At 54.4% G+C, this 61440-nt stretch overlaps 2 protein-coding genes across 3 annotated transcripts in view; one reads left to right on the top strand and one right to left on the bottom strand.

Annotated features, from left to right (window-relative positions):
• Positions 1–1624: 1624 nt before the first annotated feature.
• Positions 1625–50331, bottom strand: IARS1 (isoleucyl-tRNA synthetase 1). 2 transcript variants are annotated; one of them, XM_078876524.1, is made up of 34 exons: positions 50196–50331; positions 47716–47834; positions 45562–45718; positions 45181–45300; positions 42739–42821; positions 41724–41841; positions 39011–39158; positions 38538–38625; positions 38119–38179; positions 37599–37694; positions 36990–37112; positions 36195–36286; positions 35205–35303; positions 34170–34296; positions 33675–33748; positions 32448–32642; positions 31994–32080; positions 29612–29695; positions 28653–28797; positions 27655–27775; positions 25793–25884; positions 24682–24759; positions 24343–24464; positions 23991–24093; positions 22163–22246; positions 21135–21309; positions 17821–17933; positions 11890–11985; positions 11309–11485; positions 8336–8459; positions 7029–7148; positions 6243–6398; positions 5570–5719; positions 1625–2475 (listed from the first exon to the last, which is right to left on the bottom strand). In XM_078876524.1, the coding sequence occupies exons 2-34, from the start codon at positions 47832–47834 to the stop codon at positions 2411–2413; spliced, it is 3792 nt and encodes a 1263-aa protein (XP_078732650.1). In that variant the 5' UTR covers positions 50196–50331; the 3' UTR covers positions 1625–2410. The 2 variants fall into 2 exon arrangements, with proteins under 2 accessions (XP_078732650.1, XP_078732649.1); XM_078876523.1 differs by lacking the exon at positions 50196–50331 and having other exon boundaries at positions 47716–47846.
• A 9881-nt stretch (positions 50332–60212) lies between these two features.
• LOC144947291 (inosine-5'-monophosphate dehydrogenase 1b) overlaps positions 60213–61440 on the top strand; it is a 20276-nt gene continuing 19048 nt past the window's right edge. Inside the window, exon 1 of the mRNA XM_078876522.1 lies at positions 60213–60624. Within this exon, the coding sequence (XP_078732648.1) occupies positions 60311–60624 (314 nt within the window). The 5' untranslated portion in view covers positions 60213–60310. The remainder of the gene's footprint in view (positions 60625–61440) is intronic.

The following is a 61440-nucleotide window of genomic DNA, read 5'->3' as shown; positions in this document are numbered from 1 at the left end:
GTGGAAATTCCACATTCCTGCTGCCGTGTTGTGGGGTTGGCAGTTATTTGCAGGGGGCAATAACAACCGATGGCTGCTGCCAAAAGTGCTGCTCATGGACACGACCTCGGAGAGATGGTGATTGATGGTGGTGATTGTGATTAATGGTGTCGATTGTAATTGATGGTGGTGATTGTCATTGATGGGGTCGATTATTATTAATGGTGTCGATTACGATTGGTGGTGATTATGATTAATGGTGTAAATTGACATTGATGGTGGTGATTGTCCTTGATGGGGTCGATTGTGATTGGTGTCGATTTTGATTGATGGTGTCGATTGTGATTGGTGTCGATTTTGATTGATGGTCTCAATTGACATTGATGGTGGTGATAGTATTGATGGTGTCAATTGTGATTGATGGTGGTATTGATGATAGCTATCGATCGTGTCACATCGTACAAATATTCGGACACGCACACGTGCACGCAAAGATCCCCCGTGTAGCCTTAACAGACTGTTGGGGCAAGTGCAGTTAGCGAGTAGCGCCTATGAAGGACACGGCACACGAGGGGATGCGTGGCCAGCACCACGCCCGGCCGCCTTTGTATCCTTAGTGACGACGTATATACACCACACCAGGTACTCATTTCAAGCCGAGTTGTCCTAGGGGAGGCTCAGGATCTGTTCAGATAATTCTCGTTACCGGTGTTGGCCGTGAGTGGGAAGAGAACTCGGGTCTCCACACACACACACGAGGCACTAGTTAAGAGGCCACGTGACCTACACCTTCCCTTTATTTAACCGTGCGGAGGTCCGCTGACATTCATGGTCTCGTGCAAGGCAGGCCAGGGTCACTCGTTAGTTCAGAGGGGGGGCGATCGTTATCATCGCCGCCATCACCGTCGTCGTATGTTTTTTTACAGCCGCAGGTCGTTAGTGGTTTTCTTTTCTTCCTATGGGCTGGAGCAGAGGTCGCAAACGGGTTTTGATTCCTTACCCGTACCCCGGCCGCACCAGGGTCTCAAATGGGTACCCGTAAGCGGCCGGGTACGGGTACCCGTTCCCTACCCGTACCCTACCCGAAATGAATGACAAACGGTTACTCACCAGTGACTCAGGGCCTACCCGTACCCGGCCGCACCAGGGTCGCAAACGGGTACGCGTACCCGGCCGGGTACGGGTAGCCGGGTATCGGGTAGGGTACGGGTTTCGGGTACCCGGTTGCGACCTCTGGGCTGGAGAGAGCATTACGAGGTAAAGGCGCGGCCCTGCAACTGCTCCCTGCTGGCGGAAGGAGACTCCACCGGAGGAAGCTCCAGAAGGTGGTGTTTTGGATCCATGTGCCACTGTGACAAGAGGTGGACACGTGCCCACACTTTACCCCACCGCACACGCCACCTGCCGATCGACTGCCCATGGCGAGAACAGTGCGCACCGCTGCGTGGACGGATTGCTAACACCGCCGATAAAAATCACCGCAGCCCAGATATGATCCCCCTGTGAAACTCAAATCGAGGTGTCTATTGTATCGATTCTGCTGTCCATCCAACAGCCATGTTAAGAGTATCGATTCATCGAGGTTTAATCGCTGCGTCTATACATTGGCAAGGGGGGGGGGGGGTCAATCTGTTGCCCTTGTTTCGGGGGGGGGGGGACGGTGGGGGGGGGGGGGAGGTGGGTGGGGGGGAAGAGAGGGGGCTGCTCGTGCATTACCCACAATCCCCTCCCCAGAGCCGGAGCGCGGTGCGTGCCGTGAACGCGATGCTCGCACTCCCTCGCGAGGTCTCCCACCCCCCGCCACCCCCCGGCCAACCACAAAGCAGTCGAGCAGCGGTTGAGATCGTGCTGGTGATGAGCAGGCGAGGGAGAGAGTGGGTGTTTATTATACCATTATTTGACACTCCCCCATTTTTTTCCCAAAGACCATTCGCTCGAAATCCGTTTTAAAATCGCATTACAGCGCCTGTTGGCACCAACCAACCACGCCGAGGTTCAACGCGGATCACAATGCTGGTGGACCGCTGCCCGCCGAACATCCGCGACAGAATTTCCCGAGCGACCAAAGTTGCGCGCGAGTGAATCTCCCGCAAGGCGGATGTCGCTGCAACCGGTTGCTGCTCGCAGGGGTCGATCCGTTCAGAGATTTTGTATTGCGAATCCTCGCGGGGGAGGAGCTGGCAAGAAAGGGGGCGCGTCTCTGGGGTTGTGGGGGCGTGGTCAGACACTGCAGCCACCCCCAGACACGCCCTTCGTCGCTTAACTACTCGCTCAGCCGCGGACAAAGCGGTCGCAGGAGATTTAAGTTGAGCATATTATACAGCGGATCTGGTTTGCGCAAACGATTGTTAAGGCGTGGAACCGACTGCACAGCACACGGAGATCAGGGGGGCGGGGGGGGGCAGGGAGGGTGGAATGTCGCTGCCTCCCATTACGAGGTCGCCAGGTACAGCGTCTTGCCACCGAGCGCCAGCAAATCAGCCGAGTCCTTGAGCTCTGCGAGAACACAGGCAGCACAGCAACAAGGTTAGGGGGAAACCGGTACGAGGCAAAGGCGCAGGCTTGCAATGGCTAGCTTAAGTCACTGCCGCGGAAAGGGGCCAGCAAACGAAGGGAGCTTTACAGCGCCCTGTCAGAGGGGGTACTTTAGCCTACTCTTCCATGCTAGCTAGACGTTTGGGACGAGCTGGGAGTACCCACACTTTACCCCACCACACACACGCCACCTGCCGATCGACCGACTGATGCAGCCTTTAATCTCCTGATGGGATAGAAGAACCTTGCACCATCTTTCCAAGGGCCGTGTCACACGGCCTTCAATCCAGCAGCGGATCGACAACACGCTGATGGTAATCACGCAATCATCATCATCATCGCCGTTATTATAACGACGATGACGATGATCACATGCTTCGCGAACGCTGCGTATCTCGGTTACTGGAGTTACCAAGCCTGAGCTAACAGCAACACAATAAACAAATAAATGATCTGCGATTGAATCGCGACCCCCATGGCAATTCAATCAATAACAGATACACGTTTGGGGGGGGGGGGTTAATCGATTGCCAAATCATCACGCGCCTTGCGAGCAGCGGCAAGTTTTGTTCGCTCATCAGTGGCGGTTACACGGACGCACTTGGCCCCCGCCATAGTAATGTGGAACACGAAACCTCCGTGCCCGTCACGTGCCAGTGCTTAAGAAGTGCGGCGGCGGCGGCAGCGCGCGGGGAAAACGCATCCACTCAGCGCTCCGGGACATCGATCAGAGCGGAGAACAGAGCACTCCGATGTGGGGGGAGGGAGGTGGGTGTGTGGGAGGGGAGAGAGAGCGCTGCTCGTGCATTGCCCACAATCCCCTCCCCAGAGCCGGAGCGCGGTGCGTGCCGTCAACGCGGTGCGTGCCGTCAACGCGGTGCGTGCCGTCAACGCGGTGCGTGCCGTCAACGCGGTGCGTGCCGTCAACGCGGTGCGTGCCGTCAACGCGGTGCGTGCCGTCAACGCGGTGCGTGCCGTCAACGCGGTGCGTGCCGTCAACGCGGTGCGTGCCGTCAACGCGGTGCGTGCCGTCAACGCGGTGCGTGCCGTCAACGCGGTGCGTGCCGTCAACGCGGTGCGTGCCGTCAACGCGGTGCGTGCCGTCAACGCGGTGCGTGCCGTCAACGCGGTGCGTGCCGTCAACGCGGTGCGTGCCGTCAACGCGGTGCGTGCCGTCAACGCGGTGCTCGCACTCCCTCTCTAGGTCTTCCCCCCCCCGCCCCCCGGCCAACCACAAAGCAGCAGCGGTTGATGATCGTGCTGATGATGCGCAGGCGAGGCAGAGAGTGGGTGGGCAGGTAAGTGGGTGGGTGAGCGAATGGGTGAGTGAATGAGTGAGTGGGTGCGTGGGTGAATTCATGGGCGAGAGGGTGGGTGAGCGAGTCTACAAGTGGGTAGGTGGGTGGGTAAGTAAGTGGTGGGTAAGCAAACGAGGCGAGTGTGTGGATGAGTCGGCAAGTTGATGAGTCGGCGAGTGAATGAGCGGACGGGTGAATGGGTAGGTGAGTGAGTAGGTGAGCGAGAGGGCAAGGGAATGGACGAGCACGTGAACGGGTGAGCGTGCGAGCGGACAGGCTTTCAGATGATTGGATGAGCCAGGTGAGAAGGCGAATTGGTGTGCGTGCTTGTGTGCGGACGGGCGGGCGAATAAGTGGGTGAGCACTCAGGTGAGCACTCGGGTGAGCACTCGGGTGAGCACTCGGGTGAGCGACGCTCGCTATGGCGGAGCGTGGCCTTGGCGCCGCACTTTCCCTGCCGCCACCGCTGCCGTAGTTGCGGCGAGCGGAGCCATTAGGATGCCCGGCGTGGTCAGGATTTGTGCCGAATCGACCGGCCGGCACTGGGAGTCCCCTCCTCCTCCTCTTTCCTCTTCCGCGGCGGTCGCGGCCGTAAATTGTCGCGCCGGACCGCATTTACAAGGGATTACCGCGCGTGGGAACTGAATTCAATTAGAACTCGCTGGGGCCGCATGCGTGGCACTAGGGCTGCGCTGTTGCCTGCTGCACTGCTGCCTGCTGCCTGCTGCATGTCTTCGATTCTTCTGTGCTCCCATACGACCCTGAATCACCTGGGAATTTCAACCTCTGTAGACCCCGTCTCCTTCATCTTTATGCTTTGCCCTCTTACTCCTTAGGCCCCATCTCATCTGGCGGTGGGGGTTGTGGTGGGTGGGGGCAGTGGTGGGTGAGGGCAGTGGGGGATAGTGATGGGTCGGGGCATTGGTGGGTGGGAGCAGTGGGGGTAGTGGTGGGTGGAGGTGGTGGAGGTAGTGGTGGGTGGGGGCAGTGGGAGGAGTGGTGGGTGGAGGTGGTGGGGGTAGTGGTGGGTGGGAGTAGTGGTGGGTGGGGGCGGTGGGAGGAGTGGTGGGTGGGGGTAGTGGTGGGTGGGGGCGGTGGGGGTAGTGGTGGGTGGGGGTGGTGGGAGGAGTGGTGGGTGGAGGTGGTGGGGGTAGTGGTGGGTGTGGGTGGTGGGGGTAGTGGTGGCTGGAGACGGTGGAGGTAGTGGTGGGTGGGGGCATTGGGGGGCAGTGGTGGGTGGGGGCAGTGGGGGTTGTGATGTGTGGGGGTAGTGGGGGGTAGTGGTGGGTGGGGGTGGTGGGAGGAGTGGTGGGTGGGGCTGGAGCGGCCTCGACATTACGAGCACCACCATGACCCCTGTGACGCCGGGACGGAGCGGACGCCGAAGCGCTCTCAGGCCTAGCGGTGCGACTAGCCGACGAACGCCTCGGGCCTCACCGTGCCCCGCTCGGCCCCGACGGCCAACGTTTCGCTCCCGGAGAAGCCCACGGCTCGTCGAGCCAAACTTCGGGCGTCGCACCTCACGACTAAGCGCAGCGATACAACCCGAAACCGCGGCCAAGGGCCACGTGCGGCTGCGGCACCACCGCGAGATGGATCCCCTGCGTGGGGATCGCGAGGGGTGGCGGCGGCGGCGGCTTTGAGAGGCATTCATCCAGCAGTGGACCGAGCACGGCCGACGATCGGCTCTACGGTTATCTTCATCGTCGTCGACATGCGAGCGCGTGACGACGACACCGCGCGACTGGGAGGCTGACCGCTGGTTCGCGCGGCGTCCACGTAGAGGCGGAGGGTGCGGCCGCGCAGGGAGAAGAGCACGGCCGCCTGGTGGACGAGCGCCGGCACGGCGAGCGCCGCGTCGGCGCCGAGAGGGTTCCTCAGCAGCAGCGTGGCCACGCGCGCACTCCCTTTAAAGCACACAAACAACACGTGGGTGTGTGTGAACGCACGCATGCGGGAACATAGACACATCAGCGGCATGCGTACTCATGCGCGCACTCCTTTTGAACAGACGCGCGCGTGTGTGCGTGTGCGTCAACCCACGCACGGATGCTGATGCATGTGTCGACAAGCTTCTGTTCGCGTGAACACGCATGGAGACACACAGAACCAGGAGGGTACACCGTTGGTGTGGGGAGTGCACCAACCACTGCAATACCGCTTCCGACACAGACCCCCCACACTGACACACATACACTTACAAAGATCCCCCCGTGTAGCCTTCATCGACTGTTGGGGCAAGTGCTGTTAGCGAGCACCTATGAAGGCCGGCACTGCACACGAGAGATTGAGTGGCCAACACCACACCCGGCCACCTTGATTTCACGACTGCTGTTATTGACGACACTACCGCTCCCTCGCCACATACACTCAGGTACGCGCGCACGCACGCCCGCCCGCTCGCACGAATGCCACCGCGCTACGTTGCACCTGCATTGTCGTTGCTCAGGAGCTGCACGTTGATGTAGGGACACGCGGGCTCGTTGGCGACCTGCGGTGACTCCTGCCCCGTCGGAGCCTGCCCCTCGGCCAGCACAAGCACAGTCCCACCACTCAGCTTGCGCAGGTCCGCCTCTGCTGACAGCTCTGCTCGGGGGGCGAGGAGGGGGAGGAGGTGGGGTGCAGCGTTATGTGTCCCCTGGCCGTCGGGAGCGCTTCCGCAAAACTGGGGCAACGTCGCGGTCGGAAATTCATCGGAATGCTCGCATCGCACGAGAATGTCTCCGGTAGCCGGGAATGGTGGACAGAGACGCGTCGCTGATCATCTCTCCTCCACACGAAAGCGGAATGAGGATAAGAACGATGAGGGCTGTGCACTGGGCGTGGAGATGAAGGCTCTTGACAAGAGTGGAGGAACGAGGAGCAGGGAGGCAGAGTGCTGTCACCCCCATTGGTCACGTAACCCATGGCTCTGTCGATCGTCGGTTCTGTCGCTCGGCCAATCGGACAGCACAAATGTCTCGCCTGTTTTCCTCCCGTATGCTGCCGGACGGGAGGTTGTGTGCGGTGCTCGGTGACATCACGGGCATCGGCATCAATCATCATCGGCCGCGTCACATCGGGCGTGGCTTGCAGGGGGTTTCCCACCTTCGCCTTTACAAGGGGCCTCCCCGAGTAATAAACCGCGAAACAAAGACGCCCGTTCCGATTGCGGATAAACAGGTGTGACCGTTGCCCCGGGGGGGTGGCCGGGGCGACCACCTCCGCGCCACTCACCGGCGCCCCCGCCAAACAGGCGACAGCCACCGACCCCGGTGAGGTGCTCGGCCAAGCGTCGCAGCCCCGCGTAGTCCAGGGGGTCGACTCCACGAGGGTTCTCCAGCAGCGCCACCCCCACTGTTGGCGCAGACACACGCGCAGACAAAGATTCCCCCCCATGTGGCATCGGACAGACGGACGGGGCAAGTGTAAAGATGACGAGAATTATTTGTTTTGATACGGCCGCCCCCCCCCTCCCCCCCTAGCAGCTGTCCCCGTGGGCACAAGGTGAATCAGCACATGGGCATTCATCTGCTAGTCGGGGGCGATGATTGCTGTGTGTAATTCCCATCGAGTGATTTTCAGTGGAGTTAAGGAGCACCTATTAAATCTGGTATGGCACACGAGGGGGTGGGTGTCCAACACCACGCCTGGACGCCTTTGTGTCTCTCACGCGGCGATGTTTACACACTGCACCAGGTGCCCATTTAAGGCTGAGTCGTCCCACTGACATTGGTCACGAGCGGGAACTGAACTCGGATCGCCGAGTTCGTAGCGAACGTGCACCAACCATTACACTACCGCTTCGCATTCCCCGAACACATACACGCACGCACCTCCAATTATCACGCTTGGCTACGTACCGTCCGATAGAAGTTCAACATACACACGTACATCCACACGCACGCACGTGGCCATGCACTCACAACAACCACGCGCACTCTCTCTCACTCATCCACCCACGCTGCGCTCGCACATGAAGATCCATCTTCCCGCCCTCCCCGAGCGACGGGGGGTGGCGAGCGGTGCTAAGGAGAGCGCGCGTGCGAGCGTGCGAGCGAGCAAGCGAGCGTGTGCGGGGACGTGAAATGTATTTACGCTCAATAGCGCCTGCGAGGGGCATACGTCTCTATTACTGCGACACGCGCCCGCGGGGGAAACCACCACCGCCGCACACATGCATGGGGGGGGAGGTGGTGGTAAGCGTTCTCCCCCTTCCACTATCGATCTCGCTGGCCGTGAGCCTTCAGCCCAGGGACGGTGGCTCGCAATACCGGGCCTTGTAGGTGTGAGGGGGGAGGGGGGATCGGTTGATGCTGTGACATCCGATCATCATAGCATCCGATTTACTTCTGTCTTCACGAGCGTCATTTCACCAACACCGCGACCGGTGCCGCAGCGCCGACGGGTGGAAGATCTGCAGGGCCCGTACAGGCTTCATCGTCCCATTCCCACGATCACCCCGTCCCGTTCCCTCGGTCCCTGTCCCGGTACACCAGCCCCCGTCCCGGCAGCCCTGATTCTCGCCGCGGAACGAAACTCACCGTCACGAGTGCCGCCCCGCACAAACTGCAGGTTGACGTACGCGCAGGCGGGGCCGATGCACGGAGCCGACAAGAGGCCCTCGCTCCCTCGCACCAGCACCAGCTGCAGGTCCGAGCCCTTGAGCTGCCGTCACCACCACCACCACCACCACGGCCGCCACCACCATCGTCGGAACAACCACAACGACAATGACAGTGATGAGCACACGAGAAGAGCGACCCATCTTTGGCGTTGTACAACCCCTAGTTTTGTTTTTTTATAATCCGGTTGCGCTGCTATCGTCGTCGCATCATCATCACGAGGCGAGAAAATCCGCGAGGAAAGCTCGCAGAGCAGCGCAGCCCTCCGTGCGTCAGAGGACGTCCCCGAGGAAGTGGCCATCACAGAGCTGCCTCCGAGGATCCTTTTTCCAGTGACTTATGGGCCACACGGTCGGGGAGAGAGGGAAGTTATTTCCCACCTGCTCCACCAAACGAAAGCAATGTTGATCCTAAGGCACGAACGTACGATTTAATTCTCACAGCTGGAACTCTTTTATCTAGCAGCTCCTCCTGCGAGAGTCCCACATCCATTCTGCATCCCGGCGCACGACCGCGACAGCACAATTGGTATGAGCGTTGAAAAAAAACAAACACAGTTTATAAACGTATAGATTTCCACGCTCGTGATGCACGGATCGAATCGTGCGTGCGAAAATCAATGACTTCCCGTTCGCGTACGATCCGTGTGATGATGATGATGATGACGACGACGGTCAGGAATCATAACGGAGCGGGCGCCCAAGCAACGGAACTTATCCGGGAGGACGTCCCCCGTGGAGATGGAGCGAGCAATGAGATCGGCTCTCGTGCAGGCAGTTGTATGGATCGTCTCATCGTAGGTCGTGAATGGTGGCAACTTGGGGTAGGAAGCCTTCATCCAGCAGTGGATTGTTCATGGCTGCTGATGACGACGCGTTATTGTGTAACGGACCCCTGCCTGCAATACCCCTGCAGCCACTAGACACGCTACATTATCCACAATGCACAGAGTTATCTCTATTTATATATTTTTTTTCGAATTCTCGTGCTGGATCGTGACCCTGAGACGTGACGGTGGAGGATGGCGAGCGAGGTGGAATCTTAAGCCCCCTTCTCATCACCGCCACCGCCACCGCCGCCGCCGCCATCTGGCCTAAGGGCTCCCCGGCCGCAAACTAAATTTAACGCGGTGTTTTGTTTGGTGCAGTCAATGGTGACCGCCCAGAGACCGTTAATTCGGGGCAGCACACAGACCCGCTCAGTCGCGGGCGGGTACAAGCCCCCATTCCATCACGCGTGTCTTATCGGTCATTGGTGAATCTCCGGAGACACCCTTCCGAGTAACGATGACGATGCACTTTATTAATCCAGGAAAGGCCGAGTGGCAAGACCGCTTTTTCAGGAGGGTTCTGCCACACGGGAACGTTTGGTCAATTCCGTCATTAAAGTGCAGTGGAGTCGGTGGTCTCAGCACGGCCACCAATGACTGCACAAAAAAACAACAACTGCTATCATGTTAAATGTGGTTTTGTGCTTAATATGGCAACATTCCAGCTAACCACCACAACCACCGCCACCAGCGCCTCCGGTCACAACCACCCCCACACCATCATCGCTGCCTTCAACACCACAACCACCGCCGCCGATCGCCGCGGCGCAGAGACGGCCGCCCCCGGTCGGCAGGCGGACGACAGCTGGCCTGCGGTTCCGCCGCTGCCGACAGTCTCGCTTGTCAGGAGCGCGGCACAGACGCCCCCCTCGGGTGCCGTTTGCGCCGCCAGGATAATTATTGCCGTTAAAATGCCGCGCGGAGCGCTGCTAAATATATATTTTTTTGCTCCACGTCGTTTCATCGTCGCATTGTTAAAACCGTTCCGTGGTAAAATCGTCGCGAGGGCGACAGCGAGCTGTGACCTAAACCAAATGAGCGTCTCTCTCGTCTAGCGGCTCCGGGAGTTGCGTTGTTCATTTTCGGATTAATCCAATTAACTCTGGAAACTGGGCCTTGACGTGCCATGCATGTGGATCTGTTTCGGATTCATCAGAAGGTGCGAGGTCACAGGATTCTGAACTTATGAAACACTAAGCTCACCCGATCGTGGCACTCAGCAGTAGGGCGAGTGGACCCACGATCGGAAGGTTGCAGGCTTCAAATCCCAGTTGCGGGTGGGCGGGGGCTTTAACTCGGCCAATCATCCCTCCCTCCAGAGTCGATAAAATTAGCACCACCGTAGGGGGAAGTCAACACTATGTGGATCCACCCCATTATGGGAATGTGGAAATTCCACCACCGGCTCTGCAGGGCTGTGCACAGCAGATTGAGCGACACGCTGTCTGTCCCAGCTGCTCACCCCGCCACCCTGCATCCCCCCCCCCCCCTTCGGCGAGCCTGGAGGTTGGTTTGTAACGAGAGAAGGGCAGTTCCACAAGTCAGGGGGGAGCATCGCGGCCAACTCCGCCGTCGACCCCAGCAGGGGCCCCTGGTTCGCGGAGTCTCCCCCGCCAGTGACGGTGGCCGAGCTGAAGAATTCTCCGTGTGACACTTTATTTAGTCTGCGCGTGCGTCAATGTGCACGCACGCACGTGGGGGGTGAGGGCGCAGTGGGGGAACACAGTGGGCAGCACAGTTGGCGGATCTGCCAGTCATCTCGGTCGGTTAACCCCCAAAGCCCGGATCTGTCCCGTGACCTCCTCCTGCCAGCAGCAGCGAGCCTTCCACACTCGACGGCCTCAACGTGCACCTAGCCTGCGTACGCGAGTCTCTATCTACAAAAGACAAAGATCCCCCCCGTATAGCCTTCACAGGCTTTTGGGGCAAGTTCTGTTAGCACGCACCCATGAAGGCCGGCACGGCACATGCGGGAGTAGGTGGCCAGCACTACACCTGGCCGCCTTGATCTCCGTAGTAGCAATGTTTGCACACTGCACCAGGTACTCATTTAAGTCGCTCACCTGCATGCTCTCCTCGATGATGCGCTCGGCACCGGCGCGCACAGGGAAGGGCAGCAGTGGAGCCTTGATGGTGGTGCACACAAACTCCCGGTGGCGCTCCACCACGCCCGCCAGGTAGTCCCCGCCCGGCCCAACCGCATAGTACACCGAGATCTCGTCCGACGGCACCAGGTGCGCCTGCGGTCACGTGGAGGTCACGCAGGGGTCATCCGGCAGTCCCCCGTGACTCACTCGTCGGTCACCCTGGGGTCACCCGAGGTTCAGTGGGCAGTCCCCCAGCGCTCACACGGTAGTCACCCGGCGGTCACGTGGGGGTCACAGAGGTCACCCTGAGGTCACGCAGGGGTCACTCTGGGGCTACCCGATGTACTATCCCTTCAGGTACACCTCCCCCACAGAGACAACACAACGCTGCTCTATTCCTACATCTGCAGTGACGTCTCAGCCCCCATCCACCTCCATCCCCCCACTTGCCTGACCCCCTCATGCCCCCCCACCCCCCACAACCTTCATAATGTAATTTCCCCCCCCGCCACCCGATTTGTGCACTGATCACTGCTCCTGCTGTGTGGGTCACTCGCCTTCTTGCGCAGCTTCTGGATGCGGTTGATGACCTCTCTGGCAACGCCCTCGTCCAACATGACCTGGTCAGGGGTCACGTCCAGCAGGATCAGCACCTGGATTCGGGGGGGGGGGTGCACACACGTCGCTCGTCAGCCACGCCGCATCTACACTTCTCCCCCTCCGCGCCCCCCACCCCCAAGTTCCAACACCGAGACCTCCGCGTATTGATATTCACGATGCCAACTTGGGACGCACACCGCCACCGCACGGGGTCTGCTCCTCGCTCTCGCACAGAGAGAGGGTGACTCAAGAGGTGCCAGGAGGAGGAACCACAAGGCAGCTGGCCACTCTCCCAAAGCTCTGAGGTCCTCTACGTATTAAGGTGTGATCGGCCAATTAATGAGTGTTCACGTGCAAAGGGAACCCGGAGCACATGGGTCTATATCCTCATTTCACCACACGCCTTGTAGGTTCTGAGTCTTTGAGCCACAGCGAACCAATGATGTGGCTGTTGCTCACAATTGCACGAAACAGAACCTGGAGAAACCCTCGCGCATGAGAGGGAAACGCTCCATCACGTACAGGAGGGACGTGTGGAGTTCACATTTATGCTGTGCTCCTCCTCGACGCCCACGGTGGAGGGAAGTTTCGCAACTTTAGTGCGGCGATCCACCGACCCTCGCTGCTGCCCCCCCACAGCGCTGCATATCCTCTAGTGGAGGGCTCTTCCGCTAGGCAGTGGTGTGAGTGAGCACTCGTAGGGCTGCACCTTGACCTTGCTCAGGTTATTTCAATCAGATTAATCAATCCCAACTCTTCTGTTTAATAAACTCTATTTTCATTGGCCAGTCCCAACTCTGCTCCCCCCCACCCCCCCATAAAACCACCACATCACGTTGGCACAGCCGCCCATGTAGCTGGTGACAAATTTCGATACCAGTCACGATTGCCGGTACCAGTCACCGGTGACAATTGCCTTGGCGCACCACGGCGTCCGATAATAACGATGCCTTCGACCTCGCCAAGCCCCCCCACCCCCCCCAACTCGTCACCTCCCATCCAGCGGCGCACGTGGGAAAAGAGAGGGGTGGTTTTTATATTTTATTTTATTTACTCGGCGACAACTGCCCCGGCGCATCGCGGCCTTAATTCCGAGCGACGGTCGTTCGGCGACTAAAGGGTCAAACACCGCCCCCAACCCCCGGCACCGGTGTACGCCGCCCCAGGGGAGCGTGACCTCCGCTAAGTATAGCCAGGGCGGGCGCAGGGAGGCACGAGGTGCAGCGAAGGAGGTAATGACATTGGGCGAGAGAATAATCACGAGCATTGACCTGTGTTCTCCCGCCGCCGCTTGCAGCCGCCGCCCGGCCGCGGCGCCCGCACCTCCGCGGCTCCGCGGGCCCAGAGGAGGAAAAAATCCATCACGCGAACATGCGCGCCACAACTCAATCGCGGACGGGCGGCGGAGTCGTTAACCCGTTCCTCGCCACCGCCGACGCCGACGCCCGCGGTTTTTTTTCACGCGCGCCGAGCGTCTACAAAATTGCTGAGCGAGGCAGCCGCACGGCCGCTCGGGAGGTCACGAGACCCGGAGCCGCCGCCGCCGCTTGAGAGCCTGGGTTCCAGTCTGGGTTGCAGCTGCTTGCCTGCGATTAAATCGGGCTCTCGTTGAATTTGAATTCTAACGCCGAAGAATAAAAAAACAAAATCTGGGTGGCCGTTACGCGACGGACCTCGCTCTCGTGTGCACGGCGGGTGGGGAAACGCTGCACTCTACGGCGTCACTTGAAGAAGAGACATCTCAGAGGTAGCTCTGCATTATCCGCTTCCACAAGCCGTTCTCGAAACCCGACCTTGATCTCCTCCGTCTCGTGACTCGACGCCGATGCCACCATCGGGATAACATTTGGCTTAATAAATACCAATATAGATATCGATTTGTTTATTGTAATAACTAACGAGCTGCTAGCTACGGATCACGTTGGAGAAGGAGGGGTGGTCACGAGGTCGCCTGGGTTCACGCGGCCGTCCGTACGGATGACACCACCACCACCACGACGACGAGATGGTGGTTTACAGCCACTCTGTCAACACGCTGACGGACGAGGGCCTCCCCACCCTGCGGACCGGTTCAGTTTCCCAGTTGAGATGTCAAAACGCAAATTTGAGCCCCTCCAAAACCCCGCCCCCCCCTCCCCAAAAATGGTGAAACATTGCCCACAGCACCCTCCTCAGTATCGGTCTTGAGATTCACCAGAACGCGTTGTGGGTTGACACGGGGGGGGGGGGGGGGAGACATTTCGCCCACAATCGATTTATAACAGGCGGCTCAATCGTGCGAGATTGGTTGCGCTCGTGTCAAAAACCCTGCCCCCCCCCCCCCCCACTCCGTGCACAAACAAAGACAAAGATCCCCCGTGCAGCCTTTACCAGAGCGCTGGGACAAGTACTGGTAGCGAGTTGCACCTACGAAGGCCGGCACGACACACGAGGGGGTTCGTGATCAGCGCCACTCCGCCTCGGTCTCCTCCCCAGTGGCAATGTTTACACATCGCACCAGGTACTCGTTTTTAAGGCTGAGTTGACCTAGGGGAGGCCGAGAACCGGTTCAGATGTTGACTGTGAGCGGCAATCGAACTCGTTTCGCTGGGTTCAAAGCGTAACGCGCTAACCACTACACCACTGCTCCCCCGCTGCCTGCACGCATACACACTAAAGCTATTGGTTCAATATTTTCTCTCGAGATGCTTTGCTTTGCTTGTCATTGTTCACATTCATTTCGGTTTACATTTTGTGTTTAAAAGGTTAAGGCGCAGCCCTGCAATAGCTCAATCACACGCCACTGCCGGCCCTTTGGGGCCTCCTCCACTGGCGCCAACTCTCCCGCGGTATTTGGCCGAGCTTTGCACGCTGGTCAGACGTGTTCCGAAGAGGTGTGGTCGTACCCACACTTTACCCCACCACCGTGAGCAGGTGTAGCCCCACCATAGACTAACTGTGGTTGTACCATTGGAACCTCATTTGCCAGTAAAAAATATGATAATTGTTTTTTTACCCTTTTATCTGGCAACAAAACTGACACCTTTTTTTTACAAGGAGTCATGTTTGCATAGACCACAATACCTGCAGTGCGCCTTTTGGCGTCATCTGGCCCAACATCATGTGAGACTAGGCTCTAAGGAAAGCTGTCTCGGGTGTGGACCAATCAACTTCAAGGACAGTGCATACATTATCAGAGTTATGTTTTTTGTTTGCATTATGACTGCAGGTATTGTGGTCTATGCAAACATGACTCCTTGTAAAAAAAGGTGTCAGTTTTGTTGCCAGATAAAAGGGTAAAAAAACAATTATCATAATTGTGGTTGTACCCCTTAACACTGCTGGGTGGACAGTCGGTGGTGGAGGGGAGGATTTAATCAACTTGCTCCCCCATATTTTCAATTGCCATGCCGGGAGGTGGAATCGAACCGGTGCTCCCTGGATCGCAAGTCCGGTTATCACTGCTGACCCGTTAAAGCGCCGTGGCAGCAGCCCATTATACGTTTCCCAGCTTGACTCCATTATAACGGAGCTTGCGTGTGACCCAGCAGTCAAGTGGAGGCCGTCATCCAGCAGTGGATTGAGAGAAGGGGCCGCACACACGCGGGCGTGTCCGTGTGGCCGTTAGACCGTGGGGGTCGCAGGGCTCGGGGGAGAGGGGGCCACTGTCCGATTCCTCGCTCCCATTTCGCCTGCAAATCCCGCGGAGCGGCGGGATTATTCTGCCGTTAGATTTCACTTTCTCACAATCGATCTCGCCTCCGCTGCGTTCTTAAATAAATAACCAGTGCACACCCGTACACATTTACCCGCAAATTCCTCGAATTGCTTGCCTCTATCCACTGCTGCATGAAGGCCTTCTCCCCAATCCGCCACGGCCCGGTGGCAGCGCGCTCGCCGCTCGCTGCGGAGATTCTCGGTTCCATTTCGGTGGCCGCGTGATGGTTTTAAACCATCACGCAAACTCCGGGTATCCTCGCAATCGCTTTTGGCTAACCATCGAACAAAGACGGTCACTAGATCTCGCGCTTTCAGATGCGTTTCCGCAGCCATTGGAGATATGCACTTTTAAATCATCTAGATTGAAAACTAATTTCTTTAGAACTGCTTTTTGTGCTTCCTTTGTTGTCCTTCCTCCGCACCTCCGATTAGCACGGTTGGCTACGTACGGTGTGAAAGAAGTCGAACGTTCACACATCGCTGCGGTGGCGCTCATCGTGCCAAGGCTACCGCGTGCCATCCGCTTCGCTCGCAGTGGCCGTTAAAGATGCCCGTGATGTCGTTCGCAAGAGTCTGGCCGTCACGTGCCAACGAGAGAACATGGCGCGAAGATGTCGAAGGGGACTTCGCTAGCGGATCGGCGAGCTCGCCGTGCGTGCGTGCGTCTCTCCGTCTCACCGTGGCCGGGACTCGGGTTGAGGCTCCGCCGGCACACGGGTTAAGCGCGGCAGATCGTTCGGAAATTAAGCGATCCTTGGACGAGCGTGCGCGCTGCTAATTGACTGCCTGGAAGTGGTGCTCGCCAGACGGTTAATGGGACAACGGACAATGACGGAGTGACGGGAAAAATAACACGCGCACGCGCAGAGGCTGGATGCCGCGGCAATCTGTGGCTCCGTGCTGCACGTGAGCCAGAGGGTTGAGGTTTTCCCGGCACCGGTTCGGGGCTGTAGAGGAATTTGCGCGTGAACTCCCGTGGGGGTCGGAGAGCGATGGGAAGGTGAGACGAGGTCACGACGCGGTCGGCGTGCGTGGGACAGCGCAGTTGAGAGGCGTGAGGATGGGGTGGATGGCTATATGGGTGGATGGGTGGGTGGACGAATTGGGTGGACAGAGATGCAGGCAGGTGGAGAGAGCGATTCGACTGGATATACAGACAAGTAGATGAACAGATACAGATTTGTACACAGACAGACACACAGGCAGAGAGACACGCATAGCGATGGACACCAAGACAGGCAGAAATGGACAGACAGAAAGACAAACACGCACATATACAAACATAGACTGACAAAAGACACACAGACAGACACACAAAGCCACAAATACAGAAACATATTGAACAGACACAGAGACAGACGCAGAGAGAATGAGGTGTACTGAAGGTAGATGAGGATAGAGGATAGAGGGGTAAGTAGAAGGTAAAAATAGGGTAGGTGAGGGTCGGGAAGTAGGAGAGGGGAGGGGTGAGCATTGTAAGTAGGGGTGAGTAGGGGCAGAGTTGTGGTAGGTGAGGGTAGGAGAGTAGGAGAGGGGTGAGTAGGGGTGAGTAGGGGTAGGTGATGGTAGGAGAGTAGGAGAGGGGTGATAAGGGGTGATAAGGGGTGAGTAGGGGTGAGTAGGGGTGAGTTGTGGTAGGTGATGGTAGGAGAGTAGGAGAGGGGTGAGTATGGGTGAGTTGTGGTAGGTGAGGGTAGGACAAGAGGGGGGTGAGCAGGGTGAGCAAGGGTAAGTAGGGGTGAGTAAGGGTGAGTAGGGGTAAGTGAGGGTAGGAAAGAAGGAGGGGGGTGAGTAGGGGTGAGTAGGAGAGGGTGAGTAGGAGAGGGGTGAGTAGGAGAGGGTGAGTATGGGTGAGAAAGGGTAAGGTCGGTCCCATGACGTCTCTCACTAGAGAAGTCAATGTGTGCCAGCGTCACCGTCAAACTTCACCAATTTTGAAGAATCATGACGCAAATCACATCAACCCAGCAACTCGTCGCGCCCTTCCCCCCCTCCTTCCAATGGCTAAAAAAACTCCGCAGGACCCTCCTGAAAATAAAGAGTCAAGAGACTCAGCGGGGCTTTCCCGGGTGAACACAAGCCCAATAATACTCACAATAGCAACAACAATGGGCGTTGTAGAGCTATGGTGTGGGGAGTGTTAGGGATGGGGGGGGGCTAGGGGGAGGGGCGGTGGTTCGACCTCTGACCTCTGAGTCCGAGTGGGTCTCGTACTGGGAGCTTGCCCCGGCCACCTGCTCGAACCTGTACATGAGCCGCAGGTCCTCTCCACGCAGCTCGTGCCCTTCCACCACGATGCTGCCTGCTCACGCTCACGCGCAAAGAAATAGTCCGCACAACTGGTGAGTTGTCGCATGCGCACGTCCGTGCCACCCTGTTTGTCACTGTACCACCCCATTCATCATCACCGTGCCACCGTGTTCATCACCGTGCCGCCCTGTTTGTCACTGTACCACCCCATTCATCATCACCGTGCCAACGTGTTCATCACCGTGCCACCCTGCTTGTCACCATTCTACCGTGTTCATCACCGTGCCGCCGTTTGTCACCATGCCACAGTGCTCATCACTGCGCAAGTCTGTTCATCGCCGCATTACCCTATTCGTCTCCGTGTCACCCTGTTAACCAGTTCCACCCTGTTCAGCACACCACCCTGTTCACTTTATACAACCCTGTTCACAACTGTGTCACCCTGTCAAAGGGTATTGCTCGTAGAGCCAGAGTGGTGAAGTATGGTCAAACAACTTCCTTGACCGAAGCAATGGGATGGCAAGGCCTTCACCCAGCAGTGGATTGACCATGGTCTATCCATTAACAAGATAAGCTCAAGCACCGTCCACAGCCCCCCACCGAGGGAGCAAATAAACAACACCTACACCCCCCATCTCCCCGTGCCCCCCCCTCCCACCACCCCACCCCCACGACGCTGAGTTTGAAGGGAGGCCCAAAGGTGGCACTGCCGGAGAAGGGAGGAGTGGCTGAGAGTTACCATTCAGCACGGCACCGCAGTGGGCACCGGAAACAGTGGGCAAGATTGTCTCTGTGCGAGCCTTCGGGTCTCTGTGCAAGTCTATGGGTCTCTTGTACGAGTCTACGAGTCTCCGTGCGACCTGCGAGTCTGAGTCTCTGTGCGAGTTTGTGGGCCTCCGTGTGAGCTGCGAGTCTCTAGATCTGTGTGCGAGCCTACACAGCACAACGTGGATATGCATCGCATCTTAATGCGACTGCATCTCAAGAGACCGTCGAGAAGCGGTGGGTGTGTTTTATTAATCGAGAGAGCGAGGCAGTCGGTCGTAAGAAAAGCCTAGAGCCCTGGGCTTGAACCGGGGCAGGGAGTCGACAGCAGGGGTGGCAGTGGGGGAGGGCGCTCCAGAGGTTAACGAGCAGAGCAACAAACGGGCCCGAAGGTGGAACAGATTCGCGGGCGGTGAGGCGTGCGCTCCGATCCACGCCGCTTCTCCTCTTCACACCCCCCACCTTCTCCCCTCTCTAAACTGCCCCCCTCCCACCTCTTCTCTTCTCTCCTCCAACCTTCTCATCCCCACCTCCTCACATCTTCTCCAATTGCTCCTCTTCTGTCCTCCTCTCCTTCTCCTTGCCCGCCCCCCCATCCTCAGCTTGCCCCCCCCCATCCTTTGGCCCTTCCTCCTCCGTCTGGCCAGCTCACAGTCACCCCCCTCCCTCCTGCCCCCCCTCTCCCCCCCATGCTTCGTTCCCCCTGTATGACCACTGCCCCCCCCTCTTCCTTCTTTCCCTCCTCTTGACAAGCCCCCTCTGCTCCCCCTCTCTTCCAATCGCCCCCCCCCCCCCGACTGCTTTCCTCTTCCCATCACTCCCCCTCTCTCCTTCGCTCCCCCCATGCCACTGCCAGCTCCTTCCCTCCTCTGCTCTCCATCCCCTCCCCCACCCTTGCCCTGACGTGGGTACGGCAGCCCCAGGTGCCGGTGTTTGCGTAACGCAGCAGCCCTTGGATAGAAAGAGCGGCGGTGGTAGTGGTGGCGGTTGCTAAAAATTATCTGCGTGAATAAATAAATAAATAAATATACACGAAGGCAACAATGACAGCAACACCGACCAACGGAGGCGATCGAGCTCAGAGAGAATCACACTCAAGGGAAATGGCAAACTGCCCTGGGACAGAGCACATCCGCAGAGCTGGTAGTGTGTGCATGCGTGGTGCGTGTGTGTGCATGCGCGGTGCGTGTGTGTGCATGTGTGCGTGTGCGCACGCATGCATCCCCTAGGTAGACTCTGAAATGAGTACCTGGTGCGATGTGTAAATATCGCCACTGGGGAGACAAAGGCGGCTGGGGGTGGTGATGGCCACCCACTCCCTTGTGTAACACTTGGCCCAAAAGGCTGTTAAGGCTATATGGGGGATCTTTGTCTTTGTATGTTGCTTGCTAAACAATTTGCCAAATTATATTATTACGTGCAAATTATTCAGTTGGGATCACACGTAACAATGTCATCGCCACTGCCATCATCATCACTACCATCATCATCACAGCCATCATCATCAATGCTGTCAACATCACTGCCACATCAGCACTGCAGGCATCATGACCGCCATCACCGCTGCCATCATCATCACAGCCATCATTATGATCATCATCGCCCACCCCCACTGCCTCTGCAAGCCGAGCAGCTGTGCTGAGCGATGCATGCAACCTCCGAGTGGGCCTAATTGAAATATAATGCGAGTGTCTCATTTGCATAAGTGACTTGATTGAGATGTAATGGGGGCCACTCCAGTCACGGGCGGAGTGACACGAGACGCCAGCGACATTGTCGCGAGCAACGTCATCGCGAGCAACCTCACCGTTAACAACTCCATCGCCATTAGGAACATTGTCACTCGCAACATCGGCAATCGCAACATCACCATTAGCGACTTTGTCACTAGCAACATCGGCAATCGCAACATCACCATTAGCAACTTCGTCACTAGCAACATCATCGGCAATCGCAACATCACCATTAGCAACTTTGTCACTAGCAACATCGGCAATCGCAACATCACCATTAGCAACTTTGTCACTCGCAACATCGGCAATCGCAACATCACCATTAGCAACTTTGTCACTAGCAACATCGGCAATCGCAACATCACCATTAGCAACTTTGTCACTCGCAACATCGGCAATCGCAACATCACCATTAGCAACTTCGTCACTAGCAACATCATCGGCAATCGCAACATCACCATTAGCAACTTTGTCACTAGCAACATCGGCAATCGCAACATCACCATTAGCAACTTTGTCACTCGCAACATCGGCAATCGCAACATCACAATTAGCAACTTTGTCACTAGCAACATCGGCAATCGCAACATCATCATTAGCAACTTCGTCACTCGCAACATCACCGCCACAAGCAACATCATTACCATCACTCACTGCGAGCAACAACGTCGCATCATCACTGCGATATCACAGAGCCCAGCCACCACCAACACTCTTGCCCCCCACCTCCCCCCGGCAGTGCCGCCCCACCTCACCCTTGCTCTGGAACTCCTGCAGCTGAGCGTCGTCCAGCTTCTGAATGGCCGTCATGACGGACCTGAAGGCGCCCTTGAGCCTCTGGCCCAGCACCATGTGGTCTGGCTCGGCGCGCAGAATCACGCCGTAGCGTTTCTTGTCGGTGGACGTTGTCAGAACCCGCACGTTCAGCTCCTGTTGGGGGGACACGGTGGGGAGGGGGGGGGGGTGCGGGAAAGACACACGCTTTAGGCATGCATCTCGGATTAAATCTGTTTTAGATTTTCGGATTCTTCTACCCTTCCACACGGTGACAGGAGCAATATAGTTCAGGAGCTCGTTGGCAATGTGGAGGTCTGCTGGCCATGACGAGAGGGCTTCAGGAAAGAGTTCCTGTAGTTTTGCCGTTGCTCCTCCTCCATTGAAGGTGTGCAGACTACAGTGGTTTCGTGTATGGTCTCGAGTTTGGTTGCATGGCTACAATCGCACTACTTTACTGTGGCTTGTGTCCTTCGTTTTCCACTTAAGAAGAAGATGTGCACAACGGCCTGCTGTTGATCGTCTTAGAGGAGTAGGAGGAGGAAAATCAAAACCAGGAGGAGGTGCGATAATGTTTGAATGAGGTGGTGCTCCACTCCGTCCTCCAGCAGCGTTCTTCCGGGTCTGGGTGGTGAGATTCTAGGACGGTGACGGCACGATGGTATCTTCGTGCGAACAGAAGCGGCATCGCCTTGTGCCGCACGACGCCACCGCGGAAGTGACGTCATAGCAGTGACGTCATATCCTGCGATTTCGCACTTTTGGATTAATCGTCAATGTTAAAAAAAAATTCACGAACACAGCAGACACGCACACGTGCAGAGTATATGCACAAAACACGCATAGCATAAGCGGCGCATACAAACAGCATACACACATACACAGCATACACACATACACAGTATACACACAGCATACACCCAGCACACACGCACGCACAGCGGACATACACGCAGTTCGTATGCAAAGCGCACTCGCTTGTGCAAACATTTGTCAATTTTTCCGTCACCTCCAAGATGTACTTCTGCAGCAACTGGATGTCCTCCAAGGCCTGCGGATCCTGATGGATGACCACCACCTCCCGCAGGGGATACTGGGCATGCACACACACACGCACACACACACACATGCACACAGAGGCATTAGCAAAAGTAGATGCACACAAACACTTGCATTTGCATACACAAAGACAAATACACCCCCCCCCCATAATCTTTTGCACACACGCACGCACAAACATACACACACACGGGCACACGGACACACGCACAGGGCCACACGCACATGGGCACACACACATGGGCACGCGCGCACATACGCGCACAGACACACATGACCACATTAGCGCACGCACACACAAGCAAGCAGATGCACACACGTATGCGCAGGCACGTACGCACAGGCAAGTATGCACAAGAACACGCAAACAAGGTCATACACAAAGGCACGCACTCAGACATGCGCAAACGTGCGCAGAGACAAAGATGTCAGCGAGCACCTATTAAAGTCGGCGTGCCATGGGATGGTGTGGCCAGAACCGCCACACACGGTCGCCTGACGTTTACACACCACCCCATTAACGGCCGAGTCGACCTAGGGGCCGCTGGCTTCATAATGCAAACACGCATCACCGCTACAAACAAACAAAACAAGCAAAGATCCCCCGTATAGCCTTGACAGACTGTTGGGGCAAGTGCTGTTAGCAAGCACCTATTAATGCCGGCGCAGAACACGAGGAGGGTGGAAGGCCAACGCCACGCCGCCTTTGTCTCCCCAGCGCAGACGCTTACACACTGCTCCAGGTGCTCATTTATGGCTGAGTGAATCTAGGGGAGGCTCAGATATTCGTCACCAATGTTGGCTATGACATTGCACACGCTCGCACACACGCGCGCTCACACACACCACCCTCACTGTGCCGCATGAGCGTCTCTACTGCCTGATGTAGACACATCCTCTCACACGCTACATGGGTCCACCTCTCTCTCTCCTTGATCCACCAAGCACACCTCACACACACACACAGTGTGGCCCCACTCATCTATCTGTGATTCACCAACCCCTGTATCTCAGAGTGTGGTCGTACGGGGAGGGTTCGGCTTGTGGTGCAACCTTGACGGGTTGGGGTTAGGGTTGGGTTTGGGGTTAGGGTTGGATTTGGGGTTAGGTTTGGGTTTGGGGTTAGGGTTGGGTTTGGGGTTAGGGTTGGGTTTGGGGTTAGGGTTGGGTTTGGGTTTGGGGTTAGGGTTGGGGTTAGGTATGGGGTTAGGGTTAGGTTTGGGGTTGGAGTTATGTTTTGGGTTATGGTTGATGTTAGTGTTGGGTTCGAGTTCAGGGTTATGGTCAGGGTCGGGGTTAGTGTTAGGGGTGGGGTTAATGTTGGTCTTAGTGTTAGTGTTGGTGTTCATGTTGGTGTTGGTCTTAGTGTTGGTGTTCATGTTAGTGTTGGTGTTGGTCTTAGTGTTGGTGTTCATGTTAGTGTTTGTGTTGGTCTTAGTGTTGGTGTTAGTGTTGGTGTTGGTGTTCATGTTGGTGTTGGTGTTAGTGTTGGTGTTAGTGTTGGTGTTCATGTTGGTGTTAGTGTTGGTGTTAGTGTTGGTGTTCATGTTAGTGTTGGTGTTGGTGTTCATGTTAGTGTTGGTGTTGGTGTTAGTGTTGGTGTTGGTCTTAGTGTTGGTGTTCATGTTGGTGTTGGTCTTAGTGTTGGTGTTGGTGTGTTAGTGTTGGTGTTGGTCTTAGTGTTGGTGTTGGTCTTAGTGTTGGTGTTGGTGTTGGTCTTGGTGTTGGTGTTCATGTTGGTGTTGGTGTTGGTCTTAGTGTTGGTGTCGGGGTCCCACCTTGACGGGGAGCGTTTTGCGGTCGCGCACCACCCTGCCCAGCTCCACCACCGACTGCATCCGCGCCACGGCCTTCTCAATGCGCTCATCGATCAGAGTCTCCCTGCACACACACAGACACACCCCCCCCCATACAGTTCAAACCTCCACCTCATCCACCACACTGTCCACCTGCCATCCCTCCTTCTCAAGTATGTATGATGGACTTCTTTTGCACCATATGTAGCCAACCGCGCTAATCGGAGGCCGGCTAGTGGGACCAGGGGTTGGACAGTGGGGCAAGAGATCCCTTGGCGGATTCAGCAACAAGTGAGGTCGGGGGTCGTGGTGGGGGGCGGTAAGGGGGCCGCACCTGGTGAGAGGCAGCATGAGGTAGTGGATGCTGCGTGTGTCCTTCTCGCAAGCGGAGGCCGGGTCCACCAGGTGCCGCAGGTTCTGGTACATTAACTCCGTGATGAACGGCGTAAACGGGGCCTGTGAACGAGACGCCACATGGTGCTCGCACGACGAGCGTTTTCCACTGCGCAACCGAGCCGTGCCGGAGCTGTGCCGAGCCAGCCCGGCGTGGCTCAGGAGGTGCCGGTGTTGTTTTTCTACCGCAGAAGCAGAGCCGTGCCATGCCGCCGCCGTCACACGCAACTGTGTGTGTGTGTATTATTGCGTGTGACGCGTGGTGCGGTGAGTGCAGTACCATGAGTCGGCACATGGAGAAGAGGACACTAAAGAGCGTCTCCAGGGCTCGCTGGCAATCGCGAGCGCCACCCTCACCCTGCACACAGCGGCACAGGGAGAAGCAGGGGGGGGGGCACGGTTGGGGGGAGGGGGCCACGGGGGGGGGAACACGGGGGGGGGGCACAGGGAGCACACAAGTGTCAAAAAGAGACAATAGAGGGGTCACAGGGGGGGCACAGGGGACACACACACACACATGCAGGGACGGGTTCAATGCAAAATCACCGGTCGGAGAGAACAAAGCACAGCAGCGGCGGCCCCCCATCTCCAAGAGGCCGCTCGGGGGGCAGGGTGAGTAGGCGGGGGGTGGTGGTGCAGGAGGCATTTGAAAGGCTCTTTCAGCCCCGCCGCACGCGGCCACCTTTACACCCAGCGGGGCCTTCGTGCGTGCTCCGCAAGCACGGTATTGTAAGTACAAAGACAAAGATGCCCATGTAGCCTGCACAGGCTGCTATGCGGGGTGGGGGCAAGTGCCGTGAGCAAACACCCGTGAAGGCCGGATTGGCGACACGGGGAGGTGGTGGCGCGATTTGCACCATGCCCGGCTACCTTTGTCTCCTACCAGTACTGATGTTTTTACACGCCGCAACAGGTACTAGTTTTTAAGGCTGGGTTGATCTATAGGAGGCCCAGGACTGTCACTTGCCACTGATGACAGCCGTGGCTAGGATTTTAATGTGGGCTTGCCGGGTTCGTAGACTAGTGGCGCTGACAACCGCGCCACCGTTCCGCGCGTTTGAGCAATGCTAGTCGCGTGGCAGTCAAATCGATGTTTTTAATTCTCATAAATGTAATTTATCCACGTAACATGCAGGTCACCGGTGATCGGGCTGAGCCCCTAAACTCACTGCACCTGTGAACCCGGCTTAATCACAGGCAGTGGCTGTAACCCGTATGTGAAAGCAGCATCTCAGCGAAGCTGGCTCAATGCTTTGACCCTCCTAGTCACCGGGCATTCTAGCTATCTCGACTCTACGAAATAATGCGTAGGACTGTCCTGGCTGAGGGTATCCGACACGGCCATAATGAACCTCTCCCCTACCCCGACCCCTGGAGGGTGCAAGACTGACCTTGAGGCGCCGGCGGTTGGTGCGGACGTACCAATTGGTCAGAGTGTCGACAAACTTCACCAGACGTGGCACCACGGTGTAGAGCCGGTACGCTGGCAGGTGAGGCACGCGCGGTACACACACCACGTACAGCACACATAGCACGCACACACACCGAAGGCGGCACATACACGCGGCACACACACGTGGGACATGCGCAGCACGTTAGCCTGGTAGTGGTGGTGCTTTGGAAGCGAGGGTTGGTGGATCACCACCAGAAAAGCATTTGAAGCTTCCAAACCCGCTGGCATAATGGCAGTACAGAAAGAAGGTTGAACCCACCTGTGCGGCGGAGCTTTGAGTGATATCTCCCCTGTACCTCTGCCGGGTTTTCTCCTGTTACTCCGGCTCCCTTCCACAAATCCAAATAAAACCCCAACGAGGCCCCAAACGAGTCGCCACTCCAGCCACTCATTCGACAAACGGGGATATGTTCTTCCCCGGGAAATATTTTAATTTCCAGAATAAATACATGTTCTCAATTGCTCAGATAACTGTGTCTGGTGGTGGAGGTTTCACGACATATATTTGGACAACAACACCGAGTGCTGCCTTCAACGGCCCTTGCTCGGAGCGCATCAATAGGGAGGCCAAAGAAGCAGAGTCACATTTGTCGAGACCATGACAGGGCCTGACCTGAAACTCAATTACGCATCGCCACGTTGGCTAGTCGGGGGCCCGCTCTGCCTTGCCTTGTATCGAGCACGCGCGACCTTTGCCCTGGCTCACACGAGGTCTTGAGCCCAACTGTGCAGCAGTGGCCTTCTTGACAGGACTGGCGGTGAATATGTTCATATAGACAATGCCGCCGCCGGCACCCACAGACAAATAATTAAACACACGGCATCACTGCTGCTGCTGTTCCTGCTCCCGTCGCTGTTGTCGAACAGCAACGCTGCATAAGATGAAAGCAGCGCACGGTATCGGCTGGGGAGAGCACGAGGAGCACAGAACCGTGGGAGGGCGGTGGGAGGGGGGCGGTTTAAATACCGCACTTCAAAACCGTGGAACAAAAAAAAATCCGTGGCACCATCCGTCAGGTTTCCCGCCATCGGGCCCACGCCTCCCCCGCCATTATTTATTTTGTGTAAATCTCTTCTCCGCTTTTACTTCGCCACGGCCATTCATAATTAAACACCTCCCCCGGCAGTGCCTCCGCCGAGTGGGAGCTAAGCCAGGGGCTTCTGTGGAGGAGGGCGAGGTGCGTAGGTGGCAGGTGTTGCCTCCGCCACTGCCAATACCCCCACCGCCACTGCCACCAGCCACTGGCACCGCTGCAACTTCCACTAGCACCACTGCTGCCCTCATTATCACCATCGCCACCACCGCCACTGCTGCTGCCTCCATCATCAGCATTATCCACTACCACGATCACTACCACCACCACTGCCACCACCACGACCATCATCATCACCGCCATCCACGACCACCGCCGGGAGTTCACATCCGGGTCGGTGGGGTAGACAAGGCCCATCAACCCTCAGTCCGCGGTCGCCAGAATGAATTCAACTTTGTGTGGGAAGTCAACAGTGACTGTCCTATGGGTAGACTCGCCCCTGCATTAAAGAATGGGGAATTTCCACCACCGATTTAGAGCTGTAAACAAAGTGAGCACCAATGCCTCAAAGCGCACACGAGCAGCAACACTGCTCTGACATTCAACAATAAACTAGCCGACGGACAATGTGATTTTGGGCAGTTTTAACCAACCAGGTGAGGGGGCATTTAGCAGTGTAGAGGCGAGGGGGCAGTTAGGAGGGCAGAGGCAAAGGGGCAGTCAGTAGAGGCGAGGCGAGGGGGCAGTTAGTAAAGGCGAGGCTTACCGGCCATCTCGGTCTTAAAGAAAGCGATGAGCGACTGGGCGAAGGATATGATCCACTTGTCCATGATGTTGTCGCTCGGCTCGGCCGTTTGCTCGTTGTAGAGGAACGCCAGACCCTCCTCCTGCCATGGCAACAACAACGACGATAGTTTCTACTTGTAACGCTGCGCTACAGCCGCCACCTCCGCACAGCATCCGCTCATCGCTATCGTAGAGAGAGGACGACTCGGAGGCGCCAGGAGCAGGGACTACAGACGAGCGGGGAGGCAGCAGCAGCAGCCACGCGGTGAGCCGGTGCCGTCAATTGCCCAAGATTTACGGTCCTCTAAATATGAAGGTGTAATTGGCCAATTTATGAGTGTTCATAACGCCAATGATATTCTTGGTTCGTTCGGTAAAATCACGTAGAAGGGAAATAATAAAATAATATTCATATAAAACAATTGTTTTATATCAAAATTATTTTTATTATTAATTGTTATATATTAATATTATTTCATTATTTCCCTTCTACGTGACTTTACCGAAAGAACCAAGAATATTAATCCCTGCAGTCACGAAAGCTTTAAATCAACGCCAATGATGTCAACATCAACACCACCACAACGGCAGAATGCCAACACCGGGAGACGTAGATATCCAACATCAACACGAACATCAACAGCAATACCATCAACAATTGACGACAACAGTGACCACAACAAGGGTCTCCGCACCGATATTAACACGTTACCACGCTGTCGTGTTGTGATGGTACATTTCCACGGTGTTGTGTTGCCACGGCAATGTATCATCATGGTGCCGTGATGCCGTGATTCTGCGTTGCCGTGACGCCATGACACCGCATCGCAACGTTGCCATGATGTTGCGTGACGCCGTGTCCCCGCGTTGCCACAACACCGTCATGATGCCGTGTCACCACAACACCACGACGCCCCATCGCAGGGTTGCCGTGACGTCGCCACGTTGCCGTGACGCTGTTGCTAAGGCGACCCGTACCCTGTGCAGGCGGTCCACGTTCTGCACCAGGAAGCGGTAGGCATTGTACCAGGGCAGGAAGACGTCCTTGAGGACATCCCGCACACCCTCCTCCTTGAAGCGCAGGTTCTCCGCCCTCACAACGGGAGAGTTGATCAGGTATAACCTGCACAAACAGACAAAGATCCCCCGTATAGCCTTAAAAAACTGTTGGTGCAAGTGCTGTTAGAGAGTACCTACCTATGAAGGCTGGCACGGCAGACGGCACACGAGGGGGTGGGTGGCCAGCACCACGCCCGGCCGCCTTTGTCTCCCCAGTGCCGATGTTTTCACACACTGCAGTGCTGATGTGGCAGTGATATTGGCAGAGATGATGACAGCAGTGATGATGATGGCTGTGATGATGATGATGGTAGTAATGATGATGGCAGTGGTGATGACATGGCTGTGTGTGATCCCAACTGAATAATTTGCAAGGCAATTTTAGAATTCGGCAAATTGTTTAGCAAGCAACATACAAAGATCCCCCGTATAGCCTTAACACACTTTAGTGTTACACGAGGGGGCGGGTGGCCATCACCACCTCCATGAGCCTTTGTCTCCCCAGTGGCGATGTTTACACATCGCACCAGGTACTCATTTCAGGGGGAGACCCAGGACTGGTTCAGATAATCGTCACCGGTGTTGGTCGTGAACGGGAATCGAACTCGCGTCGCCGGGTTCGTAGCGCTAACCGCTACACTACCGTTCACAACCCGCACACACGCACAAAGATCCCCCGTGTGTAGCCCACACAAGCTGTTGGGGCAAGTGCTGTTGGCTTGCACCGCAGGGAGAGCCTTAGCAGGACTCGGCGGCAACAAGGGATACTTCACATGGGTCAGGGTTAACCCCCTCAAAAAGAGGGAGGAGAGGGCAGGGGGGGTCAGCCAGACCCCAGTCGGGCAGGGTCAGAGGCTGCCCAGGGCAGTGGCTCGCACCTCAGGGCATCAGCGCCGTAGCGGTTCACCACCTCCACCGGATCCGGGTAATTCTTCTTCCTCTTGGACATCTTCTGCCCGTCACTACACGCAAAGACAAAGATTCCCCATGAAGCCTTTAGCAGACTCTTGTGGAAAGTGCCGTTCGCGCAGCAGCAGCACCTATGAAGGCCGGCACAGCACACGAGGGGGTAGGTGGCCAGCACGATGCCCAGCCGCCTTTGTCTCCCTAGCGGCGATATTTACACACCACACCAGGTATTTTATTGAGGCCTAGTCGACCTAGGGCGCCCAAGACCGGTTCACATATTCGTCACTGTTTTTGTCTGAAAGCAGGATTCGAACTCGAGTGGCCGGGTTCGTAGTGCAACGCGCTAACCACTACACTGCTGCTCCTCAAAGCTCCACAACACACACACACATGTACATACATACGTGCATGTGTATATGTTTGCATATGTGTGTATACATATATGTGCAATGCATGTCATTCATGCAGACTCTTATGGAATAGGAAAACTCATGCCGTCAGGAGCATCATCATCATGAGCAGCAGCAGTACGAGTAGCATCGTCATCAGAATAATCATCATGACCCCCAACAGCAGTTTCAACAGAAAGATGGTCATCATCAGCGGCAGCATCTGCACAACTATCATCTCTGTCGGCAGCTTCATCATCATCGGCATTAACATCAGCAGCCAAGTCACCATGATCATCATCGTTATCAGCATCGTCTGTATTATCATCAGCACCACCCAATCCTCCACACCCACGAGCACTTGCAGGCACCGCGGCTCCGAGCGAGCGGAGCGTGGACGCCGAATCTCGGTGCCGCGTGCCGTCCGCGTTCGTTTCGGCAATGGACTCTCGCGCGAACGCTTCGTTTTCCAGCGTTCGCGTCCTAATCTCTCGTCACCCCGCGTCTCCCGCACACGCAGCTACCTGGCGTCTCCAAGGCGCTCACCCAGTTACATACCAAGTTAACGTTCCCGCACACAAATTTCCACCACTACTGCTGCTGCTGCTGCCTCGGTTCCTGCCCCCGTGAAATTCACTCACTGAAACCTCCTCCCATATTGAGGACTCGGGCCTGCACCAGACACTGACTGTTGCGTCTCATCCATCGCCACACCGTGTTCAACCACCACGCTACAAGCCACAACAACTCACTCACTTGTTCACCTCGCCGACCCACTCATTCACCCACTCAACAACAATTGCCATTCGCTACTAAGAAGTGGTGACGTCACCACGGCGCTTGTTCCAGGCTATGTGCACTTCGAGGCCACGTGAAGTGTCGAAGGCTTGCTCCCCCCTCCTCTCCATCCCCGCCGTGTGTATATTTGTTCTGTGGCAGAGTTCGCAGTCACACTGGAGACCTGGCTTGAGACATCAACTCGCTACATTTCAGACCCCGGTGCGGTTCGCCGGCTGAACCTGGACTCAAATTCAGGATCTCAGTGGTACTGACCCCACGGCCTCCCTCTACCCCTCTCACCCCCACTCCGTGCCGCGTGTATTTTTTTCTGTGGCAGACTTTGCAGAGACGAGCGCCACTGATCGAGAGCGCCCATCCGGATTTCATCTGCCTCGTGGCGTTTGCTGTGGCACCTCCTCTCACCGGCCACGGCACAAGCGAGCCGAGCGCCGGATGGTGGAGCAGGTGCAGTTTCACCGACAACTCCAGCCCCAACCCCGACTTCAGTCCCAACCCCGACTCCAGGCCCGACTCTAGCCCTAACCCTGACTCCAAGCTCACATGCCATCAACAGGGCTGGTGGAATCACCACGGCAGCAGGACTACAAAACGCACCCCCAACTTGTGCTTCATAACACAATGGGTGAGGTGGGAGGGGTAGCATGGTGGAAGTGCGCCAAACAATCCGGAGACCGGGGCAGCACGTGGGCATTTTTCATTATCGCTCGCTCACACCTGACTGTTGACCCCATGCGCTAATGGGACCGCCGTGAGATCTCTCCGGCGCCGTGCGGCGTGCGCTGCCCCCCTCCCACGCTCGTGTCATCGCCGGCAGATTTAGCGCCCGATCGTTTCGCGCCCGGCTCGCGGGTGGGCGAGGTGGGTGTGTGTGTGCGCGCGTGCCAATTATTCCCCGTCGTCTGGTTCCAAAGCGGGGCCTGGGAGCTCGTCAGAAAGACCGGCATCGCTCCAATCATCGGGGCCGTCGTCACAACCAGCGTGGTGGTGGGGAACTCCATCATCATCACCACCACCAGCATCATCACCAATACTGGAGTTGTCATCATTGCATTCACTACTATCATTGTTGTTGTCAATACAGTCACCCCAATCACCACCATCACCACAACCACGAACAGCACCATCATCGCCACCGGGGCAGCAGCGGCGTGGGTCACGGACCTGGCGAGCACCAGACCATTGACGATGACGTTCCTGAAGGGTGGCTTCCCGAACAGCGCCGTGGAGAGCACGAGCAGCGTGTAAAACCTGACATGGGGGAGGGGGGTGGTGGTGGGCATATGGGAGGGGTGGGGGCATCGGGAACGAGTGTGGGAAAGATTTGTGTCAGACAAAGAATTCCGGCACATGTCAAATCTGCTGGATGTTGACAGCATGAGCACACAAGAGATAAGCACGTGGGTAGGTGGATTGATGAGTGGATAGGTGAATGGATGGGTCGGTGGGCAGATTGATGAGCGAGCAGGTGAGTGAACAGGCGAGTGAGAGAGCAGGTGCGTGAGCGGGAGCGTGAATGAGCGAGCGAGCGGGTTAAGCGAGTGAGCGGCGAGCAGGCGGGCGAGCTAGAAAGCGAGTGACTGGACGAGCGAGCGAGCGAGCGGGCGGGCGACCTCACCAGCCGCGTGTCTGGTCGATGCCCTCGGCGATGAAGTCGGCGGGGAACGAGTCCTCGAACTGCCGGCGGTTCTCAAAGGGGTAGTGCACCTGGGCGTAGGGCATGCTGCCGCTCTCAAACCAGCAGTCGAACACCTCGGACACGCGGCGCAGCACGCCCCTGCCCGTGCGCGACGGAATCGTCAGGTTGTCCACGCTGTGACGTGCAACACAAACACGCCTCTTTAGTCGCCCGGCGGTGGAGAAAAATAATAAAAATAATAACGTCAAACTGTCGCGCGCCGCTACGCATCGCTCTCGTACAGAGAGAGGGGGGAAAGCAGCAGCCAGGCGGTGAGGAGCCGGCGCTACTTGCAATTGACCAAGCTCTGCGGTCCTCAATATGTAAATGTGTCATCGGCCAATGAATGAGTGGAAGGAAATCAGAGCACGTGGCCCAGCGGTGCCGTGTTCGCCGCATGTTGCAAAAGGTTCGCGGCGGTTCCGCCGGCTGTCCTGGTTAATACTGCGGAGTGTGCTAACCGGGAAAAGATCTACGAGCTCTCTGCTTCACTCACGGTGGATGTTAAAGATGCCAGTGACCTCATTCGCAAGAGTAGGCCATTGTGTGTCGGCGTCATGGTTCACACTTTGCCAAATTTGTAAAATTCACACTGCAAGGTTACTCGAATGGAAATACTCAGAGGCTCTCCCGGGGAAACAAGCCAAAGACTAACAAGCAACTTTACCCACACGGCTGGCACGGCACACGAGGGGGTGGCGTGACCAGCACCACACCAGGCCGTCTTTGTCTCCCCATCGTACACTGCACCAGGGACCCGTTTAATGCTGAGTCGACCTGGGGGAGAACTAGGAGTGATTGGGTTGGTGGCGTGGTGTGCCAAATGCTGCACCATCACTCAATAACCCAACAACACCGATGATGGCTCTGTTGCCGACAATCATGATAACGATCATGATGCCGAGGTTAATGACAATTATGATACTGCCTATCATCGAAACATTTTAACGATGACGATAACGATGATGATAATCCTGCCACTGCCGATAACACCGGATAGTACTGCCGACGATGCTGATGACGACGACAATGACGAAAACTGCCCCCAACGTCGTCACCAGACGTCGACCCCCACCGCCGGCGCACGTGGGGACAACCTTGCACCTCCATTACTGGGGAGCGCCCTCGCCCTGCTCCAAATCAGACCGCAGCGCGGGCGCCGTTCACCTCTCACGGTGCAGATCGGTGACCTTGGTGCCCGTCAGCGCCTCCAGCTCCTCGATGGATCCCACGCACACGACCTGCCGGAGAAGGGGGTCACGGGGGTCACGAGAGGTGTCAGCATGAGCTGCTCGCGCAGAACGACACCGACGCGCCGCATGTTAGCGGCAGTGGCTACGCACGTGGCCTGTGATCCAGCACTGTGAAAGCAGCTAGGGTCGGTGGATCATTGCACAAATGGTGTGAAACTCTTGTCCCGTGGGTGTCGGACAACACGAGATCACCCCCCCCCCCCCAGCCCCCCAGCCCCCCATTACACAACTGCCCCCTAACACCGCAAGCCAACCCTATGCTACGGAGCCAGCCATTAGATTATCTTTCTCTCTCTCGGTCATCACCGACGGGGAACTGCAGTGTCACAATGCCTCGCTCAGTTTGGTTGACACATAAAAGGTAACGGTTGGGCTCGGGGGGGGGGGGGGGGCGATCGTGGGTCGGTACCTCCTTCATGTCGTCGCTGACCCACAGCGGGATGGGCGTGCCCCAGTAGCGGTTTCGGGAGATGGCCCAGTCGTGCGCGCCCTTGAGCCAGTTGGCAAATCGCTTGTCTCCCACAAACTCGGGCACCCTGCCGGCGCGGACAGGTCGGTGGCGAGCGCACCGGGACACACCACCGGGGCAAACAGGAACACACCGGAACACACCGCGGGACGGCGTCAGGGCAACCGTCGCCGGCAACGCGGCTGCGGCAACTCGGCACGGCGACGGCGCAGAACGACGGGGGTTCGCGTCTGGCCGATGGAAGCTGAGTGTCTTTTGAGAGGGAATGTTAAGGAACGACTCGGATGTTGCTGAGCGCACCACCTCGGGCGGTCATGTGCACCCCGCCAACAATGAGACCGAGCGGCGGGGCGTCAGCGTGTTACCACGAGAGGAGACTGCACAGCGACCATCGCCTGCGAGCAGCTGTGCCGACTCGGTACGTCGGTAGCAGGGATCACAGATTGGGAAAACGACTCGATTAGGATTACACATCAAAGCGGCAATCATCGTGCTCCCCGCTGGAAGAGTGATGCCCGTTTATAGGCCAGGTGCTGAATCACGTTGTGCCCACAGGGACAGCTGCCACTGAGGGTGCCCCTTTCAGATGTGTTGAGGTGAGATGTGAAGCGCCCTGCTGCGTATAGGGGGGCGGCTCTACCCAATCAGTATCCTTGTCAAGAGGGTCATAGGAACATCAGGGGGGTCGTAGGTGTGGGTCGTCAGAAAGGTCATAGGAGCAACACATGGATCGTAGAGGGGCGGGAGACGGTGTGTAGAAGGCCTGGGGTAGAGGGCGTGGTGCGGAGGGCGTGGTGCGGAGGGCGTGGTGCGGAGGGCGTGGTGCGGAGGGCGTGGTGCAGAGGGCGTGGTGTCGAGGGCGTGGGGTAGGGGGGCGTGGTGTAGGGGGGCGTGGTGTCGAGGGCGTGGTGTAGAGGGCGTGGTGTAGGGAGGCGTGGTGTCGAAAGTGTACGTGTGTGTGCCCGCGCACCGCACCACAGGCACTGGCTGTTGCACTCGACCAGCTTGTCCACCATGTGCTCCACGCGGACGAACCAGCTGGGCACCGCCTTGTAGATGAGCGGCGTGTCTGACCTGCGGGCACAGGGAAAAGGAGACGTTACCAATCGCGGTCGTTGGCACCCTCCGCTTCCAGCCACCCCCAGGGCAGCGCAACAGCCTTCGTGTTAGGAAAGGCCGTGGAAGCGGATATCATGGAGCTACCGCTGAGACCCCTTCACGGAAGATCTAAAGGCAGATGGTAGAGGGAGACTGTCAGGGCAGATCTTGGAGGTCGCCGCATGTGCCGAAGCTCTGGGATCTGGCGGAGGAGGGTAGGGAGCCTTCGTAGCGATGAGGTTACATCAACCTCTGAGATGTCTTCACGTAAGGGGACAGCACCCCCACACGCCCTGCTACAGGCAGTAAGGCTCGTCGCGTGACAGTCTTACCGGTACTTTGCAATGTCATAGATAGAATTTAGCCAAATTAAGGGCAGAAACAAATTTTACTTGACGGGTATTTTTTTTTTGCGCAGTCACACTGGAGACCTGGCTTGAGACATCAACTCGCTACATTTCAGATCCCGGTGCGGTTCGCCGGCTGAACCTGGATTCAAATTCAGGATCTCAGTGGTGCTGACCCCACGGCCTCCCTCTACCCCTCTCACCCCCCCTCCGTGCCGCGTGTATTTTTTCTGTGGCAGACTTTGCAGAGACGAGCGCTACTGATCGAGAGCGCCCATCCGGATTTCATCTGCCTCGTGGCGTTTGCTGTGGCACCTTCTTTCACCGGCCACGGCACAAGCGAGCCGTGCACCATATGGTGGAGCGGGTGCAGTTTCACCTACAACTCCGGATCCAACCACGACTACAGCCCCAACCATGTCGAATGGGCAATGACGATGCATGATGCCCTCTAGGGTTTCCCCAGCGATCGAGTGACAGGGCCGACACACACACGTCGCAGCGATGGCCCCGTCAGCACCTCCAGCAGAAGGGGTAGTTGTGCTTGAAGGAGCTGGTGTGCACCAGTCGCCCGCGTTCCTTCAGCATCTTCATGATGGCCTTGTCCGTATCCTGGACAGACAAACGCACGCGCGCATGCGGCAATGTGCACACACACACACACACGCAGGGGTGGGCGGGGGGGGGGCGGGAGCAACACGCACTCACGGAGCGTCGGGTTACCAAAGTTCGATACCGAACCACGGCTAACATCAGTGTTGAGTGCGCGGTTGTGCGTGTAGCTTTTGCGGTTGTATGCATGTGTGCTGGCCACACTGCTCCCTCGTGTTTCGACCTTCATAGGTGCTCGCAAACAGGACTTGCTCCAACATCTTACGTAGGCTACAAGGGCGATCTTTGTCTTTGTAAGTGCGAGTGTGGTCACATGTGTATATGCGGTTGTATGCGTGCTCACAACAATGAGCGGAGCACCGGGCGGCTAAAACGCATCAATTGGGCCTGTCCCGTGACCTCCTGACAGCGAGCTTTCAGCACTTTCGGCCCTTCACATGGCCTCAAAGTGCACCTAGTCCAGCACAAGCGCCGTGGTGACCTCACCGCAACTTCGTGGCCAATGGCGGCTGTAGTTGTTGTTGTGCGCATGCGTCTGTGTGTACATGTGTACGGTTGTTCGGAAATTTGTTTGAATGATCAGTCATGGATCTCCATTCAAACGAATATGATTCGACTAACGATCCTTAAGGCCCGGTGGGAGGGCTCAAAAAGTGGAGGGGGAGTGAGGTGGGGGGGATGGGGGGGGGGAGGGTTGTCGCACCTTGACGTACTGCCCGGCGAAGTCCGACACATCGGCGGTGAAGCAGCCGGTGGCGTCGACTGGGCAGATGGGCACCGCGTCGCTCAGCACCACTCGGTTATCCAGGCATACGCGGAAATCGTCCTGGGGGGGGTTGTGGCGTGGCGGGAGGGGAAGGAAGTGGGGGGTCAAACGCAGGATGTGGGACAGCGAAGGGATACAGAGAGGAGTTGATTTAATTTTAATTGTCTGGCTAGTGATGGAAAGGTGAGGGAGTGCGTGAGTGTGGGTTGGTGGGTGGCTGGGAGGGTGGGTTCGTGGGTGGCTCGGTAACTGGGTGGGTAGTTGAGAGGGTGGGCGGACAGGGCAGGTGGGCAGGCAGGTGAGTGGGCGAGTGGGTGGGTGGTTGGCGAGCGGGCGGGTGGGTGGGAAGGTGAATGAGTAGGTTGGTGGGTGAGTAGGTGGGCGAGGAGGTGGATAAGCTGGCGTGCACGGGGGATGTCAGCTGCATTAGGTGGGTGGGTGGGTCCATGAGTAGCGAGCCGAGTAAGCGTGTCAATGGCTGAAAGTGCGAGCGGCCGAGTAGGTGGGTGACCCTCCCGGGTGCTGGAGGGCCGGCGGGCGACTCACGACACCGAAGTAGGGAGCCTGGTGGACGACCCCCGTGCCGCTCTCGCTCGTCACGTAGCCGTCGCACAGCACGCGGAATGCGCCCGGCTCTGCACGCTGCACAAGAAAAAAAGACATAAGTGGACAACCATGAGGAAGGACCACGTACATGCACGTACCCCGTAACGCACCGCAGCATGCGCCCGTCCTGGTCAGCGTTCAGTCGGCGGCAACGACGCAACCTTCCGGCAACGGCGCCACGCACGACACCGCCGCCATGGCCGGCAAAAGCCCAACACTTTTAGCGCTGTTTTTTGAATCGCCGCGTTTTGGGCATGAACCCTTTTTCGCCAAATGTGGCCGGGTGTCCCCCAGGGTAAGGCCCGAAGAGCAACACAACCCCGCAGCGGAGTTCCGCTTCACATTGCATCGTCTTCAACGATGACGGTCGCAGGCAAATGATTGGCCAGCACCTGATCACGCGCCGAATGGGAGACGAACCCATGGGCTAACGAGCCGGAGTCGGCACGCCGACGCTCACCTTCACGAAGTAATCAAACAGGGGCCGGTACCGCTTGTCCTTGAGGGTAATACCCTTAAACCTGCGTACACACGCGCGCACGCACACACGCGCACAAACTTATCATCCCGACGGTGCCGAGGACATAACGAAGGTGAACACGCAATACCAACGGCCGTCAACTATGCACATGAACGCGCCGTAGCAGAGCACGGTGGATACCAAAGCGAATGCGGTGGTGCTTGTGTGATGGTGGTAGCGGTGGTTCCGTGGTGGTTGCGATATCATGGCAATACAGTGGTGGGTGGTAGCGATGTGGTGGTGGAGGTGACACTGTAACATTGGTGGCAATGTGGTGATGGTGGTGTGGTTGGTGGTGGTGATTGGCAGCATGGTGGTGGTGGTGACATGGTGGTGGCATGGCAGTGGGCACCACTCACTTGTCGATCACGATGTACTCGTCCTCCCGCTTGTACAGCGCCTGCAGCCGCACCTCCATCAGGATGTACAGGCTCCCCGTCGCGACATCTACAGGCCACCGGCGGCACCATCGTGAACTGCCGCTCACAACCGCCAACTCCCGTGAACGACCGCTCACAACCATGAACCACCCATGCCCATATGCCCACTAACACTTACAACTGTGAACTAACACTTACAACTGTGGACAACCGCTCACAGCCGTGAGTTTAACGTGCAAAACCGCGAACTACCGTGCACATGGCCCAGGAATGAGGAGCGCTCACAGGGTAGATTCTGTAAAACTGTCTTTGCTCCACGAGGCTGCTGGCCACAGAACCGGGGAGCGTAACGCGGGCTGCGCCACCGCCCGGCGCATTTCACCGTGAGCGCCAACCGACCGGGCATGACGCAACGGGGGCGGGGGGTGGGGAAGGGCAGGAGGGCCACTGACCTTTGACCCGGACGTAGATGAGTTCCGGGTTGACGCACACGGAGAGGTTGCTAGGCAAGGTCCACGGTGTGGTCGTCCACGCGATGAGTGACACCGACTCGTCCTCCAGCAGCGGGAAGCTCACAATAACCGCAGGGTCGGTCACGTCCTGTGGGCCCCACCACCACCGCCACAACCGTCAGGACCTCGTCACTACCACCACTACCACCACAACCACAACCGTCAGAACCTCACCACAAACCACAACCGTCAGGACCTCATCACTATTCCTAGACTCATCATAAATGCACTATCACCACACCCGTCAGAATCTCACCACAACCGCCACAACCACAACCGTCAGGACCTCATCACTACCACCAGTCTCCTCAGAAATGCACCACCACCACATCCGTTAGAAACTTGGCACAACCGCTACGCCAGTCACAACCACCCTGCCACCACCAAGCCCGAGATTCAGTGAAGCTAAGGAGTCAATTAACAACCATAATTCATAACCCCTCGTCGATGTACTGTTGGGTGCAGGCCTACCCACGCCGTGTGGATCATGGGGGTTATTTGACCGTACATCAACGGCCAGGGAAAGGAGGGAGCAGCCAGGAACCAGTTCAGCAGCCAGGAACCGGTTCAATCAGGTTAGCCGAGGCCAAGATTAGGACTCGCGCCTAACCACTGCGCCACCGCTTCACGCCGGCAAGGTGCAGCCTGCAATTGCTCGCCTCTTGCCACCGCTGGTGGAAGCGCCCCCACCAGAAGGAGCTCTCGAGAGCCCCTCGAGAGGGTGTTTGGCCTACTCTTCCACACATCTCGGAAGGGTTGCGAGTACCAACACTATATACCCCACCACACATGACCTGCCAATCAAAAACAAGTGTCCACTACTAATACCGACATTTCAATGGAAGGCAATGCCATTAATAGTAAAAATCAGCCATGGACAACAACGCAACTCGCCACAGGTTGCCCGTCCATGTGGTGGCCGGTGATGCCCTCTGGTGGAGACCCTCTGCTACTGCGTGCGGTGATTGAGAGCAGACCTGGTCGTCATCATACCCCTCCCGGCAACTCGCGATTTAGAGTCGCAATGGAGGATCGATCAATCACTGGTGACTGGTCTGAGACCCCCCCAACTCGCTACGCTTGAGAACCTGGTTTAATCACTGTGGTCACGTGACTGAAACCCAGATTCGAACCCAGGATCTCAGCGGTGCCGATTCAGGATCTCTGACCCCTGACCCCACGGGCTCCTCCCCCCCCCTCGCCGCGTGTATATTTATTCTGTAGCAGAGTTCGCAGAGACGAGCGCCACTGATCGAGAGCGCCCGTCCGGATTTCGTCTGCCACGTGGCGTTTGCTGTGGCACCTCCTCTCACCGGCCCACGGCACAAGCGAGCCAAGCGCCGGATGGTGGAGCTGGTGCAGTTTCACCGACAACTCCCGCCACCAACCCCGCCCCAGCCCCAACCCTGACTCCGGCCCCAACCCCAACTCCAACCTCAATTCTAGCCCCAGACAAAACCTTGACCGCCAAACCCGATTCTAACCCCAGCCACAACACTGACCCCAACCCTGATTCCAACCCCAGCCACTCGTGATGAGAGATGCCCATTGACTTGAGCGTGCTGAAATTATCAACGCAGTGTTGCTGTCTGGAAAGACAAAATACTCCTGCACCTCTTGTACCCGATAAGCGTGACCCGGACACTCGCAGTGACTAGGGTGGATATCGCAGCAGGTGTTGTAATGGTGGAAGTCATGCAGCAGGTGGATTTTGTAACCACCCGCCCATAAACCGCAGAAAGTCAACAATGGTAAAACCTACAAACTCTGTTTATACAACCTTACAGGCAGCTATTTTAATGTGTTTGTTTATTATACAGCTTGCTTGCCTTGGAAAGCCTCACTGAGTCTCAGGACTCTTTTTTAGGATGGTCCTGCCAAGTTATCGCAGGGGAGGGTGGCAATGATCGCTAGGTGTATTACAATTGAGTGATTTGCGCTGTAATTGTTTTTGGAACTCGCTAAACTTGAGCCGTGACGCCGGCACACAACGGCCAAACTCTTGTGAACGACGTCACGGGCATCTTTAAACGTCGACCGCGAGCAAAGCGGACGGCGCGCGGTAGTGTTGTCACGGCGTGCGCCACCGCGGCGATAACCAGGGCGGCCGCCGGATTCGAACCGCGGACCTCGACGCCGGGCGGCGTCACGGTCCCAGCCGATGTCGCCGCGTGGGGTCCCGCGACGGCGGCGCTGCCGCGTGCGGCTCTCGGCCACGGCTCTGGGTCGCACCGCTGCGCGTCGTCGGGTGCGACATCCGAAGTTTCGCTCGTCAACGATGACCCATTTAAGGCCGAGTCGACCGAGCAGAGCTCCAGGGCGGGGTTGGATATTCGCCACCGCACTTGGCCACGGGCAGGAATCGAGCTCGGGTCGCCGGGTTCGTAGCGCAGCGCTAACCGCTGCGCCACTGACACACACAACACCACCTGCAATGCGCCACTAAGTGGCGGTGATGACACCACGCCGCCTGTGCCAGGCCAGGTGCACTTTGAGGTCACGTGAGATATCGAAGGCTCGCAGACAGGAGGTCACGGGACAGACCCAGGTGCCAAGGGTTAACCGACTGAGATGACTGTCAGATGCACCAGCTGTGCCCCTGCCGTGCTAACCGACATACACACACTCACACACATGCTCACGCACGCTTCACCTTGTAGTTCTGGTTGGCCTCAAAGTTGGAGAGGGGAGTGGTGCAGGCCGTGGAGTAGGGCATCACCTTCACTCCGCTGTAGACGAACCCCTTGTCGAACAGCTGCCGGAACACCCACCTGGCCCCGGCACACACGTCCCCCCCTCCCGTTAACCATGTTACCCAGCGGCTGCGTTATCTGCCGCCACGTACACGCACGCCGCGTCACCCGCACGTGGGCACGCGGGGCGCTGGCCCAAACGCACGGTGCCAGCGCCTAGCCGGCTCGCTTCTCACCGGCCGTGAGCATACGGCATCGTTATGGTTGCCAAACGTCCCGGTGCGTTCATAATGGCCATGGCCCTAGTCTCCCCCCCCCCATCCCCTGAAGGTATGGTGAAGATCTATATTTTGTCCACGATTTAAAATGTTCAGTCGGTATTCGCCGCTGAGGATTTCTTTTTTCATTTCTGTTGCTCTATGCCCCCGTACCGTTCCCGTACTGCTGTAAGGTGCACCGATGCCTACTTTATTGAGGGCGATATTGGCACGTAAAACAATGATTTATTGCTTGATTGATGGCCTGGTGGTCAACTCCTTATACGGACAAAGGACAGGGCCACTCCAGTAGTGGTTGGGGCAGCCCGAGTAGTGGGTGGGTCTCACTGAGCAGTGGGCAGAGGTAAACGAGCAATGGGCATGGCTACCTGGACAATGGGTGGGGCTACCCGAGCAGTGGACGGAGCTACATGACGAACGGGCAGAGCTACCCAAGCAGCGCGTGGGGCTACCTGGGCAGTGAGCGGAGCTACCCTGATCAACCACTGGACATCAGGGAAAACAGCTTCATACCTCGTCGAATTTGTCCAGGCTAAATAATGATTCTGACACCCAAGTAGTGGGGGCGGCATTAGGTGCCGAGTGTGCGTGGCTGTGTGTAAGTAGGTGGGGCTGGCAGAGGGAGGAGCAGACAACTCGCCCATGCGTCCTGGTCAAGCCTTCCACAAATGTGGTAGCCACAGGCACCGCTACTCACCAGACGGTCTCCATGAAGGACGGATAAAGCGTCTTGTAGTCGTTCTTGAAGTCGATCCATCGGCCCAGGCGGACGACGGTCGTCTACCGGAAACAGATACGCAAGCGACAGTCCTCGCCTTCACCATGGTACAATTTGGTGAGCCAACAAGGTGATAACCCGCGATTGATTGAAAATGTTAATATTGCTCAAGTTCCCCAACATTGTATCCTGATTGTGCTGTCGACATCACGTCACGAGGCGAATAACCCACTCAGAGCTCTCGCACAGCAGTCCAAACCCCGCTGTGATAGAGGACGGCCCCCGCTGCAGCGGATATTACAGAGCTACCACTGAAATCCCTTCAAGTGATCTTTGGTCCACATGGTAGTAGGCACTTCTTTCTCACCCACCGATGTTATTTAGAGTACTGTTCATAGCATTGCAGTCAGAGATGGAATTTAGGCTAATTAAGTGCAGAACCAAATTTTAGGCATTTGGGTTTTTTGTGCAGTCATTGGTGACCAGGCCGAGACCATCAACTCCGGTGTGGTCGCTGTGGTCGCGTGGCTGAAACCTGGATTTAAACCCAGGATCTCAGCGGTGGCGACTCTACGTCTCAGACCCCTGACCCCACAGCCTCCTCCTCCCCCGCCTTGCCGCGTGTATTTCTGTTCTGTGGCAGAGTTTGCAGAGACGAGCGCCACTCATCGACGGGCGCCCGTCCGGATTTCGTCTGCCTCGTGGTATTTGCTGTGGCACCTCATCTCACCGGCGATGGCACAAGTAAGCCGAGCACCGAATAACGGAGCGTGTGCAGTTTTTCCAACAACGCCAGCCACAACTCTGACTCTGGCCCCAACTCTGACTTTGGGCCCCACCACCCTGACTGCAGCCCCAAGACGGACTCCGGCACAAACTCAAGCCCTAAACCTGCTATAAATTTCCATATAAAGCCACTTGGTTGAGCTATCATTTGTGGCCAGGTCGTTTCTGAAAAAATAACTAATATTATAATAAAAATAAAACATAATAAAATACAACGCAAGCAGCCGTCCTCAGGTGAAGAACAGGTCTGTCGGAAAGACAGCGTCTGATATTTTTATGATTTTATTATTTCCCTTCTACGTGACTTTACCGAAAGAACCAAGAAGATGAATCCCTGCAGTCACGAAAGCTTTAAATCGAAAAATAACTAATAGCTCAGTGGGCTTTACCTGGTATAATAAAATGTTTAGTTTAATTATAATTTTTTGTGATTTGTTTACCTTTCCTATAATTTGCACTCCTATCGTGTTTTTATTATTTATTGTTGTAACTTTCTGACCCTCCCCTACTGGATATCTGTGAAAAAGAGCTTCATAGCTCATTGGATTTCTCCAGGATAAAAAAAGATTCTGAAAAATCAAAAGCACACAGGGATGGTAAAAAATACGCGCTTACATTGTTGACATTTGAGGGAGAAGAGGTTAAGAATTTTTGAGTGGGTGGCTTGAGCGGAGGAGGAAGTGAGTGACCGATTACTTTCATTGTTGCATCACGTCCACATCACTTTGAACGCATTTGACCTTGCTGGACCTCGCAAGCTAAGAAAGTCTTAGCCGGATTCAGTACTTGCATGGGAGATGGCGGCTTGGGTAGAACAGGCGTTTGTTGAAGGCTTGGGTCAGGGTTAGGGTTGGCGACAATGATGATGATGACCTAGATATCACTGCGTGGGTTTTCACGTGTTTTCGGATCATAATGCCACGTTCGGCACCATGTCCGACGTTTCGCTGCACGTGCTGCCAACTTCTTCTGGAACTCCCAGCACGTGTGGCGGAACGTCAGACATTGTACCGAACCACACATCGGAGCACTATGCTGATGGCGCTGATTATGATTACGACAACGATGATGATGACGATGACGGTTGACCATGATAATGATGATCAGTGGTTCAGATGTTTGAGCCTTTGAGAATGTTACCCTCCAATGTTAGCACCATGAGAGTGAAATATATTCTCATAGGGTAAAATACAACACCTGACACGTGTTTATCCAGGAAAGCATCAGTGAGTCTCAAGACTTTTTCAGGAGGGTCCTGCCAAGTTTTCGCAATAAGAGGTGAGGTTATTGCTATGTGATCCCAATCGAATAATATTCAGGTAATTTTTCAGTGTTGCGATGTTTTAGTCAACATCGTTTACATTGCTATGGGAGTAACCAGGGACGCTGGAAGAAACCCATGCAGAACAGGGGAAGAACATACAAACTCCACACATTAGGCACCCGAGTCCAGAATTAAACCCAGGGACTTCTTGCTGCGAGGCGTGTCACCACTGCGATGCCACCCCGTTAACCTGATAACGACAAATCTTTTGTCAGCACAGGTGGCATCGATGTTGGATTTTGTCTCTCGCCTGCCGACAAGCGGTACGCCCTTTGACCCGAAAATTCGTCGGCAGGTACCAGAGGCCCTACCTCCCACTCCTTGGCGTATCGCATTACGATGCTCCGGCACTGATTGTTGTACTCCGCGATTCCCATCTTGGCCACGTCCTCAGGGCCCTTGATGTTCAGCATCTTGTCGATCTCATACTCCTGCAGGGAGGAGACACATCAGCGGAGAGACAGCAGGAGAGAGACACCATCGTTAAGTGACGGTCGCAAAACCATCTCAGCACCCGTGACCCTCGGGTAGAAATCCGAGCCACATGCTTCCCACCATCGCCAGCTGAGTCGGCTATAAGACCTCCTGCCTTCACTGCCTCCCACCGTCGAGTCGGCACAAGGTAGGTAGAGTGAATTCACAACGCAGGTCGTGACATGACCGTCGTGCCTCCGAGAGTAGCGTAAACTCACGACGGGCAAGCCATGGCAATCCCAGCCGAAGCGGCGATCCACGTGGAAGCCGCTCTGGTGTGCGAAGCGCGTCACCACGTCCTTGATGGTGCCCGCCAGGATGTGGCCGTAGTGCGGCAGGCCGGTGGCGAAGGGTGGACCATCGTAGAACGTGTACCTGCATGCGGCACGCACGCCAAGGGACACCTTTCGAGTACGACGGCGCCAGTGGGTCATCGACCGTGCGACGGCACGAGCCGACAATCTGAGTACGGTCGTCACGCAATAATCTTTCACGATGCGATATAAAGCGTCACAATGCGACGATTATAATCGTGATATCAGTTTTCCAGTAACATTGCAACTGAATTCGCCCCCTATGCCCCCTTGCAGGCCGGTGTCTCATTCACCTTTTGCCGCATAGGGTCAGCTGCCATTGGGGGATTCCCTAGGGCAGGATACGAGGCTAGACTACAGCAGGGCAGTGGAATAGTGGAGACTAGCAGGAAGTACCCGGCTTTGCTCGGGGGGAAAATATATTTCAAAACTTGTCTTCTCTTAAAAAACATAACATATACATACACAAATACTAAGCTATTGTGAAAGCCCGACGTTCCGTTTGTCTGTCCATTTGTCCGTCAACAAAAATTATAAAGAGCCTTTCAGAAGTCCTGAATCAAAAAGTTAAAGAAAGTGGGGGGTAAATAGTTTATCTGAAAGATTTCCAAAAATTGTCGCCTCCCCCCTCCAAAAATCTTTTTACCACCCCCCCCCCACTTTGATTTTGTAGGCATATATTCCTACACCCTACATACAATTAAGTCAGTAGTATTTAGTGACTCTATAGTAGTATCTACTGACTCTATAGTAGTATCTATTGAGTCTGCAGTAGTATCTATTAACGAAAGTAGTATCTAATAACTCTATAGTGGTATCTACTGACTATAGTAGTAACTGCACACATAGGGGTGGGGGGGAGGACATCACACTGTGCTTGATTTTTTTCTTTTTGGTATTTTAAACACGAAGGAGAACCTCCCTCCCATCGCCGCTCATCAAGCTTCTTTGCGATGCTAGGGGCAACCGCAAATCGGCATTTCCAAGCATGCTTTGGCGTGCCGTGATCAGCATACATTGTTACAAAGTGTGATTTTATTAGTTTACATTGGACCAAGGGTGAGCGAGTTTTCTTCTGGGGGCTTAGTTTGTTGTATCTGTGTACCCAACAGTTTGTCAGTTAAAAGCGTTACACGGATAGACATAAGAAGAGACAGACAAAAAAATATGTTTATAGGTACGATGAGATGTGTGATGTACGGCGCCCTTACTCGCAAAACCTTATCCTAGCGAGAAGGGTTGGTGGATCGCACATGTGCCACGACGCATCAGTTAGTCGATTACAATCAAGTCTTCCGCCGATGACAGATACACGTTGCGGCACGTCCACACCTGAGCCATCAGTTCCGTGCAACTCGGTTGCATGAAACTAAATCTCTTACAAGTGAATGTCTCTGCAACCGATTGCTGCTCGCGGTAGAAACAGACTGTGATCTCAAGCGTCGTGCTGCACGTTGACGAGCTATGACTGATCGGTTGGAATGATCACGAATCGTTTGTTGTTTAACTTTCCTTGATTATGCAACTACTATTCTTAGGTTTTTTGGTAAAGTCACGTAGGTAAAAAATTGAAATTAATAAAAGTAAAATAAGAATAAAATATTATTTGATTTTTATTTTACTTTTATTAGAACTGCCGAGATCGGGTGAATTCTAGGTGCCTTGGGTTCTAGTTTGATGGAATGAGGATGCGACGGGTATTTGTAACTAAGAACAGAAAGAGGTTAGTTCGGTGCAGAGGCTGTCCTTCTTCTCTCAAAAAATAAAAATTTATAAAAGTAAAATTAAAATAAAATATTATTTTATTAAAATTAATAAAAGTAAAATAAAAATAAAAAATTATTTTATTTTTATTTTACTTTTATTTATTTTAATTTTTTACCTACGTGACTTTACCGAAAAAACCTAAGAATATGAATCCTTGCAGTCACGAAAGCTTCAAATCTAGAATATGCAACTACTTGCTCAGATGTAGACAAAGTAGTTGCAGGCGATTTGCAAGCACAACTATTCGCTGACTGTAGACCAGCGTATGTGCGGTGAGAATGTGGCTCGCACTGCGGGCGTGACTTGGACTGCTTGAGGCTCTCCTGGAACGCATCCAGCTCCGTCCACAGCACCAGTATTCGTTCCTCCTCCTCCGCGAAGTTGATCTTCTCGGGCACCGGCTGCACCATCTGTTCTTGCATCAAGCCGGGGTGGGGGGCACGGGGGGGGGGGGGGCGAGATGTCAGGGTGCGATCGTACGTTAGCGTGATGCAGGAGACAGAACAGCGGCCAAAGGCGCGAACGTGGCAGGGAGGATGTTCCAAAGGTGACGGCCACCACGTAGATGGAGCAAAGGGGGTCGATCTAAAAGCACGTGTGGTGATGAAACCTTAAAGAATTTGTCTAGGTTAAAGCCTGTTTGGCTTCTTAGAACTGCCGAGATCTGATGAATTCTAGGTGCCTTGGGTTCTAATTTGATGGAATGAGGTTGCGACGGGTATTTTTAACTAAGAACAAAAAGAGGCTAGTTCGGTGCAGAGTCTGTCCTTCTACTCTCATGTTTCTTTCGTATGTGTAGAGGTGGCTAGCAATGTCCCTGTGATAGTGTCGAGGTTGGGGACAGAGACAGAGACCATAAACGTATATAAAGACCCACACACACACAGAAAAAGATCCCCCATATAGCCTTTTTCAGGCTGTAGGAGGACAGCGACATCCAACGATGTCACTGTTTATGTCACAATGTCACTACACTTGTACAGGGAGATTGAGTTTTCAGGCCCAAGCCGCATACAGCCGCTTCAATGCGGGCAAAAAAATGTTTTTTGTCTCTTTGTTTGCATTTCTCCCTTGTAATGGGGACTTTGTAGGATAAACGTTGAATTCTAGATTTGAAGCTTTCGTGACTGCAAGGATTCATACTCTTAGTTCTTTCGGTAAAGTCACGTAGGTAAAAAATGAAATTAAAATTAATAAAAAAAATAAAATGTATAAAAAATAAAACAATAAAATCACGACGTTTCGGAGGCAACACAAGTCTCCGTCATCAGGTGGGACTGTCACAGCCAGATTTGCTGCATTTTTATTAATTTTAATTAAAATTTTTACCTACGTGACTTTACCGAAAGAACTAAGAGTATAAATGTTGAAATGTATAAGGGGCACGGCGGTGACCAATACGGTCTGAATTGGTCTCTCATCAGGTAGGCGCTGATCAGGGGTTGACAGGTATGTGATTTAAACTTGCTCATCATGGCCGGCCATGGTCTATCCACTGCTGGACGACGCGACAACTTGCGCCCATCATCTTCGCTAGGGTGGGATACACATTTGTTTTCCTTACCAACAAATTAAATGGCAAAAGACGGCGATTAAAGTCACGGACCCTTTCGACCCCGACGCGACCCACGGTCATACAGCCGCCATATAAATATCCACTGCTGGATGACGACCCTCCGACTCGCCTCCACCGGGCGTCCTGGAAGTTAGGGGCCGTCCATAAATGACGTCACGCGATTTTGAACGATTTTTGACCCCCCCCCTCGTCACACGGCATCACAAAAAGTCAGACCCCCCCTCAAATATGACGTCACAAAGCCCCCCAAATAAAATATGCTTCAAATCGCTTTAAACTATTGTCATTGTAGAGCGTATTTAATGTGGCGCTGCACTCTGATGTTGTAGGAGTGTTGTTATAACAATTATATAACAATTCAATATTTAAAGTTGCGTATTTTGAGGTGACGTCACATTTATCCCCCCCCCCCCTCGTCACAAATATCTGACCCCCCCCCCCAAGGTGCGTGACGTCATTTATGGACGGTCCCTTAAGCACCCACCCACTCCCTGGCGAAGTCAAGTTCAAGTTAATGTATTAGGTATAGCCCTGTGAGCCATTCGGCTCTTGAATCGGGTGCAAACGCAACAAACAAAAAACAAAAACATGAACAAGAAAACATCTTAAAGTGAATATGTGACTGAGTGCAAACAGAAAATCCAAGAAAAGACAGCAAAATATTGCAGAAAAAGCACCGTACACCAACGCTGTGTGCAAAAATCCCAGTGGGATGCAAGTCAAACAACAACAACAACCACAAGACAACTTAGATTAAGGCCATCAGTCTAACTCTGTACTACAACAAACAAACATGGCTAAACCAATACACTTTTCGAAATCACCAAAATAAAGCCATGAAACCAATGAAACAGTGATCATAGGAACTGTGACGGAATTTTCACAATAAATGGCATAAACAACATGTACTACCAAAACCCTGCAGCCATAGCTGGCTGCATGAGTCACTCCACAACAGCAGGAGCAAGTCACCGGCGGCACGAGCGACGCTTAATCACCGGGCCCCACCGCCACCCATCATCACTGCGGCCCGGGTGGCCGATAAAGCGAGCACGGTTAACCGGTACCCAACGTCGTGACGCGTGGACAGACAGTTGTCAAATTGGATGGATGGGTGATGGTGGGGGGGTCCGTATGGGGGCCCCGTCCATAGCACCGTGGAATTTCCCCATCGTTAACCAATCGAACAATTCACCTTGAGTCTTCCGCAGTCTCCGACTTGCTCTGGTCAAGCACGAAACGTCGCCGCTCCCGATGGGTCGAGAAGAAGTTCTCCGAGTCTCCGACACACCGCTGATGAAACCACGAGGAAGCGAATCGATTCCCCTCGACTCACCGCGGCTCGCGATTCGCGCGTTGAAACGCATGCGGGTAGGAATCGATTATTACCGATTATCTTTCGGTTCTGCATACGCAACAGATTCTAAGGAATCGAGTTCCGAATCGAGCGCATGTTCGAATCTACAACGCGGCGATTAATTTAAATGTTGGGGGGGTGGGGCTTGAAGTCATATTTTATTTCCCAACACGCATAAGTAAAGCTCTCCTCTCCGTTCATTGGCTCGTTGCGCCCACGTGATCTGTGCTAAATTTATCACCAATCAGGCAGCGCGCGCCTGCTTATCCGTTGTATTAATTCCAATCAGAAGGCGTCACGACCACGTGTGCATTCGTCGAGCGAAACTATTTAACTGAAAAGTTGAAACAAAAATACCTAAAAATATTTATAGTTGTTCTTTATTCGAATGCATATTGTATTTCATTGACGTTTATTTCGTCCTGTTATTAACCAACCTTACAAATTATTAGGCCGTGTCGAGTGGTGGCGGGTTTAACGACACATTTAAGATATTTACGCGATCTAACCGAAAACACTGACCATCTCACAACAACTCCTCTAGATTTGAAGCTTTCGTGACTGCAAGGAATCATCTTCTTAGGTTTTTTCGGTAAAGTCACGTAGGTCAAAATTAATGAAAATAAAATAAAATAAAAAACAAAAATCACGACGTTTCGGAGGCAACACAAGTCTCCGTCATCAGGTGGGACCGTCACAGCCAGATTAGCTGCCACTTGATGCAGCTAATCTGGCTGTGACGGTCCCACCTGATGACGGAGACTTGTGTTGCCTCCGAAACGTCGTGATTTTTGTTTTTTATTTTATTTTCATTAATTTTGACCTACGTGACTTTACCGAAAAAACCTAAGAAGAACAACTCCTCTCCCGCGGCCCATCCTTGCTCCTCCCCCCTCAACCAGTATATATAAGGTCGGGTCTCTTGGGACTTCTCTTTACTTGATATAGCAATTGTGCTGTGACGGTTTCACGTGAAGACGAAAGCTTGTGTTGCCTCCAAAACGTCGTGATTTATTTTATTAGTTTTCTTTTAACCTACGTGACTTTACCGAAAAAAACAAAGAGTATATATCTAAATTTCATATTTAAAGCTTTCGTGATTGCAGGGATTCATCCTCTTGGTTCTTTCGGTAAAGTCACGTAGAAGGGAAATAATAAAATAATAAAAATTTCACATAAAATACAATTCTCACGACGTTTCGGCCACCTCTGAGGACGGCTGCTTGCGTTGTGGCCGAAACGTCGTGAGAATTATTTTATTATCTTTTATTATTTCCCTTCTACGTGACTTTACCGAAATAACCAATACGTATATATCTACCCCTACAAATTGTTTATCGTTTCCTTTTGACGGAGTATCGATCTCTCGTCACACGTACGTTTAACCTCCATGCAGATTCAAAATAAACATGAGTTTTCAAGACCACATTCCAAACTCGTGACCACGGCTGCTCAATTCGCTTTCAGTTTTTTCTTCTTGGTTCTATCGGTAAAGTCACGTAGAAGGGAAGTAATAAAATAATAAAATATAATAAAATAATTTTCACGACGTTTCGGCTACAACGCAAGCAGCCGTCTTCAGGTGAAGAATGAAACACAGCCAAGCTTGGAGCGTATAGGCAGTCATATTGTCTACATGTTCCCAATCCGATGTGAACATTGTTTCAGTCAAAGATAAGTGTGATTTGTAGAGTGTCTTGTCTAACTGATCTAGTTCGGTGCGCGTTAGTCTGCTTTTCTCTGAGATAAGAGCTAAGCTAGTTCCAGACAGAATTCGCTTTCAGTTGTGTTTGTTTTTGTTTGAGCCGGAGAGAACCCCACACTCGTGCGACGAGCCAACACGCAGAGCTCCGGGCATTACACACATTTTATTATCAACCACTTCGTTGAGGTGGGATAATGCGCGTGAAATACTTTTAGAAAAAAATGTTTATCAAGTCTAATTATTCACTCTATGGGCTATGGAGAAGGTACATTTCCCAAAACGTCTGTTATACTCGACAGTACTATCGATTGTTTAGCGTTTAAGATCCAGAAGAACGCTGGTGAACAGAGTGGAACAACGCGAACGTCCAGAATAAACACCTAATTCGAAAATCAAGCAACGTCGCACCGCCTGGCTTTGACATTCCTCCTCGTAGACACTGGTGATGTAACCATCAAACGCATCAGACCATCAACAGCAGACCGATGCGTACATCGCTTACATATTCTAGATTTGAAGCTTTCGTGACTGCAAGGATTCATATTCTTAGGTTTTTTTCGGTAAAGTCACGTAGGTAAAAAATTTAAATTAATAAAAGTAAAATAAAAATTAAATAAAAATCACGACGTTTCGGAGGCAACACAAGCTTCCGTCTTCAGGTGGAAGCTTGTGTTGCCTCCGAAACGTCATGATTTTTATTTTATTTTACTTTTATTAATTTAAATGTTTTACCTACGTGACTTTACCGAAAAAACCTAAGAATATCGCTTACATAAATAGAAACATTTCAAGACAAGCCACAGTAGTGCGATTGTGGCCAGGCAACCCAAACTGTGGACCAAATATCAAAACCCACTCCCTATTGATCAACCTTCTACGTGGTTGTAATGTGCACCGATGCCTACTTTACTGAGGGTGATATCGGCACATAAAATAAACATTGATTGATGGTGGTACACACACACACAGTGCTGCTGGCTGCTGACATTCTACGCGAGAATTGAACAGTCGATGTGCAGTGTTAGTCTGTGGGTAATGTTGGTCTTTGGGTAGTCTTAGTCTATGGGTCGTAAAGTAAACCAACTTCAGTCTGAGCTTCTTCAGCGGGAGATGAACGGCAAAACTACACGACCTCTCTCTCTCTCTCCTGAAGCCTTCGTCTCGTCGTGCCCAGCAGCAGCAGACCTCGACATTGGCATCACACTCCTCAAGGACGTATTGCTGTTGTTTGACTTGCATCCCATTGGGATTTTTGCACACAGCGTTGGTGTACGGTGTTTTTTTCTGCAATATTTTGCTGTCTTTTCTTGGATTTTCTGTTTGCACTTAGTCACATATTCACTTTAAGATGTTTTTTTGTTCATGTTTTTGTTTTTTGTTTGTTGCGGTTGCACCCGATTCAAGAGCCGAATGGCTCACAGGGCTATACCTAATAAATGAACTTGAACTTGAACGCTCAAGAGGACAGCGTGGTCCAGATGTTTTGTGACCCCCTCAATTCGTTTACCCCTAACATTCCCCTCCCCCCCCTCTTTGCATGTTAATTCATGTTTCAAATAGGCATTACTTGAAAAAAAATGTTTTAGAGAATGAAATGGGGGGGGGGTCACAAGACATTTGGAGCACCCTGTAGCTTGGGATGGGTAAGTGCTGCCCTCTACTGCGCGAACGCCCGCGGTGCCCGCGAACGAGGTCCCATTCGCAGTCGACTGCGCAGCATCCTAAGGCGGGGTCGAAGTACCCGAGACGAATTGCGCTCAAATTCTACAAACGTTCGAAGCTGAACATTGTCAAGTAAAAATAAAATAAGAAACAAAGCGCAATCCCTTCAGCCTATTTATTGAGCGCACACACACTACACCGATTAGCACGGTTGGCTGGGTACGGTGCGAAAGAAGTTTGACGTACAAATGCGAAGTACACCAAACACATTTTTTTCCTTAAACATCTCCCATATACCGATGAAGTGGGGAGCAGGCCTTCATAATCCAGCAGTGAATAGATCACGGTTAAATTATATAATCAATGCCATCACTATCATGAGTAAATATTGGCTGATCACGGATCGCTGTTGCGATGGGACAGATTGATTCGTATCGGGTAATGAGCTATTTGCCATGACGCCCCTACATAGACAGGCAATATATTACAGTATAACAAATATAATTATCAACATATTCGACAACAAACACTGTGGTCTTAAAAGGCAAAGTATATAACAAGCGACGTTTCGAGCAATGGCCCTTCATCACAGTGCACAGAGAGGCCAAGAGGACAATTGCCCGAAATGTCGCATATTCCTTTTAAGGCTACTTACACACAGTGCCGGAGTTAGGGCAGGGCCTGTAGCATATGTTGTAAAGGGGCCCTAAATAAATAAAAACACATTAATATAAAAACACAATTTTTTTACTTGCATAATAAAGTTATTGTATGTTTTCTTTTGCTATACGGCCGGATAATACGACAAATCGCTAACCTTAAACACGCGGTCGTTCGTAAAAGTTGAAGGCGGTATAATACTATAGTAATAGAGCGAGTGCAGAATGACTGAACCGGAATTGGTAGCTGAAACGCATTGTCCTGAAATCTTGACCTAAAGCTTTCGTGGCTGCAAGAGTTCATATTCTTTGGGTCTTTCGGTAAAGTAACGTAGAACAAACATTAAAAAAAACATTTTTACCGAAAGACCCAAACACTATAGTATTGTCCTGATAGTGCGTTGTTTTTGTGCTGTTCGCCTTTTGGCGTCCTCTGTTTGAGACTAGGCTTGAAAGAAAGCTGTCTCTGCTGTGGACCAATCAGTTTCAAAGACAATGCACATACAGTCAGAACAGACTCTTTGGTTCTTTCGCTAAAGTCACGTAGGTATAAAATAAAATAAATCACGACGTTTCGGTCGCAACACAAGCGTCCGTCATCAGGTGAGAGAGCATGGTCTGCTGCCGAGGCAGGTTTGAAATGGGTGTAGCCCAAGGGTCATAAAGAAGTGGGCGGGGCTAGTGATGTTAATGTGAGAAAGGAGAGCGGCCTTCTCAACGAGGGCACGGAAGTGGCTATGTTAATGTGAGAGATGAGCATGTTAATGTAAGATCGAAGAGTGGCCTCCACGAGGCAAGAGCGTCAACGCAAGGGAACCACCGCAACAGTGGCCATGCCAGAACATGTTTTTTTTGTATGTATGTTCACCACAAGTATATGTGGTCAATGCAGATGAATGCAGGTTAATGCAAACATCTGAAATACTGGCAAAGAAGGTCTCATGAAGCTTGAATGCATTTAGCGCGGGGCCCTTGAAAGTGCGGGGCCCGTAGCTACGTATGTAGCTCCTTATTCTTTGGGTCTTTCGGTAAAGTCACGTAGGTATAAGAAAAAATAATAATAATAAAATAATAATAATATAAATTAAGTGAATACAAAAATAATAAAAAGAGGATAAACCGGCACTACACACACGGGCGCGGTGTCTCCGTATCGCTACTGGAAGTGTTGAGTCAAGTTGTGTGCAACAGCAGCAGCGACGACGCTAGTCGTTGACTATTGACTAATCTTCTCCATATACAGGTAGTCCCCGAGTTTCGATGGTCCGACTTACGATATTTCGATCTTACGATGGCGATAGCGATACGACAAAATGCCATCAACAACCTAACATCGTTCAAGTATGCAGACGACGGACAGAATCTTGGTGAGTGCAGCACAATATGATACGTTACGATACGTTCAATGCATGTGTAATGCGGGCGTAAGCGACCTTCCGGATGTGACGTCACGGGGGGTGGAGTCATGTGACGTGGGGGGAAGGTTCGGGGCTTTAAGCGGGTAAACCGGAAGGGGAAGGCAGTCGGGGTGTGAGCGGAAAAGAGTGAGGCCACGCGGGCGAGTGTGGAGAGGGGGGGGCGCCGACGGCCATCGGGAGCCAACCCCGAAGATAAGAGGAGGCTGCGGAGTGGTGTGCAGCTGCAGAGGAGACAGCCAGGAGGGCTGCGTGTTAGAGGCAGCGGTGTGGCTGCCAGGAAGAGCTGCGGAGAGAGAGAGAGAGGGCTGCTTGTTAGAGGCAGCGGTGTGGCTGCCAGGAGGAGCTGCGGAGAGAGAGAGAGAGAGCAAGAAGCGGTCAGAGCTGCGGAGGGAGAAGAGCAGCAGCGAGTACAGCCAAGGGGGGCTGTGTGAGAGAAACAGCAGCAGAGCTGCTGTTGTGGATCGGGCCGACATTGGAGTCAGCACCGTGGAGAAGCTACAGAGTAAAGACAGCCGTGTGGGTGTACAGCACGAACCGAATAATAAAGGACACTGAGCCAGACATCGTGGTCCAGTCGTTTATTACACTGGTGTCGGAAGTGCAACGGCATGTCGAAACAAGTGAGGAAGAAAGTTAATCCGGCGCCTGCATCGGCTTCTTCGTCCGACGACGACGAACTCCCTCCAACCACGGATCCTGTTGGGGTGGTGGAGGAGAGCCCGGCTGAGGCGACCACGGGAACGGGAGTGGAGGATGTTGGCGCGGTGGCGGGTCCGTCGACATCATCAGACGCGGATCAACGATGGCAAGCGATGGCGGTACAACTGGAGGCACTTAAGGACGTCCTGGCGCATCTATGCCATCTCGTCGCGCCAGGGACGATGGATGATGCAAGTGGTGCTCCGCGGGCCGCCACGTTGCCTGTCCTGCCGCCGCCATTGCCCACGCGGCAAGAGGCCGCCATTTTGCGCGCTCCGTGGCGCCAAACCGCCATCTTGGCCACGCCGCGGGCCGACGCCATTTTGAATTTGCCACCACAACCACCACCATTGGAAGACGGCGGGAAGAGGAGTCGGAGTCGCCACCTTACAACGGTTAAAGAATTTTCCGTCGGTGGGGACTGGAGCGCGTTCGCCTGCCGCTTCTTGGCGGCGGTACTCACAGCAAGATGGACCGATGCGGAGGCTTTGGAGGTGTTGCCGACTCTCCTGGACGACGAATCTGTCCGATTCTTCCGTTCCATAACGACCGATAAGAAGGCAACTTTATGTGGTGTTTTTCAAGAAATGGCCGATGCTTATGAGCCACCAGATGATGCGCATCGGCGATTCGCTCAACGACAACGAGCACCAGAGGAGTCGCCCGTGGCGTTCAGGGGTGCGGTGCTGGAGCTGGCCATGGCAGCTTATCCTGAGACGCCACAGGACCTGCTCGAGCCTCTCATATTAGGGAAAATGTTGGAGCTGTCTCGGGATCTAGGGATCCCCATGCCTGTGTGTGGGCATGAGAAGCTAACTTCCCGGACGGCTGCTAAGTGTCTCGATGCGCAATTCAACCTCCGTCGCTGGAAACAAGTGACGGCGTGGACGGGGGGGCCCGTCAAAGAAGGGGATGCGCTGGGGTGGAACCCTGCGCAGGCCGTCTATGTTCCGGATGACCGGGGCCCTCAACAACTGACGGCCGCCTCCGCTCCATGGACGGGACGCGGCGGGCCGAGACCGCGCGCGGCGCTACCAGAACGGGGCCGTCAGGAGGCGAGGCCTGCGCTTCGGCGCAACGAGGCCGAATGTTTCCGCTGCGGGCGTAGGGGCCACTACGCCAGAGACTGCTGGGCCCGCTTCCCGGCTCCGCCGCAGCAGGAGGCCTCGGCACCGGTCAAGTCGGCTAAAGATCCTCCGAAACAGACAGGCCGGCCGTGACATTGCGGGGGACGAGGGGCCCTGCTCGGAGGACGCCTGCCAGGTCTGCGGGACCTTCGAGCCCTGCAGCCCTTCCGACCCAGCTGCGGGCACGGTCACAGGACAAGCCCAAGACTAACTCTTTAGAGACACGGGACGGCGGTGGACTTCCAGCTGCGACAGGGGGATTACCCCCTGTCGTTCCTCGACTTTCATCGCGTTCCCGTTCTGCGAGTGGGCCGCCGACCGTCCGGGACGGGCCAGCGACCCGCACACGTTCCAAATCGCTTACGTTTCGTTGAGTGTTGTTGTCTTGTTATTTTCTTCTTACAGTTGTATTTATTGCATGCTTTTTGTACGTTCGTTGATGTTAATTGCGTTGTTGTTGTTGTTCTTGCTGTTACATTGTATGCTTAGTGTCCTTTAGGGTGGGAAGCTCGGTTCGCCGCATTACGATTTGCTATTGGTCAGCCGAGGTCGGCTGGGATTTTTCTACGGGGGAGGGTGGTGTAATGCGGGCGTAAGCGACCTTCCGGATGTGACGTCACGGGGGGTGGAGTCATGTGACGTGGGGGGAAGGTTCGGGGCTTTAAGCGGGTAAACCGGAAGGGGAAGGCAGTCGGGGTGTGAGCGGAAAAGAGTGAGGCCACGCGGGCGAGTGTGGAGAGGGGGGGGCGCCGACGGCCATCGGGAGCCAACCCCGAAGATAAGAGGAGGCTGCGGAGTGGTGTGCAGCTGCAGAGGAGACAGCCAGGAGGGCTGCGTGTTAGAGGCAGCGGTGTGGCTGCCAGGAAGAGCTGCGGAGAGAGAGAGAGAGGGCTGCTTGTTAGAGGCAGCGGTGTGGCTGCCAGGAGGAGCTGCGGAGAGAGAGAGAGAGAGCAAGAAGCGGTCAGAGCTGCGGAGGGAGAAGAGCAGCAGCGAGTACAGCCAAGGGGGGCTGTGTGAGAGAAACAGCAGCAGAGCTGCTGTTGTGGATCGGGCCGACATTGGAGTCAGCACCGTGGAGAAGCTACAGAGTAAAGACAGCCGTGTGGGTGTACAGCACGAACCGAATAATAAAGGACACTGAGCCAGACATCGTGGTCCAGTCGTTTATTACACATGTATGATACGTAGCTTTAGCGATTTCATTTTAAGGTTACCACAATACGATACGTTCAATGCATGTTAAAAGTTTTTTTTCATAGCAGATAGGATTGTTTCCTGAAAAAACTTTCTTTTAAATTGCAGTTCATATAGGTAGGCTAACAATTTACCTTGTTTTTTTACTATACATTTTACTGTGTAATACAGTATTGTAATTAATAAATACATACAGTATATAGTTTATACAGTACGGTACTATAAATTGCTCTGTTTTGCTAAATTATCACAATTCTTTAAGACTTCTGGGTAGGCTAGGCCATCTTCGACTTACGATATTTTCAATTTACGATGGGGTCGTCGTAACGCATCTCCATCGTAAGTAGAGGACTACCTGTATATAAAAGGCAAAGTTGTGAATGTGTCTGTTCAAAATGTTTAGCGTACTTCCCGACATGCAACAAACTGGAAATTTGCCATGTGGGTACTTTCCAGACTGTACACCATGCAAAAGTTATAAAAATACACTTTTGTTTTTTTTTTGGGGGGGGGGAGCTGAATAATGCATATATGTTTTGCACAGCAAGTGAGCTCGGATGTCACATCTGTCACGTGACCCGCGCACGTGGAAGCGTAACGCATTGTAGTGTAGTGGTTAGTGCGCTGTGCTACGAACCCGGCGACCCGAGTTCTATTCCCGGTGACGATTATTTTACTGGTAGGAACGAAGTAAACCAGCCTACAATAGATTATATCGTCCGTCCGATGTCCGATTAGGTGTAGCAACATCGCCCCCTACTGCAAACACTTGGCAGGACCCTACAAAAACCTTTAGACTCAGTGAGGCTTTCCTGGCTAAACAAGTGTAACATTCCCTTATCATTCCGAGATAGTTTTTAATTAAAACATTTAAATAAAAAAATTAACTCACAGCGGCCTAAAGTCTACAGCTAGGCCTAAAGCCTAGAACTAGGCCTCAAACTCTCCCTTCGTATCGTACCCCCGCCATTTCATTTTATTATAGCCATTCATTTGTTCGTTCCTACCAGCCCACCCCGCAGGGACCTGTTAATTTGAACAGCTCCTGGGCCTCCCCTAGGTCGACTCAGCCTCAAACGCAGTAACTGGTGGTGTGTGAACATCGCCACTGGGGAGACAAAGGCGGCCGGGCGTGGTGAATTCAAGTCCCGGGCGAAGCCGGGTAGTTTAGCTAGTTGTGAATAATTCTTGATTTAAAGCTTTGAAGCCTTTAGTGACTGCAATAACGACGGCACCGAAACACACCCACGTGCGTTGCCTGTTGTGTTCGTATATAGTATATACTGTAGTATGTTAATGAACCCACGTGACGTAACGCGGGGTAGGGTGGGGGGGGCTCATTTCATTTGATCCCAGCCCCGTAGTAAACATGTGGCCGTAACAAAAAGGCGAGCTTAGTTGAAGCCCCCCCCCCTCGCTGCCACCGAATCATTCACTTTCTCCTCTCTCCCCTCGGCTCGGCAGCAGCAGCAGCTGCAGACCCCAGCTCATGGCCACCGTTCGAGGCGTCTGCAATGGCCTTGGGGACGTGGAGGAGGTGGACGACGGCGCTCCGTCGTGCCAGGAGGCCTCGATGTCCGCTCGCCCCGGCCTCAGCCCCGCCGCTCCTGTGCCCTCGACTCAAGCTCCATCAGCAGCAGCAGCAACAACAACAACATCGGCGTCGTCTCCTCCTGCGCTGTCCACCATGGCGGAGTACCTTGAGGGTGGTGGTGGCGGCGGCGCGGCCTACGTGAACGGCGCCAGGCGGCGGTCCGTGGGCCACCATCCCTACCGCAACAGGGCCATGTCTGAGCCGGAGAGGTGAGCGGGAGAGACGTGGGGGGCAGTGCGAGGAGAGATGTGGGGGGCAGTGCGAGGAGAGACGTGGGGGGCAGACCGAGGGGGTCTGGGGGTGTCTCGCTCAGCCATCGCCTGTGTAGTTGATGCCCCCCCTCCTCCTCTTTTATAGCTGGACCCCTGTAGGTCGAGGGGTCTGGATGTCTACCCCCCTCAATTACCCTTCTAGCTGTACCCCTGTTTATATGTTTAACTTCTTTCGCACCGTACGTAAGTTAACATCCCCCCCCCCTTTCTAGCCGGACCCCTTGCGGGTCTGGATGTCAGACAATGGACCCCCGTTTATTTTGTGGTAAGGGATCTGCGTATGTAACACTCTTTGATTTACGGGGGTCTTGGTGTTATCCCCTCCCCCCCACGACTAATCCCCTTTGCAGCTGAGTCCGCGTGACCTTGCGGGGGTGGTGGCTGGGATACGGGGGTCCACAAACAATGGGGGGTTGTGGGGGGTTAATAGGGGATGTCTACCAACACCTGGTTGGCGTGAGTCTCTTGCCAAGGGGCGGGTGATTGCAATAGCAGAGAACCCCCTTTGCAGTACTTTATTTTGAATTGCATATCACTGCCTCCCCATCGTGCAGAGGTGTTTTTTTTCCGGCCGGTTCAATCTGCCGTCACAGCAGTTGTACATAAACAGTACGGCAGGTCGCCTTGGGGAGGGTGAAAGTGGTGGTAACTACAACATCTTCTTCCAAGACGTCTGGCTGGCGTGGAAGATTAGGCCAAATATCCTCGTGAGGGGGTCTCTAGAGCTCGCTTCAGTGGGGTGGGGGGAGGGCT

This window comes from Lampetra fluviatilis, chromosome 44, assembly GCF_964198595.1.
Source record: "Lampetra fluviatilis chromosome 44, kcLamFluv1.1, whole genome shotgun sequence".
In the NCBI taxonomy this organism is placed as follows: domain Eukaryota; kingdom Metazoa; phylum Chordata; class Hyperoartia; order Petromyzontiformes; family Petromyzontidae; genus Lampetra; species Lampetra fluviatilis.
This window is presented reverse-complemented; position numbering and strand designations above follow the sequence as displayed.

Excerpts from the sequence above, each read along its gene's own strand:
- IARS1 (XM_078876523.1), bottom strand. The coding sequence starts at position 47,846 with ATGCAAGAACAGATGGTGCAGCCGGTGCCCGAGAAGATCAACTTCGCG. Across the intron at positions 42,822-45,180 it reads GATACGCCAAGGAGTGGGAG|ACGACCGTCGTCCGCCTGGG; the intron begins GTAGGGCCTCTG and ends TGTTTCCGGTAG. Across the intron at positions 34,297-35,204 it reads TGCAACAGCCAGTGCCTGTG|GGTGCCCGAGTTTGTGGGAG; the intron begins GTGCGGTGCGCG and ends CCGCGCCGGCAG.